This window comes from Calonectris borealis, chromosome 1 (assembly GCF_964195595.1).
Source record: "Calonectris borealis chromosome 1, bCalBor7.hap1.2, whole genome shotgun sequence".
Taxonomy (NCBI): Eukaryota; Metazoa; Chordata; class Aves; order Procellariiformes; family Procellariidae; genus Calonectris; species Calonectris borealis.
This window is the reverse complement of record NC_134312.1, coordinates 54,706,081-54,776,375: the sequence shown is the minus strand read 5'-3', so window position 1 is coordinate 54,776,375 and position 70,295 is coordinate 54,706,081. Positions and strand designations below refer to the sequence as shown.

Genomic DNA, 70,295 nt, shown 5'->3' with positions numbered 1-70,295 from the left:
GGTGAATAGGGAAAATTGCCGGTCTCTGCAATCCTACACTTCCCATCAGCGCCTCCCCCCACCACACCCCATCATGCAACCCACGGTGCTCTTAGCAATTCCACCCGCTCCCTCACTTCGCCTCTCAGTGCTCCCCACTCCAGGATCTGTGCTGCTAAGGAAGGCGTAGCATGCATTTCTACCCATCGCGTGGCTTTGCTTGAGAAACTGGGGCTTGGCTTCAGCCTCAGGAGCCGCGACCCCAACAGCGAAAGAGAGCTCCTCCCCATTGTACCCCAAAGCCTGCACCTTTGGGGCCTCTCAGACTTCACTTGGAATGATCATTGTTGTTTTAAATTAAAGCTTGGCAAACTACCGACGGAGGGGAGAGAGGCAAGCAGAAAAATGCGAGCAAGAGCCAGAATCACTGAACCAGCAGCCCTGATTTCAAGCAGGCGTTTTCCCACGTTTGTAAACAATGCCACTCCAAAAATGCGCGGCAGCTCCTATGCCGGGGCTGGCCCAGGTTGGGTGCCCCGTGCCTGTGCCCTGGCTGCACATGCCCTGGAGGCGAGAATAGCATTGCTGCTGCCAGCGCTTTACAGTTGCAACCGGGGCGCCTTGCAGTGTGGCTTTGCCCCGTAATGCAGCTGGATTTCAAAGCAAAAGCTGAAAGTTTAAGGCGCGTCCTGTAGCCAGCTCGTGTGCCAAGTTGAAGAGAAGTGGCAGAGCAGAGGAGAAAAGCAGGCTGGAGCTGCTGGGCGAAGGGAGCAGCCGCCAGTGAGGGAGAAAAGTTGCTGAGGATTTTCGAGAGCAGCTCTTACCGTGTGGGCTGGGGCCGGTCCTGGCACCTGTGGGAGCAGGAGCGTGCTGGGCTGCAGTGCTGGTGTCCTGGAGTGCGGAGCTGTAGTGAAGGGGAGTGACCTGGTGGTGGTTTAAGTTTCCTCCGGTGGTGCAGGAGGGTGGTGTCTTTCCACAATGTTTTAAAGGAGTTACTATGAATCAGTCTGCCTTTAAAGAGAGGGAGAAGGGGGGGAAAAAAAAAAAAATTAATGAGCTACGCCCTGCTTTGTTGGCAGGGTGTCAAGAGTCGCTGGGAGGAAACCAGCGATTCAAAGAAATCTGTGCAGGGCTGCGTCTGACTCAGTGCGCAGCACAGAGACCGCAGCCTGGAAAAACGACTGACGCTGATCCAGCTGAGTAATAGAGGCCCACAACAGCATCTGTTTATAAAACTGAACTTCTGGTTGTCATAAAAAAAAATGTATAGTTACAAATGTGGCAACGGGACTTCAACAATACAATCACTCAAACAAACAAACAGCCGGCTGGCAGGGGGCATCGTGAGGCTGGGTGAGTCACCGCATCCCCTCCCTGTGCCGCACGGAGAGAAGTCGCCGAGTTTGACGGAGCGGGGGAATGCAAATCGGACCTGTGGGGTTGGCATGGACAAGACTTTTGGGAATATACCAAGGAACAGAAATGCTCAAAATGCAGCTCTGGCCTGGTGGTGACTCTGGAACAAGTTGGCCAGATGGTGGTGGTTTGCTTCCAGAGAGAGAGAGCAGGCAAGGAAGATGCACTAAGGCGTTGTTGATTCACAGTTTTCTGAGGTCAGCATTTCTTGTCATCTTAAAGCCCTCTAAAAATAGATCTTTTACATTTGCAGAGAATTGACTTGTGTAGTTGTCTCGTGGATGCTATAGGCAAGATTGAGTGGGGATATGTTTGAGATGTGGGTGAAGGGGGAAGAAGTTTGTCAGAAAGCATCTGGGTTAAAATGTGATTCATATTGTGATACAGTTGGTGATCTGCTATTGCAAAGAATCAAGCCTGCCTTTGCAGAGGCCCAGAAAGAGATAAGCAGATACTGATAAAATACCTGGCAAAGACCTTTCCCACGTTAATGAGGAGGACACTGCATTGCCTTTATTTGAAAGACAAAGCTGGTGCTCTTTGAAGTCTACACAGATTAAAAGACCTTGCTATTTTTCAGATTATTGCTTCTCTCTGGTGTTATTGATAAGTGTCTGGTCTAATTTTAGACTATAGCAACCTGCTTAAAAACAGAACTATGGGTAAAACAGCAGCAAAGATGACACATATGGTGGGCAAAGGCATGGTGCCCAGACAATCCTATGAGAATAAGCCTAACTGTGTTTAATACCTATGGGTTAGAACGTGCTTCTTGGTGATATACATGAATATGATATCCAGGGAAAGGAAAATCTATTTGCTTGCCCTGCAGAAGGAGTTGGCATTTGCATTGAGCTGCACTGTCCGTTTGCCCTTCCCTGTTCCCCCAGCAGAGTTTATTGGAGTGAGGGATGCTCAGCTCCACACAAAATACTGGAGTGCACGGTCCCAAAGCAGACTTTGTGGACCAGAGTTCAGCTGTGGTGAAGCATCCTCTGCCCCAGACCTGTTCACAAGTGACTACCCACCTGCCAGAGGTCAGCTGCCTCACACTTGCAGAATGGCTTATCTGAGACCCAGCAGCCAAAACACCGCATCTAAAACACACTCACATGGGGCAACAACAGTGGAGCCCTCTAAGAAGTTGGGTATGAAGTGATCCGTGACTGGCAAAGCATTATTTGTCCAGAGAGAGCAAACTCGTTTTGTACAAATTGCTCTCTGGCCTGGGAGGCCGTGTCAGGCAATGGCCAACATCAGACGCTTCGCAGGGAAGCGGCAGGGTTCTGCAGCGTCAGCGGCAGCTTGCCCACAGGAGCGTTGCTTCCTAGCTCTCCATCTGGAAATGTTGCTGCCCAGCCAGCAGAGTTAAAGAAAAGTAACCAGACAGGCCACATAGGCTGTGACTGTGGCCCTGGAGGAGCACTGGTACCCTGCCAGCAACTGGCTTCATGCCTGTTGCTATACCCGTCAAGCTGGGTGTGAGACGGGGTAACAGCGAGTGTCAAGCGAACAAAGGTGCGGATCGCTGCTCCTGTTTGGGAGCAATGCTGCATGTGGGCAAGATGATGGTTTCAGCAAGTGAGGGTACCTCCCTAAAGTCAGGGTATGATGAGGGGAGAGCTCAGCTTCCACTGGGCAGATTGGCAGCTCTTTGGGATATTTGCACCTTGCATCTGAACATGGACACAGGGTAGAAGTGAGAGAACTTCCTACCAAAAGGTAGAGGTAAGAGAACATTTCAAGTTGATAATATTTGTTGTGTTTTCTGTGTAGCTGTTTGTCTGTGGATGAAGCATCAGCTCAATAAGCCTTTATGTGTGTGTGTGACAAAGAACCGGCCCTATCCACCCATCTAGAGAAGAGGCTGGTCTTTCCATGTGCTTCAGGCAACTTCTCCCTTCAGGGTGTGTGGTTTTCACAAGGCAGGTTGCAATAGAAAACCCATGACGTGAAAAGTCTCATCATGGGATCAAAAATCTAAAGCATGCTGCCAGTTTGACACGCTAAGGTTGAATTGCCTAAGATCCCCACATCATAATCCATGGTGTCCCTTGACCTAAGCATCACTCATTTCACAGGCTTTTCTGAATGCCTAGAGCCAACTAATAGGAGGCGGTCAGGTCAAAGCCATGAGAGTTTAAGCTGTGGGAATCTGGATTGGCACTTCCACAGGCAATGAGAGGGTGAAGCTTTCCCATGTGTGCCATGCCTTTGCTGAAGCCCTTCCCAAACAAGCAGCTTGCAGCTGCCATATGTATGCTTGTTTTGCCATGCCCCACACATTTGCGGACATCACTACTGTGTATGAACAGTAGTCCTTGGTGTAGCAAGATGACCATCCACAGTGACATTAGATAAGACAAACATTAAGCTTTCGCAAGCCCAGATCAAAGGAGGAATGGACGATGAGGGGTGGGAGATGAAGTGTAGAGTTAGGGGTGGGGGAGGCATAGTCAGGCTCAGCTGAAAGCATCCAGAACAAAGAGTTTCTAGAGATGGGGTTGCCAGGGGAAATAGGCCGTGGTCTCCCTACACTTTCTTCAGATGCCAGAATCTATGCCTGGGAGAGCTCTGTAGCTCAGTTCCCGTGCTCTCTGGGATGCTTTCAAGTACAAATTCAACAGGAATTCAACATATGCTATTTGGACAGGCTTTTCTGGATAACTATCTGCAAACACACATGGCATATTAAGCCCTCCCCCCCCAGCCTAAACAGCATGTCTTTCCGTCTAAAGATACTTAAACTCTTTATTCTCTCTTATATGTGCTATTTACTCTGTGCAACATCCTGCTGGATGGTTGCAGGACAAGTGGAAGTTATATGCTCCATGCTGTTTGCTACTTCTCCACTTGTCATGACATGGAGAAGGCGGGGTTGAGCCTGAGCTAATGTGTGGGTTTACAAAAATAGAAACCAACAAGTTTCATACTGCTCTGTAGTGGTGTAACTGATGTGTGTGTGTGTGTTTCCTGGGGTTATCCATGTGATACAGTAATTTGCAGAGACATTTGATACATCTCAGAGCCATATGATAAACTGCATTTGTCACGCATGACCCTGCAGGGCTTCAAATGGGAGCATTCATCCACTGGAGAGGGCGATGGTTCCCTTATTTATAGCTTCACTCAGTTGTGAGGAAGCAGATTTTGGAAGTCACACCTTTATGGTTTTGGTCATTTCTCTAATGTGTGTTGTCATGTTCCTGTCCCCCCAAGGACCACTAGACTTCCAATACTTAGGGAACCTGACTTCACAAGCTCAGTGATACAAGAAAGGAGTGGATTGCAGTCAACACTGAACAGATGTAACTTTTCCTCTGCACAGTATGGGGATTTGGGTTTTTTTTTTTTTTGGGTGGCAGGGATAATCTCTAGCCCAAGTACTTTGGTAAACTGTATGAAGAACAAAACCTACAGAAACATCTACATCTGATTTTTCCAAAATCAGTTAGTACTGCCAGACTGACTGACCTTTTGAAAGTGGGTGATAGGTACAGAGTTGAAAATGCCCTGGGTTTGTAGTATTTGTGTAGGAATGGTGTGTCACAAAGCTTTAACAGGCAAGAATTGCGATAGTTCCCTCCAGGAGTTGAGCATTATGTGCGGGGTCTATGCCAGAATGCATTCTCCGCATCACACCTACCACATCTGGGAAGCCCCAAAGTTTTCCTTGTTTCTTAACAGGAATAAAAAATGAATATGGGCATGAGATAAGGAGACCATTCCTACCATAATTTGCATAGTGATTAGAATTTAGTTTTGTCCTACCATGTGAAAAGGACCATACGCTTCATTCTTATGTTGGAAAGGGAGATGAGGATGGATTATGATTCCTCTGTGCAGTGGGTGAACTGGCATTTCACACTGTCTTAGACTACTGACATTCACATTGTGGTCTCTGCAGCACATTTGGAGATTCTGCCAGACTGGGTAAATGGCAATCCATTTGTAACTGGCTGAGGGGTTTGGACGAGTTCTCAGGGCATCAGTTAGCCCAGAAGTGCCTTGCCATCCTAGGCTCTGTTGGGTGGGCTGAATGTGATCCTCAGGCTGAGGTTCTGAACACCTGGAGGAGGCAACATTAGCTGGCTGATGCTAGGAATAGAGACCTGAATCTGGGAAAACATAATTTTCTTCCATGCTTTGGAGCAAAAGAAGGTGTGGTGAGATGAGAGCCATCTGAAAGGAGGAGATCTTCCACTGCTTTTATGAGACTGGGGGAACTGCACTCCTCATCTCATTTTCTCTTAGTTTAACCTCTTCCTTTTTTCTATTGGAAACAGCCCAGCTGAAGCCATTTGCTTGTAATGTGCAAATGGTACCTCTGCCCTGGCAGACCCATCTGAGCTGTTACTTTCCCCAAGAACCTCTCCCATTCCACATCAAAGAGGTAGTGGCTGGTGGTATTTTCCACCTGCACATGAAGGTCTCTCTCATCCATTCTAGCAGCCAACGAGGTTTTTTTATTGCTTTCTTCTGCTCCTGGCTCATTTCTACCTCTGCCTTCTGTGGCTGCTGTATTGCGCAGTACACGTTACTGATTGCTTCACCGACAGGTCTTACTGTATTAGTGGAGAAAAAAAAATCCTCCAAGCACCAAGAAATGGCATGAGTTGACAGTGCCTTATTGTTCCCCTTTCATTCAGTGCTGACAAAAGGAATTACCTGCATGACCATCCTGGACTGCAACTGTGTCACTGGCTGTAGAAACGGACATTGGCTAGGAGGCCAAGGCAAGGGCAAATGCCATTTGTGCTGCAGTTGAGGTTTGATAATGGGTCATCTTTCTATTTGTCTGCTGCTCCCATGGGCTGTTTGCAGGTGTTATCTCTAAAGGTTTGCTGGACTTTCTTCTTAGAGCAGATGTTGGTGTCCTGAGAAAGTTGGAGGATCTGCCTCTGCAGCCAGAGATAAGATCTTGGAGGGTGCATGAAAGCTACCTGTACTTGCCTCTCACTCTCTACAATATCTTGCTTTTTTTAATCTCAGGATGCATTTATTTAAGTAACATTGCAGTGTCACAGGCTCTACATGTATGCCGGAGCGGAGAGTGCTAGCCTAGAAAGATACATGGGAGAGACTGCAAGGGATCTAGCATATGAACAAACCAAGCAGGCAGATCATTGCTTAACTCTACTAAGGAAAAGCCCAGGGAAGGCTTGCTAGGGAGGGCAGTGGTACCTGTACTGGTCTCCCAGTGAGGGGAAGGGTTGGTGGGAGAGGAAAAGCACCAAACTCAGTGCATAGTGAGGAAAGAGGAGAAGAAAAACACGGAAGTGTAGCTGGGATGGAAAGATGGGCTGGGCATTGACAGGCTCAGGGCAGGGCGGAGAGGGCTGAACACCATGGGTGATGCAACCGGTAAGGAAAGCGCCTCCGAGCTCCAAATCCTTGAGCAAAGTGCAGAGGGCTGGCAGGAGATTGGGAAGTCCTCTCCCTCCTGTTGCTGTTGCATGGCAGAAGGGAGGGGAGGATCTCTAGGTTTGCCCATTCATTTCCTGACAAAAAGGGAAACAATTCCTGTGACTGCAGAGGCATAGTTCCCTTCTGAAAGAGGAAACATCTACACGTGTCACGCTCTGGACCAGCTTCTGAGTTTATTTGCAGCAGCGCAGAACTGGAACAACTCGCATCGACTTCATGGCAGTCTTTCTGATTTTGAATCAGGGATTGAAGCAGTGCCACCATGTCAAGAAACTGGTGGTAAAGAGCGATTTTGTGAGGGGGAAAGCCCCTCACCTCGGCACAAAGACTGAGCATTGAACTAAGCTCTCTCTCCTTCCTTGCTACCTGTTCCCCTGCTTCTTGCCAGCTGTCCATTGATCTTTTGAGAGGGAACATAAATTGTGCTTTGCTTCCCCTTGTACACACACGCTCCCTTTCTGTGCCTTATGCATTCACAAACACAAAAATTTTCATGACTCCATTTCTTCTCCTTTTGTAATGTACAGTCACCACTTTCGTGGCTCCCTTGTGTTTGAGGCAGGATATGGGCAGGAAATAATAACACAAGATTCAAACTGGAAAAATGCAAACCTATTATCTGGGGAAAAATAAACCCAAAGTTAGCTATTCAGAGGGCGGGAGCCTTTGGAACTTGCAAGAGAAATAAAGCTGGAAGCAACTTAACAGGGACAGCAGACAGAGAGCTGGAGAAGAGCTTGCAACGTGATACAGCACTTAGCGGGGGAGAAGGCAGCCAATGTCATTTACAGCTTTTCAGATGCTGATGTCCCTCTTGCATCCACAAATTTCAGAGCCATGTTTCACCCCTGGAGAGGCCCTATCAGTGGTAATGATAGCAAAAGCTGAAGATTCTCATTGCAGAGAGGATTTGCCTCAAATCCTATGGTAGGGGATCGCTCTAGTGTAGTCCCAGCAATACTGTGGGACTGAGGAATTGCCCGGCTGGTCTGTGGTATCTTCATACTAGTCAAAGTCAGAGGCATCATGTCCCTGTGCAGCTCCATGCTGGGAGCATGGGGGAAGACATGAACTAGACAAGGGGGAGGAGAAAGGGAGCATTCATCACCTTGCCTGGCTCTGAGGGTGATTAGATAGCACAGAGAAGTAAAAGTCTGGGCTTTTTGACTTCAGGTGTGCTTAGGGAGGGTGATGCTGTGTGGGTGTGGAACGAAAATCAGAAAAACATCTCAATGACACAAAATGATTGCTTGAATTTGATAGGTATGTCTGGGCACCGCCATCCCTGTGAGATACACGATCAACGAGATAAAAAATTAGAATGAATGAATTGAAGCAAAGGACATGGCAGACTGGTAAAGAGTGCTCCCTGATGAAGAATAAGGACTCTTGGAGTTGGACTGAACAAATGCTGAGGAGGATGTGGTTATTTGAGGGGATTTTTGAACTTTGAATTGAAGCTTAAGGGTAACCCCAAAGCTATAGGCACTACGTTGCTGAGAACAAATGTTACATCTCCTGTGATATGCAAGAGCGTGCATCTACTTTATAATACCGGTCAAAATTGGACTAGAGGGTGAAGCTGAGCAAAACAAGGCACAGGCTGAATAACCTGAAACAATAGCTTTGCAGTGGCCAGGTGTGGTATGAATGATGAGTGTACTGGGTCAGGGTGAAACACAGAGGAGCGAGGGCCACCATCATCTTCATCACTTCCAGAAGAACAGGACAAAATCTTTCCGAGTGCAGGGTATGATCCTCTTCACAGTGCTGCTGTGTGTCTGTTGTGGTGAGCAATATGTGCAGGCAGGGTGATAGGCCACTTCAACATCCCATTTCTATTATTGTGGCTAAAGAGGCAGTAAGCCATGTGTTAGGAACCCCCATGCGGTACTTGAGATGTAACTCAAGTACCTTATAGGTGGTTATACTTCTTAAACTGGTGATATTTTCCACAGGTGATGGGGAAGGAGGCCATCCTGCCTCACAAACCACTTGCAGAGCAGCTATTCCCAGCAGGCATCACCAGCAGCTCCATCTGCCTGGCTGCGGAGTCCTTTTCTCTGTAAGAAAAGTGGTTAAGGTGGAGGGGAAGGGAGGTACCGATCTCCTTTGACCCCTCCAAGTTTCATGGCGAGGACGGGCTCCATGTGACTTAGAAGCAGTGGTGAGGCCGGGCAGACCAGCTCTGATCAGGCCATGAATGCTTGTGGGCTGCACTGCTGCTTAAGGAGGTTCCTCGTGCTGCCTCCCATCCGCTTGTTCAAGTACAGTGCTGTCACCGTCACAGCTCAACATAGGGGTGATATCCATGCCATGGGCCAAAGAGTGGCCATGATGGAGCTCTGAAAGTTAACAGAGACCTCTGCATGGCACAACTACCAAAATAAGTGATTGCAGAGTGAAAGCAGGGCGGAAACAGCAATGAAAAAGGAAGCTGCAAAGTCTTTGGTAGCTGACCTGCTCCTCCATCTCTCAGAGGGGTTTTACTGCTGTCTCTGCTGTTCTCTTATGGGGGAGCAGGATATGTGGGTGCATTTGAGACATGAATTCCCAGCCTTTCTCTTTGCCGGAAACCGATCCCACCCAATACTCACACAAGCGGCAGCTGCTGGTTGTCCCACTCCCCACGCCGGCTGCCAGCTGAGTCTGTCCCAGCAGCAGCTGATGCTGCTCACCCACACAGGTCACTGAGTAGCACCGTGTCCCTCCCAAAACTCCTGGAGAGAGTCACCGAGTTGAGAGGCACTGAGTCACAGGAGATCTGTGGGGGTTTCTTCTCCCATGAGAGCTGTCTCTGAATTCAGGCTGCTGCTCAGCCGGTGCCTTGCTGGGTACCATGTGCTATTTGCAAAGCTGAGTTCTCCATACAAGAAAGGCCAGATTGTCACTGTAATTTAAAAATCCTTTTGCCATCTTAGGAAATGTCAGCAGGCAGAAAGGAGTAATGGGAGGGTTTGACCCAGACACAAAGAAGCTGTTGTTTTCTGCCTGTCCCGGCTGTCAGTGGTGTTGGGTTGCTCAATGCTGCTCAGGAAAGCAGCTCTGGAATTTCTCTGCCTTCCATGAAGGCTGAAGACATGTGACGTGAAATGCCTCTGCCTGAATAAACACCTGCCAGACTGTCATGGGAAGAGTTGGGATGCTGAAATGCAACAGGGTGAGGACTGGCACCAGGCCCAAACTGGGAGTTGGGGAGAATCCTCTGGCAAAGCCAACATCTTGTTTTTGATCGTTTGGTTTCCACCTGCAGGTGTAATCGATACCCAGGTGGTGGAGTGACTAAACTTGCCCGCTGTTGCTGCTGCTGGGCTTCAGCTGCGCTGAGCAGTGGGGAGGAATAGAGGGGAGGGGATGGGTGTGAGAGAAATTCCTCTCTCAAGAACCACAGAAGCATTTTCATGCCTCGGATACTTTCCTGTTTGCTTTCCCCCAAGGTGGCCCCTCTCACCTTGGAGACAGTGTGGCACCTGAAACTATGGGCCACATGACCATGAGATTATTTACAGCTGCAAAGAGGAGCAAATGACACATTTTGCAGGTCAGAATCCCATCTGGGGGAGTCTGAGGGATGGATGTGGAGGAGCTGGCGTGTTTCAGAAGAGGATATCAGGATGAGAAACCTCTAAGTGATCCTGGCTCAGAAAGCCTGTGGTTTGGCAGAGGAGAGTGGAGGGTGTGCTGTGCCCGCACTTGGCCCACTGATCTGTTTTCTGATCCATCCCACTCTTGATGGATGGCTCAAGGAGGATCCTTCTGTGTGCAGGCTTGTTCACAGCTGGTGGAAACTTGCCCAAGACATCCTTGCCTGCCTTCATCAGCATAGTGAAAGTGAAGGGACACATCAGGAACGATCCAAGTCAAGGGTGGGGAGGAGTTGCAGGGAGGGATGGTGCAGATCTGCATCCTCCACTGATGTGAAGAGCCCCGACCTTTTCCATGCATTATGCCTGTTTTTCCTATGCAGCCCTCACATCCCCTGGAACTCAGCAACATAGAAACCAGCAAGCATCTGTGTCCAGTTTGTTCCATCCCTGTATTTGCTAGATTTAAGGTCCAGGCCATTAAAGCAATCAGGTCTAGTTATCACAGAGAGTGTCCTCGCATACCTGCTGTCTGAGCACACTGCGTCTGTAAAAGGCTGGTGCCAGGCAGTCCTGTGCGCTGGACTACTCTCAAAGGTGAGCCCTGGCTGTGGAGAGCTCTGGAGATCACAGGTAAGAAAACAAGTGTCAACCTGAGCAATTCAAATGGTCAATCTCGACAAAGAGCTCATCAGAAGGACCGCACAGGGCTCTGTGCTAACACTAGTGCTATTCAACACACTTATGATCTGGAGAGGAACGTCAACAGCAAGTTAACAGTTTACTTGTGGCCCACAATTATTTTAGAGAGGCGATCTAAAGCTGAGTGCAAAGAGTTGCAGAAAATCTCCTGTCACTGAGTGGCTGGGCACTCCCTGGCAGATGAAAATCAGTGGCAGCAAACGCAAGGGAATTCCACGAGGAAGAAAACAACCTGGCTGTACAGATACACTGAACAGCTCTAAGTCAGCTGCTGCCAGCAGAGAAAGAGATCTTGGATTCATTGCAGGCAGTCTGCTGAAAACACTCTTTCAAGGCTCTGTAGAGGTCAAAAAGCCAAACAGAAATGTTAGGAATGAGTACAGAAGAAACAAAGAACATGATTATGCCTCTGTATACTTCATGGTCTGCTGAAAGTTTGAAAGTTGTGAGTGCTTCTGGTTACTCCTTTGAAGCATAGAGAAACACTAGTAAGAATAGAGAGGACATCAACAGTGATCAAAAGTAGGAGATAGTTTCTGGGCAAGCGTAGATTGCTAATCTTGGAAAAGAGATGCCTGAAAGGGAATCACAAATGGGACAGAGAATGTCAACGAAGAACGAACATTCACACAGTCCCATATCACAAAAACTACTGGCACCTGATAAAATGATTGGACAAGTTTAAAACAAACAAGCTATGAACTTTTGCACGTAGGCATCAAGGAATAATGGAACTCATTGCCACAGACTGTTGTGGAAGACAATGCACGAATGGGTTGGGCACATCTATGCAGCGTATTTCCTTTGGTGACTGCTGAATGCATCAGCACAGATGCTACCTTTGCATCAGAAGTGTCCTAAACAGCAGGCTGATGGAAGGTGATGGGATGTAGTTTAGCTTCCTCTCTTTCTTATGCTTCTTTCCTTAATACCTGGAGACTGCTAGAGAAGAGATACTGGTTCTTCAGTCTCAGTTAGTACAGGTCATCTTGCATTTTTAGTAAAACTCTTTTTTTTTTTTTTGCTACAGTCATTTCCCAAGTTATTATCTGACAGCTGGTGAGATAGTACAGGAGAAGTGGAAAGTGAAGCAATGAGCTGGTGAAAACTGCAAACTTCCAGACGGAGAGCTGACATCTCTTATGGACATTCCTAATGTTCTGTGCTAGGCCACGTCATAAACCAGAAATAGGGACTTTTGAGTGCAAGTAAGTAAAGATTGTGGTCATGTTTTTAAAATGAGAAAAGCATTGTTTTCCCTATTAGCTTTGCCAGGGCAGTAGATGTCCTTAGACATTTAGGAGATAGAAAAGAGACATAGTTTTCCCTTGCTGGACAAGCAGTAAATATGCTCTGGCTGTCTGATCCAAACAGTTACACCTGTCCAAGCAGGAAGTGCAAGTTCCATATCAGCAATGAAATTTGGATTCTGCGTATTTGCAACTGTGAGTAGAACATTTGCAGAAATAACTGAGAGTAAAGTTTGTCCCCAGGGACGCTGGTCTTTCCAGCTTGCACAGGTTCATCGCTTGGGGCCGAATTTCAATTGAGGAGAATAATTTTGCATGAATAATCTGGAAGGAGGTATAAACTGTCCACAGACAATCTTTGCAGAGGAAAAGATAACTAGCTACAAGTCCAGTTGGGGTGCTGGCAACAGAAACATGTCGGTTGTGGCTTAGCACAGTTTCAACCAGCAAGCGGTCCTGGCCACAGCCTCTCCGGGGGTGTTTCACAATGTAAGATCCTGTCACGGCTCTGGGAGGGAGAGAATATACTTTCTGCAAACAAAACTACCTTTTGGTTTATTTGGCCTTTCTAATTCAAATGCCTTGATTGCTGATGTCTGCCATGTCTTAATGACCAACCTCTACTCAGAGACTACAGCTTTTAAGATGATATGTCTCCCGAACCGTTTCAGCTGTGGTTCTGCTTTTTTTCCCTGTTTTGTTCTGCCCAGTTTCTGACTCCACCTTCTCTGCCTGCCCACCCTCCTCAGTAGACAATGTTTTTCCATTTAATTTTATGAGACAAACGTAAGGCATTCTCACCCCCTCCCCCAGGCCTGGAGAAGAAAAGCCCACATCTGGAGGCCATTCACAGCTGGAAGATCTCTTCTGGCATTCCTTGCTTTGAAATCCAACCCATGTAACCTTCTGTCTAGATACTCTGTGCCGGCATGGCAGAAAGGGGCTTTGTAAGGGGAGTCTGTGAAGAAGCCTGTGACCCCTACATCCTTTTGCAAGTGCCAGGCTTCAAGAATACAGACTTTCTTCCCCACAAGGCAATTGTTATTTGGGTTTAGGGCTTCCTAGTTTTGAGGGCTCCAAAAACCCACTTTAAGAGCCATTAAAAAAGGGGACTTTATTCTTCTGTGGTGTGAAACATACACAGCAACAGTTAAATGAAGCTGTCTGAAGCATTGTGTAGGTTCCACAACAGATTTTGTCTGAACAGTCCAGCTGGTGGCCTGTGGGCTGCATTTTGTATGTAGAGCAGTTCACCCAGGCTCCTAGTGACTTTTCTACCACCAAAGAATAAAACTTTAAGTCTCTTGCACCCTCCCCCTACTTAGAGTAAATTGCTGTAATCTGACCCCTGCTTGCCAGGAGGGTGGATAATTTGTAATTCCATTTTAAATACCTTGGAGCAGAGACTTACTTGTTATCTCTGCATTTGCTTAGCCTGTATATGCTTTCATCTGTGACTGCATTACTGAGTGCTTTACAATGCTAGCAACCACACTCATCATTGGTGTAAATGCCCCTGCCATGACTAATAGGACAAAGATCATTGAGCTCCTGGTCTGGTATTTAAGGCCTGGCACAGAAGAAGCAGGTGTGTCTTTTCCTTTAAAAAAAAAAAAGCAATAGGGGGTGTCCTGTTTTTTTCCCAATGGGATTCTGTCTGCTTTTATGTTCTGATAATGGCCAGCAGCTCCCTGCACCCTGTAACACGTCCCTTTGTCCCTTTCCTGGGGGAGCTCACTGTTCTGGCTGTGCAATAGCCTCGGGTGTTTCACACTGTATTGGGACCCTAGAACCCCAATGGGTCCAGCTACCTTAACTTCTGGCGTCACACCAAGGTATTGTTGAGCTCATATTGTATGCCTGCTTGCCTGGAAACATCCGCCTGGATGTTCCTTCTTGTATTGCAAATCTGAGCAGACTAGAAAGGCTATGTTCTTCTACGTTAGTATAATTTGGGAACCGTTCGTGGTTGGTTGTTGAATTTTTACTCTTTAAGTAAGTAAGTGAGTCTTATTCTGAGAAGAATAGATGTATGTGTATGTACATGCACTCAAGATGTGGAGGAACGTATTATAAAAGAGCTGCATCAATTTTCCAGTTCTCAGCCACTGAGAGATTAAAGGCATCCATTCACCTTTTTAAAAGTTAACTATTGCAGGATATGATTTATGCTGTCCTGTTTCACTTCGTACAGGAACTGTTCAGCTCGTGCACCTTAGCTGAGAGGATAGTAATAAATCGCTGAACAAGAGTGACTTAAACCATGACACATTTTATAGGGACTTGTCTGACTCAATTTAGCTTTCTAGGCTGTCCTATATAATGTAATGTAATATAATGATCTGCACGTATCTGGGCCATATTCAGCCTACATGCTACCTCAGTTTGACTCACATGTTGTGACTGTTTCCCTGAGAAGACTGCTGAAGGAACAAGGGGTTGATAGCTCTGGGGAATAAGTGACTTGTTTTTTCTTTTATTAAGCTAGAATTTTTCTTTGTGTGATACAATCACCAGAACATCTGGAATAGACATGTATTTTGGGGAATATGGCTGCTTGTGCCCAGAGCTAAAGTGTCCCTAAGGCTTTATATACCCAAAGGAATACCTTTGTAGCGCTAGGATTAAATTTGCACTGGTATGAAAGACAAGCACAACGCTCAATACTCTTACTGACACCTTATTCTAACAGTTTGAGAAAACAAACCAAACCATATTATTACTAATGATTATTGCTGTTATTTGCTCTATGGCAATGCTGAGAAGATAGGGCCTCAACGTGCTAGGTGCTGGTCAGAATTATAATGAGCCACCACGCTCCTTAGAGGTAAATGTGATGCTGAAATGCAGTAGTGATCACCAGTGTGGCCATCACAGAGATCTGGGTCCCTGTTTCAGAGTGCAAGGGTTGGCCTGGAAGGAAGCCATTTTCTTTTTGTGTACTCTTCAGTTTAGATATTTTGGAGAATATTTCTAGACGTGTGATGCTGACCTTCCCACCTTGGTTATTCTGTTGCTGGTGACCACATGGCTGTCTTCAGGAGCAGTGAGACCTGCCTCTGGAGGCAACCAGTCCTGTCACACCGGGATTGTAGGCTCTTTGCCTGATGTGGACAGCTGGAGATGGTCACAGCTGCTGCTCCCACAGACTGCTCTGGAATTGTGGTTTCTTATCACTTCTGAAAATCTGACTCTTGCTCCCAGCATTGCAAGCAGTGTGCTTCCTTTTGACAGAAGGGGGAACCAGGGCAGGGCAGGACTGGGACAAGCAGATCTCCTGAAAAGCTGGGCTTGCACATACAGTGATGAAACTTTGTCTTGGAAGAATGGAGGCAAGTGGAATACGCTGCTTAAGGGAGAAGATCCAAAAGAAAATAGCTGGAGTAATGGAAAGAGTTTAAGTGAAAGGAAATTTTTGGTTGAATATCAGGAAATCTTTGCTAGCAACTGACTTTTGTTGGTGTGTGGAATAGCTTCCCAAGGGAAACCCAGTAATGGTAGCCTAGCCTATCAGTTCTGGTCTCCAAAACTGGACTGGACACAGGAGAACACACTACAGGCCAGAAAATGAACTTGCTTTGGCTGGGACAAAGACTATGGGTGTAACCCTGCACCATAAAAAACCAATGCAAGTGTTGCCAATGACCTCAGGGAACACAGGCTCCTTCTAAACGGTAACCCAGTGCTGATTTTCCATCTCTCTTCTACACTCGAAGGTGTTTCTTGTTAGTATGGTGGTGGTGGTAGAGTCACCAGAATATCCAGAACCATGCCTTTCCATTCAAGTCTGCTGCTCATTGCCTTCAGGCATCTGGGAAGGAACGGTTAAAGAGTCTCTGAGATGCACAGAGCATTGGGAGGAGGGAGCCAGATCTACTTCCCACCAGCAGGAATGGGAGAGAGCACATCCATCCTGTGCACCGTGCATGAGGCCTGTAAAGCTGTATTTATCTGATTAACTGAAACTCACCCCAGCCTCTGATCTGGCAGGGGCAGGGAAAGGGGAAGGAATAGATGCCTTTCTACCAGACTCGGTCTTACTTCACTTGTGTCCTCTGCTCCCCGGGACTCCTCTGCCCAGCAGCCCTTACAGCAGAGGCAGCTGACACTTTTTTTGCTCTCTCGTGCTGATGACTGGTCCCAGTGGAAGTCTCTGTCTCTTGCCAGATGTATCCCCAAGGAGCCATCCTCCTAGCGCTCTTTATGGTCCTTCCCGGTGTTCCCCAGTTATGCTAAGGTGTATTAGTGCTGCTGTGCACAGGGCAGCATGAGAAGGGTGGAGGCAAATAGCTGTGGTTTTAAAAGTAAATAATTTCAGCAACAATAACCTCTCCACCCAGGTAATCACGGTGAACAAACATTCTGCATGTCAAGGGTGTTTCTGGAGATAAGGGTTAGCACAGTAAGTCTCCTGCTTTCTTAGGTTTGTCCAGTGCTCAGCACTTAATGCCACCTAGCTCTCTGCTGAAGGCAAAGCCTTGTCCCTCTAACCAACAGTGCCCCAGTAGAAGTTACCAGTCATTTTTCAAGGGGAAATCTTTGCACTGACTACAAGCTCCCAGTGTGACAGGTATGGTGTTTTCCAAGAGGGCTGGATTTAACCCCTAAAATTTTGCCTTTGACTCAGAGAGTGCACTATTTGTCTGGGGGAAGAGAGAAAAGGGGCAGATACAGAGTAAAACTCATTCTGATGGCTGGAAAATTCAGCTTCATAGTTGCAAACTGCACTTGTGCTTGCAAAGCAGGCTGAGGCTTTTATTTTCCCTTTTTTCTTTTTTAATTACCCATGCCAATACTGCTTTCTGGAGAAAATCTTTGTTTCCTCAGCTACCCAGCCAAGGGGAGCTTTACAAAAGAAGTCCTGGAGATTGCTGCTGAAGATTTGGCCTTGTGACCTTCCTGCCATATATTGACAGGTCATTACCATGTTGTGATGATTGCCTAGCAAGGTGGTGACAATTGTGCTGAGGCACAGTGACATCTGTGTCACACCAGAGGGCTGATGAGGCTGAAACTCTTTAATATTTGTTTTGCAACAGTGCAGTGCTTGCATCAGTGTATCCCCAAGTCATGAGTGCGAGCGTAGCGACGGGGTGACACTGTCTACGTGCTCACCTAACTTCTGTCACTGAGTGCCCTGCAGTGGTTTGGTGCTGCCAACATCCCCGTGAACAGAAATGACTGAGCCTTGCTGTTCTCATAAAGATGAGAGGTAGAGTGGTGGAGTGGCGTTTCTGTAGACGTGTACAGCTGAGCTTGGAACTGTGTTCAAGAGCAATGCCTTACATGCAAAACCATCCTTTCATTTGTAGTACAGTTATTTTTGCATTATGATGTAATGATCAAGACCATGGCATGTAAGGGTCCTTGGGCTGTGATGCAAAAGCCTTCTTGTGGATGGGCGGGTTAGAAGCAAAGATAATCAACACAGCCTCTATTGTATGGCTTGAAAGCTTATCAACGGTTAGACTTCATAAAGTACCTGCCAGGGGCGGGTCCAGTTATCAGCAAGTGCTTCTAGTGGGGTTCCTGTGGAGGTAAAGTTTTAGCCTGATGGTACTGAACTCATTTATCAGAAAAATTTAATTGCTGGCATATTTGCATGTCACACGAATAATAGCGGCGGGGCGGGGGCAACAACAACAAGGTCAGCTCAAATTGCACAGGCAGAGATGGATCTTTTGAGTGCATTTCAACAAAAAAATGCCATGGCTACCTTCTTGTAGAAAAGCGTGTATGTGGGATGTGCCAGGAAGATTGGAGACAGTATCCCAGAACACAGTGCCACTATAGAGGATATGGGCATCATGGTAAATAATCTTTAGGCTAAAACCCCCAACAATTTAGAAAAGACATCACTCCTAAATATGTAAGGGGAATAGCAAGTGGGACACTTTCATTTTTTCAGTCCCACTAACCTCTGTGTCTAAGCTGAGCAGCAGAAGTGTAACTTGGCATCCTTTAAACTCTTGGTCCCCTGAGAGCTCATGTCAGGGACCAGATTAGTGTATTTTCCAGTTGGCCCACACCTGTAGGATTCCTGACCCTGGAAATGAGGTACACAGGTGAGGACAGGAGGACTTCTGCCTTGTGCTATGCTCATAAGGTGAAGGGAAGCTGGGAAGCACCTGGAGTACAGGCATGGCTGGTGAGATCATACTGGAATACTATCTTCTGTTTTCCTCTTTTTATTTCTCAAAGGATGCTGAAAACTGGAAAGGACTCAAAATGTAGTTTATATAAGAGAAAGTTAAGAATTTACTTAATCACAGTCTACAAATACTTCAGTTGGGAGAGAGATTTCTAATAGTAAACAATGCTGGCAGAAAAGGTCTTATAGAAATCTAGGTTACACCTACACTAGTAAATAAAGTGATCTAGGGCCAGTTCTCTGAACCTGAGGGCAAGTGGCACAGCATCCCTCTGAATAAAATTTCTTCTCCCCCAAAGAAGGTATCTTTGCCCAAATCACCTGTTGGGAATGATGCCCTGACCTGTGGTGTCAGACTCAGCCCTGCACTTGTTAGGAGAGTACTAGTTGCCACAAGCCAAAACTTGCCACGAAGCAACTACTAACAGTTTAACAATGCAGAAAATTGCATGTCAGGGCTTGAGTGCATGGCCTGAGCTGCTTAGCTTACTAACACAGAAGTCACCTCAGTGGCTGGCAGTTGAAAGCCATCTAGAAATAGGGTGTGCACTCCGAACTGCGAGGCTGGTTAGCCAGTGGGGCAGTTTAGGGACAGTAAGTTCCTTGTCATTTGAGGTCTTTCAGTCTAGCTTGGATGTCACCCTAAAAAGACAGAGATGTAAGAGAAACCATGGCCTTAGTGTGGGCAGGAGAGAGCCTGAAGGTGAATGCTGTGCATGGGGTCAGAGCAGGTACCTGCAGAGTCCAGCAGATGCACCTGTATCCCTGAAGGGTGTCATCACTACAGGGAAAGCCTCTGTGAGAACCTCCTAATGATAGGAAAGAAACTCATTATTCTCCATCATCACTGCTAGGAGCCCTAAGCTCTGTGGAAAGCACTTGATTAAATCTCTTCACCTCCAGGGTAGGTGATGGAAGCGGCACTCCCTGCACTCCCTGCTGCTCTCTTCTGTGGGAAGCCTAAGTGCCTACACATAACCTAGTAGCCGAGAGGGGCTGTGGGGGCTCAGAAAAAGAGAGAGAAGCTTTTTGGGGGTGGACATTGGCATTCCAAGCCATGGCCGTTTTCCAAGCAGTGATGGAATAAGCTAGCTGAGATCCTGCAGGCGTCAAGTCACTTTCCCTGGATGTACATTTTGATTACGTGCTAGTGAGCCGGGTGTCTGAGTCAGGGCCCCAGTGAAAGCCTGGGAGTGAGGGGGTGGAGAAGGAATAGTACAGGAATCTTCCCATTAGAAAATACAGTAAAGAAGGCCAGATTGGAGGTAGGCTCCTCTGACATCCCTGCCTCCACTTGCCAGGATACATCCCCAAGACAGCAATTGGTGCTGTCTGGGACACCTTGTGCCTTTCCAGATTTGATCTGCGACGCACAGCTTTTTTCTTTAGCAACAACAAAAAGACTTCAGTAGCTTTTCTGTCCTAGAGGATCTCAAAGCCTCTTGAGGACCCCATTTGAGCTTTTAAAAGAACAGTCTCCAGATCTTCAGTACAGAGGTTAAGCCAGCTGTAAAAGTGGCTATGAAAGATTGCGGGGAAGTTCAATTGCTCCAGAGTTTAATTTTCATTTAATAATTATTAAATGCATTTTAATCTCTGAAGAGGAGAACAGCAGATCTGCTTCAGTAAAGCTGTGGAGCGCGCATTTAAGGTCTGTAACAGACTGTGGGTGGAAAGAAACACCAGTAAATTCCAGAACGGTTTTGTTGAGAATTTTAGCAGTATTGCTCTTCAAACATCACCGTCATCCCAAACCCGGAGCATGACGATTGCAGAGGAAGGTGTTATCCTGGACTGCTGTGTTAGCCCAAACCAGGAGGTGTTCCAAGTCAGAAATAGTAAAACGTGGTACAGTAGGACGGATGGACTTTCCTAGGGCTGATTGAGGATTGCTCAGTAGAGGTTGGACTTCAGGTACCCATTAGCAGAGCCCTGGGGCATCCTTAGGATTGCAACATGGGCAGACTTACCAGGAGCGGTAAAGGGCTGTAGCACAGGCCAGTGACCTGCTTTGAGTCTCATGAAAGGGGAGCGGCTGACCTGTGACTGCATCCAGTCATGAACTGAAATGCTAGGGATTTTGAAAGTCAGGATTGTGGTGCATTGGTAAAGCTGCGTGTGAGGCTTCAGGACTGATGGGAGTAATTAAGGATGTTTGTTGTGTCCAGCACTGGATTAATGAAGGAGTGAAAGACCAGCTCTGCAATCTCTGTTTTAATCCACCCCTCTGAAAGCTGATTTCAAACCGAAGCAAAACAGAAAACTCTTGCTTTAAAAGGAAGGAGGGTGGGAGAGAAGCCCCTAATCAAATGTTCTGCTTACTCAAAAATCCTTTGGTGAAAACTAGCAGGGGAGAGTCATGCAGAGAGCTAGAGCTGAGCCTTCCCACTTCTTGCCCAGTGCTGAAGACTGACCACAAGTGACTGCAGCACGCTTAAGTAGGGTCACGGCTCTCTCAAAACCACCCCCTTTACCATTGACCTAACCCCTAATCCTCACCCACGGTGTCCTCAGCGTAGCTCACCTCCACATGCATTAGCCTGGTGGGAGCAGCCCCTCCAAGCTGTGTTCCCTCCTGTTCTCTCCAGCCAGTCTTTCTAGTTTCACAGCTTCTGTGAGGCTGCAGGCTTCTTTTTTTTTGTGTCATCCAGGAAACACACCCACCTCTCTCTCTCCAGCCCCATCTTCTGCCTCACTCAGAGATTCTGTAACTTGTGTGAAGGAATTTCAAGCAATGCAAACTACAGCCAATTAAAAAAAAAAAAATTATAGAAATTAGAGACGGGAAAATCTTGCTAGCTCATCCAGTCCATCTTCTCACATTCTAGCCCAGCCCAGTTCCTGCAAGATTCTTGCCTACAGTACATTTTCCAGTGCATTATCCAGTCTGGTTGTGTATGATTTAAGCAATGGGCATCCTTTACTTCCCATGAGAGACTGTTCTACAGACGACTACTTTTCACTGTTTGGAAGAGGTTTCTCAAGTTTTCTTTCCATTCTGCCTGACCTAATTTCTCTAAGCTCTGCCTGTGGTAACACGCTAGCCAAATGTTCTCCTTCCTTCATGCTTACCCTGTTCAGGTGATGGCAAATAATTCTTGTTCAGTCAAGCTGTTTAGCCACAATGCTTAATACTTAGTTGTAAAGCTCAGCAATTATAATCCTTGGCTACCTGGGAAAGACTAATGTCGAGATTAGTATTTTAATGGGTGCGCAGAACATCATAGAAGACATTGCTAGTAGTGTTGCCTCTTTATTATAATAGTCACTTGACACATCCCATCACAAGGTTTGGCTTTGGTTGCTTTTGCCTTTGCCAAACTTGGAGCCAACATCTTCTAGCTCATGTCTGCTTCAGCTGTTTTACTGGGTTCTTTTTGGTTTTGTTTTTAATTTCAGTCAAAACCACTTAGCTGTTTCTGAGAACAAGGCTGGCAGGGGAATATTCTGTTTTACCCACATTTAAAAAAATCTTGATGACTTTTTATTTTAAAAAAAACACCCTCTGAGCAGTGTCTTGCTTTAAAATAAATCACGATTTTTCTGTCAGGAACATGCCTTTCACCATCTATGACAAAATCCCCCCCGAATTTGGCTAAATAATGAGCCTTTGAGTAATTGCAGCTTGAGCCTGCTCAGAAAAAAATAATGGGGGCCAGGAAGTACAGTTGTTTATTATTTTTTTTTTTAACTGTGGGCCTGATGGAAATAATAGCACATGATTTAAGGCCCAGGTTACAATGTACTTGCACAAAGGGCCCTGGCTGTGTCTGCAGGGTCACCTTGCTCTGGCCTCCCCTGGCCGAGGACGGTGTCACCGCTCCTGGACTCCTCCTGCCCGTGGCAGGGGCCACCCTGGGGAAGCGATGTCCCCGCTCTGCGTGTGGGACCGGGGTTGCCCAGGCAAACGGAAACCTGGCTGTGAGGAAACAGGGAGGTACACAGGGAGGAGGAGGAGGGAAAAAAGAAAAAAAAAAAAACAATGAAAAAACCCAACAAAAAAAACAGCAGAAGAGAGGGAGACGCCCAAGTTCTCTGCCGGCAGTCTCCAAAATATTTCTCGTTTCCGTTTCCACCGACTGGGGCCCTCCCTTCCCCCAGGACCTGTAGGGAAGCCCGGGCGCCCCGCAGCTCCCTGGCCACGGCACACACGTGCTGCATCCGCCCCGCGCCCGCGGCGGCGACACCGCCTGCTCCCGGCACCGCCTGCTCCCTCCGGGCCTCCAAGGCACGCGGCCGGGGGCCCAAACTTGTGTCACCGCTGCCCTGTCCCAACCTGTCCTCTCCCCAGTGCACAGGTAGCCCTGCTGTGCTGCCCGCTGCAGCGTGCAAGGGACGGGAGGCATGAGCACCGGGGATGGCACTCGCCAGCAGCACCATCCATGAAGCCACAGCTCCAAAATGCCATGAAGGAATCGAAAGGGATCTGAAATCCTCGTTAAATCTGGGAAAAAAGGAGATGCCCTCAATCCTGGATAATTACCAGGACATCCAGAAAGATAAAAGGTGCAATTATAGTATCTAGCACCGTTGTTTTCAAGGCACCCACTGTAACATAACCCCTCTGCTCAGCACTCTAAAGCTGGGTTTATTATTCCCTTTAGACCTTGGCTCCTCTGACCTGCACTCACTACCGTCTCTGCTCTGTCAGGGAAGCCACCCTGAGAAACTCCCTTGTGCCTTCTGGCCACCCTGGTTGCTGTACCTCTTGCCATGCTGCCTCTTTATTCATGAATCCTTCCTCTCCCAGTTTTCTCTCCCCCTTTTTTTTTCTTGCCAAAGCAAAGAGTTTTTAATAGCTAAAGAACGAAAACACCTCCCACGCCTCACCTCAAAAAAGCTAACTCTCTGTCTTACTCACTCTTTTTGATTTCCAAACCTCTCCTGCTAGCTTAGAGTCTTCCTTTGAAGCACTGGTTCCTCAAATACTAGCGCGTGAGTATAACTTTAGTAAGTCGTGTAGTTCCAATGGCCTCAAGGGGACAATCCACGTGAGTAATAATTCAGATGTGGGATGGAGACCATGGCATTTAGCCGAAATGGAAAAGTTTTCTGTTGGATATCGTGATTTGCTTGGAATCAAGATACTACAAGGGAATATACTGACTTCAATCCAGGATGGAGTAGTATCTGCCTTGCAGAAAATTTTAACAGTAGGCTTGAAGGTCTTCAGGGTGCCTCGGTCATATTGTTGCAGGTGGATTGACTAGTTAATCTTTGGAAGCTTCCTCTAGCTCTGCTTATTCTGATTCACCATAGTGAAATGGAGGAAAAGATAAATTGAAGCAAAGAACAATTGCTTTGACTTACTCATTTCCACACATGAAACCAAAGTGCAGTGTAGTTCAACTGTACTGTTTGAATTTTTTTTCTTTAAAACTGATAGTAAACGTTTCTTTGACTCCAAGATCATCTGCATAGGTGATGTACTCTTTGCACAGATTAATTTTAGATCCTTGAGTTTTGTCATTATCAAAACAGAGTGTCTCTTTCCCACCGGCTTTGTGCTGATTCCAACATCAAAAGGATCAGCTGTGTTGTAGATTTGCATCTGTGGGAATGACTATAAACACCCAACTTTATAGTGTAGGGAAACAAGAGCTATTTTTCAACTATCAGTCCAGCCGTGGCAATGTGGAGTTCAGCACAGCTTACTTTACTCCGTTTCTGGACTGAGGTTTGTACCCTGCATTGTGCTCCATATTGCTGGAGCAAAATTGCTAGCAACACCCAATTAAAACAAGCACTGAATGTTTACTCCCCATCACTGCCACTGCTTTGACTGCAGTGTAAACGCACCACTAATGACTTGGCCGATGGGAGGGGAAAATTATGTGTCAGAGCCAAGTACAAAACCAGGAATTTGGGCCGTCAGCCAGCTTGTTAGATCACACTGTGTGCCTCTAATGAAATGCATTGATTTGTGACTCTTACAATAACATTTTTAGGAAATCATTTCACTGGCTATTTATTTGTGTGTTGGAGCAGCCTGATGAGGTTGGAAAACTAAAGCAGACACTGTGCTTACAAATCAAGAGCAAAATTTTAAGAATGAGGTTAATTAACCATTGGGATAACTTTTCTAAGGATGTGATGGGTTTTCCATCATATCTTGTTGCACAGTCAATACTAGTTAGTTGTATAAAATATGTGCTATAGCTCCAGCAGGAGCTCTGTGTATCGCTAGAAATAATTGTCTGAAGTTCTTTGGGTTCTGTTACACTGGAGATGAGACTATGTTGTTGTAATGGTCCCTTTTGATGATAAAAAAACCCATGAGCCTGTGACAGCCATTGAGTCTGGGTGTTTGTGATTCTGTGGAGTAACAGACTGAGATCCCATAAATGGTAGATTTAAAACTGGCAACAATTTTCATAAAGGGGACTACCAAATTACAAAGACACATTCTGCAGAAGTGGACGCCCTGCCAATCCTGCGGCTGATATAATGTACTGTGATGAATTAGTGAGCTCAGAAAGAATTAACCCATCAATAAAATGACAGACTTCGTACATTTCAAAGCATCTGGTCAGATCTCATGGAATTTCTCGGCTGCTACATGTTCAGTCAGAGAGAAAGAAATATTGGGGAAAGTCCATGATCACCTTGTAGTATTTCACTGGATGCCTCAGAAGATCAGATGGGCATAGTGAGCAGTGGATAAGGTAAGCCTTTATCTACTTGGGGGTTTGTAGGGACCCTTTCCTGGGCTGAGTCCTCTTTAATATCCTTGTAGAACTATATAAAAAGTTTTCTTTTTCTTGTCTGCTTACAGTTTATGGTTGGCTAAATTTCATAAATAACATTTTTTTCTGTGTGCTTAGGTGAACACATCCTAGAGTTGCCAGAGTTTAAGAACTCTGTGGAAAGCAACCCCCTTTAAATAGTCTTATGCTGCCTATCTAGAAATTGAGGCATCTAGACTCTCTAGTGAGTCCTCAAAGTCTGTGTTGCTGCATTTGATTTTTTTTCTTTTCATATCTACTTTCTATGTGTTTTTTGAATGGTTCACAACCATAAAGATTAGGAAAAAATCCAGCCAAGTAAGACTTGTTTTGAGAAAAAAAAAGAAGAAAAAAAAAAAGTAGGGGGAAAAAAAAAGTAGTTAGGTCCAAACTGATGGCAAGCTTGTTTGTTCATCTTTAAGATGCATTTACTTATTACAGTTCAATCTTTATTTCTGTTCTGCCACAGACTTGATGTCTAGCAATGTAAGCTGTTCATGTTTAAAAACAGAATTCACCTTTAAATGTGCTTAGACTAGAAAAAATACGCCTGGTGAGGTCATTTGCAGAGCAAGAGTTAATGCATCATGCAAACAGCTAAATAAAGGTTACAATCTGAGTGGAATTATTCAGAGCTCAGGGAGAAATCTGGCATTTGCAGTCTGTCACTGGGTTTGAGAAGTCTGGCTCTCTCAGTGTCACTGCCACCCGGAGACATCCTGCTTTCTGTGTGGCAGTAAGGGAGGGGACTGCAGCGCTGGACGGTCTTCCTGTAAAAACAGCAAAAACAGGAGCGGTGGGAAGTGTCATGTGCAAGGAGTGTGTGGAATGAGGGGTGAGTATGAGCCCGTCTTTGTCCAGGTTTCACAGAGCGATGTTATGGGTGTAAATAGCCGCTCTTCCTCCTCTCTTTTCCTCTTCAGGACAGCTGAAGAGCCCATGTCAGGACAGCGTATGATCCCTGATATCCCTGGGGAGGAGAGTTGCATGGAGGGCTATGAAGAGCCGTGCGCCTCTCGAGACCTGCCAGTTAAGTATTGCAATTGTTGGACCCTCTCTGGTAAGGGCTTCTTGCCCTTCTTTTCCACCAACATCCTTGGGAGTTGAGGGTGTCACTTTGGGGCAGGATACACCCTAAGTATGTATGTGATACAGCCGGGACAAAAACGCATCACTTATAAACGCCCAGGCTTTTGTAGAGTTGGTGATCTCCGTGGAGGTGTTGTGCTAGGATTGTGTTTTGCATTTCGTTTCCTTGTTTTGTTTCTGTAAGCCAAGCGCTTGGCTGATTGCGCAGGAAATCAACTGCTGTGGGCATTCACTTCAATGGGCGAACTTTAAACAAGTCACCAGGGACTGGCTGCTGCCGAGTTCAAAGAGAAAGAGACACCCAAAATGTCTCGCGAAGCCAAGTTATGGTGGGAAATATCAGATACAAAGAGGAGAAAACTGGAAGGCATAGTAGGGTGAAAGACAGATACAGCTTGGTTTTCCTTTCCATAATTGGTCAGATTAAGGCGAGGCTGGAATGGAGATTCTAAAAAAAAAAGGCGATAAAATTTTGCTAAGGGAAGTTTGTTGAACATCAGGAAACGTGCTCTGGTGTTTATGTTCTATGAGCTGTGTGCAATAATCTGGGGATGGAAACACGTTGAGAAAGTTGATATGGTACTTCACAAAATATTGGAAAATGTATTAGAAAGAATAGGTCCATGCAGGGCAGAAGATGGAGCAATGCCCTGCTGAGCTCCTCCATTCATTGCTCTTTTTTTCTTTCCCCAATGATTTCAGAAGGCTCAGATAACTCAAAGATAACTCAAAACCCCCTCATCCCCAGGTGAGGTAAAGGGGTTGTGTTCATAGAAATGGAAAAAAGAGGAAGGTAGAGGGGGAAAAAAACATAAAGGGAAGGAACAGAAGTCTAAACTTGGGTATTGCTTCCCCCCATGACACACGTGAGCAGCAGAGACTCCCAAAAAGAAGACTAGAGAAAGATTGCCATCTTCTGGAAGGATAAATATTTGCCATTATTCAGGATACTAAATCTGATATATGTATATTTTTGAAACCATAGCATATTTCTGATAAATTTATTTTAAAATCTGAATTCTTATCCATATAAATCTAATTCAGTCTCATTTCATCAATATATGTGCCATGATCCCAGCTTTAGAAACTGACATAACATCCTGGATTTTAGTGAGACTCTCATCAAACTTAAAATTAGGAACATGTTAACATTAAGGATTATCAGTAGAGAGATGGACTCTATCTATTGTTGAGCCTGAAAACCAGGCTTTTTTTTACTAAGCATTTAGAAGCCAAACTTAAGGTGTCCAGATGCGGAGAGACTGAACAATGGAAAAAAAAAAAAATTACCGCTCTCCTTTTAAACAGCATCAGCTGTTATTCTACCTATTTCAGTAAATTAAGTACATCTGCGTCAAAACAGAACCTTTTTATTAATCAAAAAACCTGCAGGCAGTCCATGGAGCATGGAAACATTTAGCATTGCTTTCAGTTAGCCCATCTTAGAAATTATTATCTGCATTAGAGAAGCTTATGCAGTGACTAGGATTAAAGTAGCCGCAGAGCTACCGACCCTTCTGCTCAGGGCAGGGAGGGTCAGGAGCCCGTGACAGCACAGACCACGTACGGGACCGTGAACCTGTCGGCTCCGTCTCCTGCCTGCGCTGTGCAGGGGCTGTCACAGGCTGTGCCGTCACCCGGAGCTGTTTGTACACCTGCCTCCCGGCCTCTCGTCTTGGAAGCGGGGATGAGAGCAGACGGACCACTGGTTTCCCCTCTCCCGGCAGAGCAGCAGGGCAGGCAGGCAGGGAATCTGCCTTGCTCCCTCCCAGTGGTGGTGGGAGTCTCACCCACGTGGCACTGGGCAAAGCCTTTGTGGGGAAGATGGGGTGCGTACTTTTGGGATGCTCCTCTTCCTTGCAGTTTGATTCAATGCGGCACTGCTCCATGCACTCTAGTTCATCATTCTAGTTCTAGTCCATCACCTCGTTCTTGTGAGAGGTGATGCCATTCTTACTTTTCATTATTCTGATACCAAACGAGGTGTATCAACACCCTCAGGTATTGTGGGAGTCTTTAAACTTTCAGGACAAGAGCTCAGAGGGGACTTTGGGTGAGTGTGAATCTTTCTGTCTCTCCTTATTAGCTTCCCAAATTCACCTGATGTGAAGCTGCTCGAAGCTGGGATTCCTGGTGAACTTCGCGCCTCGGTAAAAGCTGCCACTACGAGGGACACTGACAGCCTTCCCCATGCTCCCACCTTTTGGGACTTCTTTGACTCATCACTGTCTCACACACCTCTGTCACGGTGGCGATGCTGTGGTGCCAGTCTGCACTCAGCAGCGCTTCTGCTAAGGGGCTCCTTTTGTCATTAAAATCTCCAGTGCCCATGGGGAGAGCTGGGTTGGCATCTCTTCAGGGTCTGAAATCCTCAGTCCTCAGAACAGATGCAGTCACATAAACTTTTCTCTCCCCATTTTTTATTTCTCCCCTTTCTGCAACTGGCAGGTTTGGTCAGGAAGATATCCCAGGGCTGGGGGGCTTGTGGCCTTTGCCATTCTGCTGAGACAGTGCACAGGGCAAGGGGTGACCTGACACCAAGGCAGTTTCTGAGCTAAGGTCAATCGTCCTCTGAAGCATTGGCCGAAGAGCCACCAGCTCGGTCCATACAAGCTCTCAAACAGCCACTGCATGGAGATGGGTTGGATCTTTCTGTGTTTCCTGGAAACTTTCTACTCAGTCAATACAGTTCACTCTTCTGCACTTAATCCCAGCCCGCAGCACCAATCGCTTCCCGTATAATCTCCCAGAACAACTGTGCTGTGATTGCATTGTGGATTACAAAATGACTGTTTTCCACAAAACAGCTGCTGGCTGGAGGGATAGCATTTAATAATCACTTGGGGGGGTGAGGGAGGAGGGGAGGAGACAGAGGAGAAAGGGGTTTTGAAGCAATTGGGTTTCTTGGAGGATCTAGAGATGAGAAAACAGCAGACAAAGCATGAGTCCCATTTCTGTATTGCTCCTCCAAATTAACAGGACTTTGAGGACTTGCTGCCAAGGTAAATTCAACTCTTTCTTTTTGGGGCTATATCTAGATACTACGGTCAGTTATTGTCAGTAAGTGCTTGGCTTTTATGGAGGGAAGCTTTTCTGACAATGTTCTCATGAAGGAGTAGTTCAGATTTGCTTCTCATTCCCTATGTCCTCTTCATCCTTGATCCAGTTCCTTCTTCTGACTCATTTGTTTCTTACATTTTTTTTCCTTTTTCCGTATCACTTCTTCTGAAATTATATGCTCTTTCAACTACTACCACAAATCAACTGGAGAGAATATTTTTCCAACTATTGAAGATTTAAATTACAAAAATTATTTTTGTCAATATTATGAGTGGAAAGATTTTTTTTAAAACAAAAGCAGGAGCAAACCGAAACCTGATGACAGAAAATCTTATAATCAAGCATTGATGAAAAACTGAAAAACTTTGTGTGCTGAAGGTTTCAGATGAAAATAATGTTTTTGAGAAGAGCAATTTTATCTATAATTTCCTTTTCAGTCATAAGCCAAATTTTCCACTGAAAAAACTTGCAGTGAGGAATTTGCCACCAACCTTAGCCAGAAACCCTCACATAATTAACTGTTCTTGGTAGGTATCTGCTCTGTGAAAATGGTGATATCCAACATGCCTTCAGATCATGGAAGTCATTAGTTATGGTATCACTAAGATGTTACCATCTCCAGGGTGCAGCATCTCCATTGCTGAAAGAAAAAAATGCTCTGATGAAGAGAAAAAAGAAGCCAGAGCATAAAACAATACAGGGATTTTTCAGGAGCTGGGTATTTTCTTGCCTTTGATGAGGGCATTCTGGATCAGGCACTGTTTTGTCAGTGTGCTGAGATGCTAATGAAGTCCTGCTTTCCAAGATGAGCTTCAGCACCATCTCTATTGACCACATTTCTGAGCTTGCTGGTTAGCAGAACAAATGCTTCTAACAAACAATGCAAAGTTCAGTCTCATACCATTTATTTATAGTAATGTCCACAGTATGCTGGGCCTTTCTCACACGTTCAGTGTTGGGTGAATCAACCGAAGTTATGTGAAGAGGACCGGCAGCAGGCAATGTCTGTACAAACTGAATCTATTCATGGGCAAATAGATTTTGAGAGTCATAAATAGGAAAGGGTGGGAGTATCTGGATGAAGTTGTGCCAAACATAGGGAGTGCCATGTGGGAAGAGGCATGCGTTGATTACATGAAAGTTGATGTGTGGGTAGATGACATCTAATCAATCCATGGAGTGATAAGTTGGGGTTCTCAGAAGTCACTGCAGGGTTTTGCAGGAACCGTAAAATCTTAAGCTTCCCGCTGAGTGAGAAAGACCCTGGTACCAGGACCCTGGTACACAAACTGCTTTCTGAATTACTTTTTCTGATGAGGTGAAACCGGGAAGAGTGTTTGTGGCAATGTTCGCTCCAAAAAAAAATCCTTTGGCACTTTGTGTGAGAGCAGAGACACTGTCATCCCACCACTCTACCAAATTTCTGATGTGCAGAGCAGTGCTTGCTCAGGTGGGAGGTGCTGCTCTGAGGCTTGAACTCTGAAGCTGAAGCTGCCAGGTCTGGGTGGCTGGGTGTCCCTCCTGAGCAGGTCACTGCTTTGGTGTGTGACCTTCAGTGATCCGGAAACATTTTCCTGCCTTTCCCCACTGTGAAATCAAGAGACAACCTACCTCACTAGGTACAGTAATGAACTGCTTGAAAAAGTGTTTTGGGACACTTGGCAGCAAGAAATTTCATTTAGTTGGACAAAGCATTCATCATGCCCCATCTAAAGGCAACACATAGTATTTTGGGGAAGTTGGTTAACAGTTTTTCCCTACCATCTCTGTGATGGAGTGAATATGATGTCCCTTTCATTTTCCTCATGTGCTCACACACCCTGAAGCACTCAGCCCTGCTATGTATACTGGGTCACCTTCTCTTCCCCAGTACAGATATTCAGTGTACTTTGAAATGGTTGAAGCTGACCTATTGCTCCACCACCCTGGCTTTCAGGAAATGGTTCTTCCATGCTGGGTGAGCTGTTGGGATGTTGTGAGGAGGGCAGAGCGCTCATATCCCCTCCCCACAGGTGTGTGCTGGGAAGAGTTGGGTTTTGTAAGGCTACGTGGGACAAGTGGCTGGTGTGACAGTCCCTCCCATTTGTGTGTTGTAGATGGAGCTGCTGAAGGGATTGCCATGGCGCCGTGCTTTCCTGGCTGTCATCCTGAACCTGCTGGCTCTCAGCCTCTCCACCACTGCCTTGCTCGGCAGCTACTGGTGCACCGGGACCCAGAAAGTGCCCAAGCCTTTGTGTGGGAAGAGCAAAGCCACCAAGTGCATCGGTGTCCCCGTGCCGCCTGATGCAGGTGCTAGCAATGTTTCATCCCAGGATGTGGTGCACTACAGCTGGGAGACCGGGGATGACCGCTTTGACTTCAGATACTTCCACACAGGGATGTGGCTTTCCTGTGAAGAAAGCATGGAAGGGCCAGGTAGTGTCTTGCCCAGGCAGCCAAAACTTCTTTCCTTGTATTTACTCCACAGGAGTAAAGGAAAGGCGGGAGGCTGACAACACTCGGGAGAAAAGTCGTCTTCATTTTCCTAGCATTGGCCCTGCGCACTGCTGTGGTCATTATATTTCTGTCCTTCATTGGGATGTTTACAGCGGGGGCAAGGGAGCATGGTTGTCTCTGGTGGGCCCTTCGGTCTGGAATAGGGGCTGTGAAGTGCAAGAGGTGGTGGTAAGCGGCAGTGACTTTGTGATGGCATCGTTCATCCTGATGTGAACTGGAGTGAGCCTCCTTTCCCTTTCCCCATATCTCCATTCCTACACACAGCTTGCTTCATGCTCTCCAGGGCACATTTGTGCATGTCCCCTCAGAAATCTAAGCGGGGTGATTTTATGCAGCTTTATCTATTTATGGTTATCACTGTGAAGACTGCAATAGTTGGTGTTCTCCTTAAATCACCAAACTGAAAGGTTTTGTGAATTGAACAGGGACTGGGCTTTTCTTAAAAAAAATAGTAAAGAGAGAAAGAGAAGTACTGCCTTATAGATACAGAGAAAACCTGGAGGATCTGAACCCAGAGGAACTAAAGCTAGGAGACAAGTTGACCTGAGGATTAGAGCAGCAGTATTGTAATTTTTTTAGTTGTTTTTGTGATATTGTGACAGGTTTCATTTGTGATTTTTGACCATGTGGGACTGGCATTGTAAACCCTGGAGTGCCAGGGGCTGGTTGTGCAACCCGTACTAGACCCTGTTGCTGCCTCCCTTCACCCTTGACTTGCTCCTGCCCAGCCCTGCTGAAGTCCTTCTGCTGAGACCTGTGCCACACCAGCACAGGTGGATGCTCTGCAGTGCACAGATGCTCTTTAAGGCCTGGCACACACATCAAGGATCAGAATTGACCCGGAAGGTGGCCAACAGGGAGATGTGTATATCTAAAGATACAGTGATGAAAGTCGCTTTCATGAGGCCCGTTCCCCTGAGCCCACTGCCTTCCCTTCAGCTCTCCCCAACCACAAACATCTCACCTTCTTTAACTAAGCCACCGTTCTCGTATAACATTTCTCATTTTCTTATCTGTTGCTGTCAGAGTTTGAAAATAAAGAACTGGTGAATAAAAGCAGACAGAAGGGGGGTGGGAGCAGGAGGGAATGTGCTTGAAACTCTCACGTCCTAATGAGAAGGCTGCTTCGTTATGAGCATTTTCAGACATGCTGCGGAAGGAGATGTGTTTATTTGGGACCGGTTTGGGTTGGGCTGTGTTTCCATGGTGCTTGTGGGAATGGGACTACATCCCTTGACAGCTTTCTCTGAAAGACTTGTCTGGCCACCGGGCAGTCCTGGAACAACCCCAATGCCTGAAGGAACGCAGAGAGTGCGTTACATCTGGATCACAGCAGAGCACGGGGTAGAGCACATAGTCAGTCCCAGTCCTCTGCTTCCTGTAAAGTGAGTACAACCCACCCACTGCTGTGGGTCTTTGAAGCAAGTGCAGAGACAACAACAACAAAAAAAAGGGGCTACTATGAGCAAAAGCAGTTTGAGTTGAGCTGGAGAAAGGATTTCATTATTCAGGCTAATCTCAGGATCGGTTTAGATGAGACTGAATAACCTCATTAAAGTCCTAGGTGAAGTAGCAAACCACAAGTTAATGAGGACTGCAGATGGCACTAAACTGGGTAGCGTCCTGAGAGCTGTGGATGACGGAATTAATACAGGAGATTGGAAGAGATTAGGACTGGGGATAGAAATTAAGAAAATGAGATGCTTGCACGAAAAGCAGCAGGCTGATGCTTCTGGGAGAAAATACTGTGCCAAGTAGAGGAGAGGACCCTCAAATGCAGCAATGCAGTATGCAGTAAGAGAGACTTACAGAAAATACTGATGGACCCTCAGCTGAGACGATAGTTTGCATCTGGCCAACATAAAAAGCCAAAGCAAATATGAACACCAGTTGTCCAAATAGCATGCCTAAAATGGGAGGACAGAAGATCATATTTTTGTGTGATTCTCTGCCACAGAAGAGGGACTTACATCCCTCTCATGCAGCATTTCACTTGGGAAGATTTTTTTTTTTGCTTTCCTCTTTGGGAAGCAGTGCTAGAACTGCTCTGCTGAGACTGGGGTGAGTGGGAATTCAAGTCCTCAGCAGAAGTGGTGGGCCTGCAGTCTGTTGTAAGCTACACCCTTAATAGGCCTGACTAACAGCAATGTTGTGAATGAGCAGCAACAGATTTTTATATTCACCAGAGGCTTGTAAGATTTACAAATTGCCAAGGTTTTTTTCTTGAAAGGCCACCTCTAGTTTTCCAGGCAGACATTGCCTTCCCGTATCTTGCCCCAGAGAAGGTCTGGAAAGACAGTCAGAAAGAGAGCAGAAGTGAGAAGATCTGATGGGTTGACTCAGGGATGACTGGAGCTATGCAGTGAAGAGAGAGTCAGAGGGAAAGATTTTCTTTTCCCTTATGTACCCTGTATTGTTTTGCAAACTAATACCTTTGGTTTTGTGTTTCAGAAGAGAAATGTCGTAGCTTTATTGAGCTGTCACCACCAGCAGAGAGAGGTAAGAGCAAATCCCCATACCTCACTGTAGCTACCCAGTGCACCTCCTTGGGATGGGGGACCTGCAACATCTCGCCTGTGTGAGGACAGCAGGGTGGGTCCCCAAAGAGCCAGGCATGAAATCCTGGCCTCATGGTTGCTAAAAGAGCCAAGATTTCTTCCCCGACGTTTGCCTAAACCACTGCCATCTGTGAGGTCAGTGCTGGAAACCTCAGACCCCCTCTGATATGAAGTGGGATTTGTCTCATCTAATAAGTTACCCAGTCTGAGCTTGTCATCGTGCTGTAGTTAGCGGGAAGGGAATGGATGCCACCTGAGGGCATTCCCTCCCACATATGCTACATGTTGACTCAGTGCTTCAGTTTTGGGGTCTAATGTGATGACTGGAAGCTGCATCACCTCTTACTTTGTGGTAAGTGATCAGGACATCCGAAAGTTACACTTTCAGGGTGAAGTCCTTGCCTCATCAAATACAAAACTTCATTTGGGTTGGAGAGCTCATCCGTCCTGTCATTGTCACATGTTTCAAATTATCCTGGGAATAACTTCAGTATACCTGGATGTATGCGTACATATGCAATGGAGATTTTACTTACCGAAAGCTTTTCAATTGATGTGGGCTTGCTAACTATTCCCTGGGATGGAGGCTGGAGGCAAGTCATTTCAGAGGATGTTCATATGTGAAGGGAAAGGCCTGGGGTGCAGAGCCTGTGTCAGAGTTCAAGCCATGAGAGCAAGGGCTGGACAAATGCTGGGGAATTGCAACAGCCAGCAGGGAGATGAGTATTTGCGAGGAACTCATCTTCTTTTTCTGCCTTGTTTCTCCTATTTTAAAAACACTGGCATAGACTGCTGTCCTGCTTTTATAAAGCAATGTGCATTCCCAGGTGAGGGGTCTGGTGCAAGTGGCGTGCAGTGGCATCGTTGTGCAGATTAACCTGGGTCACTCTCGGCACAACATCAGGGTAGAAAAACCTCCCGTTTATTCTTTTGGGAAACTGTATTCACACAATTCAAATAATGTTGGTGTTACAAGATCATTTTGAAGTCATGCAGATCTCCACTTTGTCATAAAATGAATGACCTAACTGCATTTACTGAATGACTCTTGCATTTACCGCAAAATGCTCACTTTACAGGGAGTAGCAATGCATTTTTTCTACTTTCTCACCTTCTTATACTTCATTCCCTGCCCAGGCCTCTGGCTCTGTTGCTTCCAATGTCTTTCCTTAGGAAAACAAACTGTTTTCCTAAGAAAGGAGGTTTATGCAACCAGATGACGTGTCTTTGTAAATCTTTCTGTCTTTCCCCCCTCACACTCCTCCTACTGCTCCTTGTCTAATTGCAGCCCAACATGAAAGGCCATGTTCATGTCTTACAGAAGATCACTGTGAACTTAAGCACAACACTTATGTGACACTGTGGTCTTAACAGCTCTATCACCTGCTTTTGCCCTTTCCTGCACATAGCATCATCTTAAGATGCCCTTGCTCTCCAGCACAGCTGCCATTATATAGGTGGGCCAGCACTGGAGAAGGTGGTGTGACTGCCGATTGCAGGCTGGGCTGGCTGAGCTGGGTGTGTGCAGAGCAGCTCCACATTACATAGGCAGCATTGCAAGACCAGATTACACGGCATGCGTGGTGAGCCTGGACTCACAGGGGAAGTGATGCAGAGACCTCTGTGCCCTGCAACCTCCAGGGCACTTTCAGCAGTCTGACCTGTAATGAAATAGTCTCCCTGATGGTGCTGCAGCAAGCAAGCCAGCTCCTTTAAGCAGGGAATGCAGCTCATCAATTCCTGCTAAAGAGCTGGGTCATTCCATGGCACTAATGATGTTGAGGAGTCAAGTCAGTGCCACATTAATGAGGGTTTTCTTCACACTCCTTTTCCCCAGTTGAATGTCTCCTCTATGGCCATTAAGAGTTGCTAACAGTAGTGTTCACAGTGCTGCTTCGTTTGTCAGATTAACATTTCTTCCTCAGTGAATTCTGTGCTATTCCACAGCCTAGCATTACAAAGTGCCTTTTCTCATTCTCCTCCAAGTCCTACTGCACAGTAACCTCAACTGAGGACTGTGATATCACAGTCCCACCGATAATCCCCGTATGAAAGTACTTGTACTCTGTTCAAGCAGTAGGGTGAGTGGTGAACGTTATTGCCCTAACTGGGTATCCACCCCAAGGAATGTAGTTTCATTTTCATTGAGGTTTCAGTGAGAAATACAGGCCTGCAAAAGGGACCTCCTGAATTCCAGAGGCCAGGTCCTAGCAGTCGCTGCAGATGCACCATACAGTTCTTTTCTTAACCACTTGGGTCCCAGGTTAAAAGTAATTTGCTTCCACTGCTGTGTTTAGAAACCTACTGTGAAGGTCACTACACTAATGGGAAAGAACATTCTAACATCCAGCTCAGATGTGTTCATGGCCAACCTATGAAGACCAGGTCTTCTGCTCAACAGCTTTCCCCCTGCCTTTTTCCCCTTGGCTTCTTCCTTGCTGTTTACAACTAATGCTGGCTTGTTTACAAGCAGCTCTTTTAGTTCCTCTCAGCTTTTGCAGTGCCAGACCAGCCAAGCCATCTTCTGTGACAGACTCTCTGTCCCCTTCAGCATCCTTTGAGCCCTTGCTCGCAGGCTGGGGGGATTGCTTTGGGTGTTCGTTGTTTTCCTTCTTTCCCTTCTTTCCAAAGGATATCTTTCAGGATTGGGTTGGGAAGGGGGAGTACTCTCCCTTGAACAAGCCATCCTGTATTGATGTGAGGAGTCTCTGGTTCCTGGCAGGAATCCTGTGGCTGTCACTGGGATCAGAGATGCTGTACATCAGCTTGCTGCTCATCAGCTTCATCCTCTTGATGGTGGAAATGCTCCATACTGGCAATCCTGTCTGTGGGTTGAAGCTCAATGCTTTCGCTGCTGTCTCCTCGGTGCTGTCAGGTAAGTGTGTCACTGCAGGCTTGGAATCACAGCAGCAGGAGATCCTCCTCTTCCACACAAGGCTGAAGTATACAGCTCTGGCTCCCGCAATAAATTCCTTGCTTTCTTGTCTTCTTGTGTCAGGTCTCCTTGGGATGGTGGCACACATGATGTACAGTCAAGTCTTCCAGGCAACGGTTAATCTGGGACCAGAGGACTGGAGACCGCACTCATGGGACTACGGCTGGGCGTTCTAGTACGTGAGCTCTGAAGCCATCTTCACCTCCCCAGCCTTTTGGGTTTCAGCCCTGCCAAAACCCACCTCCTCCCTTCTTGACCTTCTGTGTTTCCAAAGACAGGTGTACCATGGTTCTCCTGCTAATCTCCTGTCTTCGCCTCATCCCCTGCTTTAACAAATAGTTGCTGAGTTACTTAAATGAGTAGCTACCAAGGACTGGCAAAACTATGGGGTCACACCTAAACAAGTGCCTTCAACCCTGCTGACTAATCAGGTTTGCCCCTATGCTGGTTTGCCCTGTTTGGCCTCAGATCTTCCCTGTGTACAGAGGCCAGTGTCACACCTGTGATGATGCTCTCAAACATGCCTTGTTTTTCTGCAATTTAAATAAGTTGCATGCTGGTTTGGCATCTTCACTAACCAAAGTCCAAAGGGCCTATTCCTGCAGCACAAAGCCTAGACACGTGCTTAAAGATGTGGACACTGTAGCCAGGAAGAGCAGCTGCAAAAAGCAGGTGTCAGGGTTCCTTTCTCTAAAGGCTAAAGAAACCACAGCTGATATACCATAACTGACTTGAAACACAGTTCGATGAGCCTTATAAGTGGAGCCATGGAAAGTGCAGACTCAATTTGCAATGCTGTACTGACAATGACCACATTGATTCTTAAGACTTAAACACTCCAGTGCCATGTGCCCGCTGTGGACATCAAATGTCAGCATGGCCATCTGGTTATGCTCAGGTAGGCAGGCCTCATGTTCAGGAAGACACTGAGCAGCCCTGCAATACAGAACTTGCTTCCAAGCTGTGCTGTCCTGCTCTGACCAGTTACAGACTTTCCTGCTGCCCTTTTTATTTTCCCTGTATCTCTCCCTTCCCTATGACACGGGTGACCAGTATTTACCCCACCGATCTAAGAAGGATCCTGTGGTGGGATAACCCCTAAGAACTGTAATGTTATGAGCCTTAGTCTTTCTAGTTCATGTCCATGCTCAGCAGCTTCTGCCTGGCAAATCGGGGCACATCATGGTGCATGCAGTTAAATTCGTTTCTTACCCTGCTTGGCTTCTCACAGCGTGTGCTATTCTTGTGTCTCTCCTGTAGCATGGCCTGGGCCTCCTTCACCTGCTGCATGGCGTCTGCTGTCACCACTCTCAACACCTACACCAAGACGGTGCTGGAGTTCAAAAGGAACCACATCAAGGGCTATGATGGGAGCTTCAAGGATCGGCCTCAGCACCACCGGTGCTTCATACAGCAGCAAATAAGCAGCTACTATGAGCCCCAAGACAAGCCCCTCCATTCAGTCTCTGAGGGAGTCGACTTCTACTCTGAGCTGCAGCAGAAAATGCTACAGCAGGAACCAGAGCTGGAACTGGATGAGGTCTTGGGACACATGATCGGAGAGGATCGCTGTTAGGGACAAGTGTGCAGGGACAGAGCAGTGGGGTTTGGGAGGCACAAAAGCTCTGAACCAAAGACTACCACCACTGTTAGCAAGTTCTTGGGGAGCTCTTCCTTCCTCTACCGTTCAGGGAGTGAGAAGGTGGGCACTGGGCCAGGGCAACAGCAGAGCGAACAGTAGCAGGGTGGGTTCCTGGAAGGATATGCTGTTGGTGCCAGCTGTCTCCAAGCCCTTTCAGACAGATTTGAGGCAGATGTCCTAATCCCAGCAGTATTGCACCCGGGAATAGATAGTCAGCACCATCCAGCTGGCAAATTGCAGTGCTGGGCCTCTTTGAGTGGTGTCACATGGACCCTCCAGCAACCCCCCTGGTTCAGTGCTATGGTGAAGGGCATTGCTGCTCATATTGATTGGCTGTAATCCTCTCTGAACACCCTATTTACTCCTCATTTCCAGGCCCAGCTTCCTCTTCTCCCTGCCCCCAGATTAAAAGTGCTGCTGCAGTAGGAACGGGGGGTTGCTTTCAGACATCTCTCTCCTTCTCTTTCCCATCTGTAATGACTCCCACATGCTTCCTTCTTGCTTTTTCCCCCCAAATCTTCCATTCTGAGGTATTTTCCTGTCTGTCTCTTTCTACTGTGCTTTTCCACAACCTTTAAGAATCCTTGGCTGGGCTTTTGCTTTCTCCTTTGTTTCTCTTCATCTGTCCCCTTTTCCCCATTGTAAAAATATCACAAACAATCCCCAAATCAAGCAAACTCATAATCTCTCAAAGTTGAAACACTGGTTCACGTGACCCACTGATGCTGTACACAGTATTTATTTACTCCATTGCAGTTCACAGTTCAAATACATTTTCCCAACAATATACAGACAGACTCTTTATTCACAGTGGGATGTGTGTGTGGGCGGGCAGGGTGAATTCACATTATGGAGGAGCTAACATCACTGCGCTTGACTATCAGTTCTCTCAGGAAGAACCTCAGGAGAATAACTACTTCAGGTAACAGCCGCTTCACCTTTCCCAGCAAGGTGGTGGCTAAACAGGAGAGAAGGGGCACTCCTGTTTAATCCTCGTATGTTACTGGTCCTCACACTTTCAGTCCCTATTATGCAGCTGTATTAACTGACTATATATTATAAACACTAACCCCTGTCTGGAGGAAAACGCCAGGCCTAGAGCCGTTGCTACAGTTGTGCTAATATATACAAAGCTATTTACACAAAAATACCATTAAACATATACAAACTGTTCACAGGCTCTGACATTAAGAGAGGAGGGCCCAAGGACCAGCCTTGGGGCTTGCAGCTAATCCTGAAGGGCTATCCTGGAAGCTTGATATGGAGATGCAGGGAAGAAGAGGAGAGGTGATACAGCAAGGAGAGGTATCAAGAGCTGAGGTGAGCAAACCCACGGTAGATGTGCCCATCTGGAGGGAGGGTCAAAGTCCTGCCATCACCTCCCCACTCACAGGGAAGTGCGGGGAGGCTGGAAGAGCACGTGCCAGCAGGAGGACAGAAGCGTCCTTTGCAATCCTCATCTTAGCTTGGCTTTACCTAATGTCAAAAGTCAGACTTAGAAAGGCATACTGGGAAAACAGTTCCTATGTTCTTGCCCTGCACTGTGGGGAGCTGCTGGGGCACCAAAGTGGTTGGTTTATATACGGTCATTTCTATTACAAGAAAATTCCTGTAGATGCTCTGCAACTACAACACAGGAGACTGATGGCACACTCAGAGGCATAGTTCAAAGCACTAAACATACTGAGAGCAAATGTGCCCTGGGGATAGTCCGTTCCTCCTGGAACTGCACACAGGGTTGGGCTGGCAAGGGGATGGTAAAGTTGAGCTCAGAATAGGGGTAAAATGCACAGAAAAGCTTTCTAGTTCTGCCTCTGTCTGAGCCTCTAAACTCTGAAGCAGTGGTGTGAGAATCAGCTTTGCTGCGACTGGATCTAGTGTAATCTTTACAGCGCCAGTGGGGATCTGCTGCGAATCTATCCCAAAAAGGCTGTGGTGCATTGCAAAGGGGGACTCAGCCCATGGGACTGCAGCGTGATGTTACACTGACACTTTGGGTTCATAAAAAGCTTAGGGATGGATGAAGAGGAGATAGAAACAAGATGTGAACCTTTCACTTCTACATCACCCACATGAAAGTGTTTTGAACTTGGGATTGGGAAAAGAAATACAAAGTGCAAGAATTGGCAAATGCTGTGGGGACCATCTTTCTCTAGATCAGGTAATTCAGCCAGACAGCTAGTTTGTTTGTGAGTTTGGTGACAGAATGGAGAAGAGGGCTGAAAGTACAAGAAAGGTTGTGGACAAGACTAGCCCTGCAGGAGCCAAACAGAGGCTTCTCTGCAAAAATATAAAGATTAAAGCAGGTAGTGTCCTTTAGCCACCCCATTTGCCTTGAGTCATCATGGACTGCTCTAGGCCTAGAGCTTGTTTGACTGCTTGGGAATACTGTTTGGACGTAAAAAGGTGTGTCCTAAATCTCGTTCATAAATTAAACATACAAAATATATACATATATTGTATAAATTGATACATACATATATATATATAAAAAAAACTTGGCTATATATATATATATATGTATATAAATTCTAAATTCACATTTCCGTGTTACCTGGAGGGAAGCATGCAAGAACGGCATATGGAGGGGGAGACACTGAACAAGGTTCCTCTGGTACAGGACAGGTCTGCCTAGGACAAACCTGCCTCCAGCAGCATTCCCCAGAGAGCTGAAGAAAGGGGAAGTGCTTTTAGCCCCCATCCTCTCTACACAGTAGTCTTCCTGAAGATCCACAAAGCAGCTTCCTGTATTCCCCATATAGGCCACAGGTCCAACCAAAATCTGAAGAACCACCAGGCTAGAGCTAGAGAAAGAAAGGCAAACAAAAACTAAAGCCAAAACCTATTATCGTCTAGACTGGTAGAGAAAAGTGGTAATTCACAGGTCAGCAACCGAACCTGGGCACCACTATATGGAGAACCCTTGTTTGCCCATGTCAAAACAAGTGATCTCTGTCCCACCTCTCTGTTCCCTCTGTGAGTCTGTCAGTCCCTTATGATCATCATCCCTGGTTCTTTCTAAGATCCCCCTCCTTGTCCAACTGCCAAAGTACCACTGGGCCTCACAATCTGTCCAGCTTATGCCCAAAGGGGCAGCCATCTTGCAAACAGTCTCTTTGCATCCCACCAGTCTCTTTGCATCCCAAAGAGCACCTAACTGTGTCTGTAGGGAAGAGATTAGATGTTTTCAAAGGCCTGGATTTCATTAGGGATTCCTGTGCAATCTCACCTTCTGAGGAAAATCAACAAATTTCAGCCGGGCAAGAAATCGCCTCACTTCTCCACGGCTGATTTTGGGAGTGGTGGTATCCTTTAGCCACACCATTCGACCTTGACTCATCATGGCCCACTTCAGGCCCAGCTTGCTGACCGAGAGAAATCCTGGCTGTTTTTCAGAGGTTGCAGTTGTTGTCACAGTGATGTGAAATGCATCCTTCTGGAGATCATTAATTCCAACTGGTCCATCAGAAAAGGGAGAGAAAATATTGGTGAGGAGTAAATGATTATGTTTCTTCCAAAAGAAATCTTACAGTCTTCACTCAGTCAAAACATCCACTGGACTGAGGGTATATTCAGTCTGACTTTACAATTGCATGTACCTTAGTTAATCAGGGAAAATGATTTTAAGTTAAAATTTTTTCATGGAAATAAATTGAAATTTAGATCAGAAATGGAAGGGATTGGTTCCACGTGATGTTTTTGAGCTTGACATAGGAGATGCACATATTTCAGTAACGCAGTTCACTTTCAGAGAGCTTTCCTTCCCACACCTGTTAGCAGATACTGGTTTAGCTCTGTAGAAGGGGAAACTGATAAAGCACGGGCAAGTCAGTTCACTCCAGGCATTCAAGAATGATCTGTACAGACCTCAGAAATTCCCTCTAAAAATGATATTCTATTTGTTCTTGACTGTGTTTTTGATACAAATCCAATTAGATGTTGTTGTAGTTTAACCCGGCAGGCAGCCAAACACCACACAGCCACTCACTCACTCCGCCCCCCCTGCAGGGGAATGGGGGCGAGAATCGGGAAAAAAAGTAAAATTCGTGGATTGAGATAAAGACTTGATTGATTTCTGTTAATGGAACAGAAAAGGAAGGGAAAATAATGATAATAATAATAATGATAGAATATACAAAATGAGTGATGCACAATGCAATTGCTCACCACCCGCCGACCGATGCCCAACCACTCTTCGAGCAACGATCACTGCCCCCCAAATCAATTCCCCCTGGCTTTATACTGAGCATGATGACATATGGTATGGAATACCCCATTGCCCACTTGGGTCAGCCGTCCTAGCTATGCTTCCTCCCAGCTTCTTGTGCACCTGGCAGAGCACGGGAAGCTGAGAAGTCCTTGACTAGGGTAAACACTACTTAGCAACAACTAAAACATCAGTGTGTTATCAACATTATTCTCATACTAAATCCAAAACACAGCACTATACCAGCTACTAGGAAGAAAATAAACTCTATCCCAGCTGAAACCAGGACAGATGTATTGCTATGTAGCAGCTTTTCTGGCTGCTGGCTTCAGTGGTGGATGAACTGATCTTTTATCCCACATCATGCCATGCTCAACAGGCTGACTGTTGGTTGAACTGCTTTAGAAAGAGCAAGGAAATCCAACAAGGACTGTACCATCTTGTATAGATGTTAAATCCAGATCTACTTTTTCCTGAAAACACACGTTTAAATATTTTGGATTCCCCCTTTCAAAAAGAGGAAGAAGCAGCACAGAGCAGGAGATGGCCAACAAATGCAGAAGCGTATCTGAGGTGACAGAGAAAAGTTTCATAGTGATTCTTCATGCACCACCTTAAATCATAAATAGCTCCATGGAAAGCCAGGGAACTTCTCTGGTGTAAAACACACATGAAGTCAAACTCGGACCTTTCCTTGCTTAAACATGTGCAAGAAACTTGGTGGGTCTTTTATTTGCAAAGAAGGGGCTGGACAGGACCTTCCTTCAGGAGGAAGATTAATCTTATTTCCCATTGCTGGCCTATGTGTGGTGGACCTCAGGTGCTACCTTTAAAGGCACAACTACATCCCATTGTTTCTCACAGCTACCCTTCTTTTAGCCTAGGTAGTTTCTCCTCCATTTGTACTCACCTGCTGAAGCAATGACTTTGTCTGTTGCATTAGTGAGGTCCAAAAGGACTGCAGGAAAAACAGGATGGAGGAGATAAAGGTGGTGCAGCCCTGGGCGTTCAGGTCTGGGACCAGCTTGCTGTTGGAACGAAGGACAGACAAAAATGTTACAGTTGGCTAGCAAAGAGGAGTCTAGCTTTGGCAAAGAAATAAAGTTTTCTGACACTGCATTGTCTTTACATGGATCAGAGAATCAAAAACTTTATGGTTTTACAGAGATGAAATCCTGCAGTTTTTTTTCTAAAACAGAATTTGCTCCACAACTTCTGTTTGATAAGGTTGAGATCTGGCTCTGTAAAAGCCAGTTTGATGGGTGAAGCTACAGTCTGGAAGTTTGAGTCTCCATGCTGACTTGTGTGACTGCGTGCAGAGAAGCAGCACTCTAGGGCTGGGAACGAATCTGCAATAAAAATATCTCAGTGTTGCAGAAAAAAATGAAATTCACGAAGAAAGTTTTGGTTTTGTGGACACGAACTTTCTGTCAATAAAGCTTTCTGGTGAAGAATTTGCACACAAAAACTCCTGTGTTCAGGCTCAGAGAAGTTAGAGTCAGAGCAAGAGGAAAAGATGTCCCTGACAGTCTTCTTATATGGCAGGTTTAAAGTTCAGTTACATTAGGAATAAAAGACAGAGACTGCATGTGCCTCACACAGAAACCTCAAAGTGAAGAAAGGATGCTTGCTCACCAAACTTTGTAAACCAGGCTGTGCTTCATCAGCCCAGAAGAGAAAAACAGACTTCTTGTCCAAAGTCATGACTGACAGTGCATCGAGTTGTTGCTTCTGCCACGGGAGTTCCTGGTTCCAAACAGGGAGGCCGGATTTGCCATCTATCACCACCACCTCAAAGCAGGGGAGAGATCTAGCATTAATGGGTGTCCAGGTGTGGGCGCAGAGAGAGCCCCCTTGCAGTGGCATGGCCCGTGCAGTTCCTTTTCATGCCTGTGGCCACACAGTGATGAGCATCAGCCACAGAAATGGGAAGAGCGAGGAGCAGGGAATGATTGTCCCTTCCTACCCAACCTCCCTCACTCCTATGCTGCCACTGCCCTCCTTGTCTTCACTTGTTTTACCTTTTTGTTCCCATCTCCAGTCTGTGCTTGCAGCATGAAGTCCAGAGTTTGGTCAGCACTGAAGTAACCTGGTACAGGCTGGCTGCAAATTTGGAAAAAGAAACACTCAGGCCCATGGCAGAAAAACAGGTATTTCAGATGGAGGCAGCACAAGTTGCTTTCATCCTCCATTCTGCCTCTTAAAAAGGCAAGATTTGCCATGCTAAATAAGATCTTTCACCCACTCAGAACTGTTTTGACTGTCAGGAAACATTTGTTGGTGGATCACAGAAGTGAAAAATGATCAAGCAGCCCATGGTGCTTGTTAGCCATTCTTCAGAATCGTCTGTGTGGCGGGCATGCCTTGCTGGGCTGTACAGACATCTGTTTATCACCCTGTGACATGACTCTGCATTATTCTTTCCTTAGCATAAGAACCTGTACAGTTTTGCTACAGTCATAAAAAATTACCCAGCCCTTTCAAAATGCATCGGCAGATTTGACCTCCTGCTGAAAGGGTATTTCCCAGGCTGCCTTAGCTGTGTGAAATGGCTCTTAATATACCCACCATTAATGTCAGCCCATGATTCTTTGTTTTCTTACTGCTGGCAGTTTTACAGGCCTTTTTATAACCTTCAGCAGTTTAAATGAAGTCCCCTCTCATCCTCTCCCTTCTGGGTGACATAACACTATTACTTGAATATCTGTCATTATAACTGTTTTCTAACCATCTTGCTTGCCTTTGGCTTTCTGAGTTTTATCGCTGTCTTCCTGAAATTCACCACAGCTAGACACAAGGTTCTAAACAAGCACAAATGATTCCTCAAAATTCACAGAATCAGAGATTTTATGGCAAGGCAGGATCATCAGAATATGTCCTCCCTCCTCCTGTTTATGACAGATTGCTGTATTTCACCCAATTAACCAAGTATCAGTAGGCTGACTTTGACTAGATCTACCAGCCATGAGGCTTGCTACGGAAATACAAAGATGAGATGAATTCATCAGTTTCCATGACAGTCAGTTCTAATGATTAATCTCACCCAAAGAAACATGCCTGCATTTTCATTTTCTTGAACGTGAATAGGTTTCGCTCCAAGGCACTTGTTCTTGCTACAGCAAGATTAAAATGCTTGTTAGCTCCTATTACTTACACACACTTATGAACTCACCTCTCAGGCTTCTCTTTGATCATATAAACCCACTGATTTAAATATTCCATGCTAAAGCATTTTTTCCAGCCCTTTTCTCCATTTTTTTCCAGCTTCCCCTTTAAAATGTGCATACCAGAATGGCTCCTGAACAGCAATGCCACAGTACAGCAGTGGCTTGACTATTTATACTTACTACATCAAACAATGTCATTCGCTTTACAGATATCTTTGGCAACTAGAACCAATGCTTTCAAGGCAGTATCAAGGGAGACTCCTATAGCTTGAAAGCTCTCCAGCAGCAAAAGGAAGTATTAGGTAGTTCTATCCTATGGGCACAAACTTAAAACCTCTCCTAAGGTGCCTCTTCTCATGTCCCTTATGGGTTACAGTCAGCGGCCAATCCCACAAACTAAATGCAGACAGACGTATATATTTTAGATGCTACCAATCAACTGAAAAATCCCCTGGGTACTTTCTCAAATGAACCAGAAGGCTAGTAATTATTCCTGCCCAACAATAATCCCCACAGCAACCTGCTATTAATCCTCTCTCATCTGAAACATCCATTTACAACACAATTTTCAACTGCTTACTCAATTTCATGGTCTCTGAACTTCGCCCTTGTTTTATGACTACTGATTCTCCTTTATGGTTTTCCAGGGATCTTGTCAAAAGCTATCTGGAAATGCAGCACATCTGCAGCAGCAAGGTTGTTCTTTCTCAGAGACTGTTCCCAAAGGGCTGAACTCAGTCTGCCTGGCTGGAGTGATGTGCTTGGGGCAGGTTTACCCAGGAAAAGAGGAGCGCTCAGCTGGCTCTTTAAGCTTTGTCTGATGAGGAACTGCGTTTTGGTCTGTTTGACTCTGTGGTGAGACCCCAGAGCTGAATTTGTCCCCCAGCCTGTGTTGCTTAAGTAGAACTTCTCTAAGTCCTAAAAAAAAATACCCTCTTAAATAAATGCTTGTCCACAATACATTCAGTCTACCAGATTTTATCTTTCTTAACTCTGAGAAGACAAGTAGTCCAGGACTTCAGCACAGTGGCCTTGAACAAGAATTGCTTTCATTATTTTTCAATGCCTATCTGGCAGCTCCTGTACACATGTTGTACTCTGTCCCTTGGGAGGTCACAGAACCAGAAAAAACAGGGCTGGAGTGCAGCAACCTGGAATACTAGTTGCCCAGAGAGGTTGTGGAGTCTCCATCCTTGGAGATATTTAAAACCTGACAGCACACAGCCCTGAGCAACTTGCTCTAGCTGAGCCTGCTTGAGCAGGTAGGTTAGACAAGGCAATCTCCAGAGGTGCCTTCCAACCTCAACAATACTGTGATTCTGTGAATGGAACAGGTAAAGCAGTTTTCAACCCTTCTTGATCTGAACCCATGGAAATTTTCCAATTCACTAGTGGGTCCACTTAGAAATTTCTTGTGTATAACTGATTTTACAGCATCTATGAATTGGCTTTGCTTAGTCAGTACTTACCCTTTAAACTAGACCCACATCCAGAAGTCTGCAGACTCTGGGCCCAAAACACTTTCAGTCCACCTCCTTTCCCCATAGCACGATCAACTAGCCATAAGCCATCCTAAAGCCATTGTTTATGTCACCCATCAGCCCTCAAGAATGTGGACATTATCTGAATATCAAACATAATTGAACACCGATTTTTTTTTACTTAATGAAATTCCAATGCCTTCTTCCTATAGATGCTCTTGACAGTCAGGTAACACTAAGTTGAGAGCTGCTTTCTTTTCTCTAGATAGCAGAGCAAGCAATTTGTTTCCCACATAATTTCCCTCAACTGTGCCCAACTGCCCTTTGCAAATACTTAACCTGGGCAAGCTGAAATTGCTGGTTATTATCAACCCACAAGATCTGGCAAATTACTTAATTTCCATGTGTGAAATTAGAGGATGAGCAGTATTATTTTAAGGTTTACATTTAGTATTGATGGTGTGCTGACTGCCATCAGAGTGCTCATTTTCAACTTTCAAGGAACATTAAGATCTGTGGGCCATACTCAGACACCTTCTCTAAATACTTAATATCACTAATGCAACTGCTCCTCGCCACTGAGCTGGCAAGTGGCAGCCCTGGACACCAGTCATCTGAATTCCAATGCCACGGCATTCCCATGACATCAGTGTTGGGTACCTAAATCAAGCCCCTTATTTGTGATCACTCACAAGCACACAGCTCAGGTTTCCAGCCTTCTGTTCCTTGCTCCCCCTGCCCCCCTCACTTGCTCAGCGATGCATCTGCACACCTCCAGTTCTTAAGATTTCTCTGCAGACTTGGAGAATTCTTCTCAATTGCTTTCTAAGGAGCACACGTACTTAGAAGTGAAAGGCAAGAAATGGTACAGGAAGAAAGAGGACAGAAAAACATTCCCAGTATGTAACCTGCTGATGTTCTGCAGTTCCAGGGTCCAGCGGGGCTCCAGGTCCTGTCCCCGCAGTAGGATCAAGCTCTCTTTGGTTGTGATGAGCAGGTTGCTGCAGTTTGTGTCAGGTGTCTTCATCGTCTGCAGGAAGTCAACACCCCCACTGGGACAAATGGAAAGCAGAGAGGAGATTCCGAGGCTTGTATCTGCACATCTTAGCACTAGCTGCCTGTCCACAGGCAATTCAGCCTACCTAAGATTTGAACTATTCTTGGAGAAGCCCATCTTTTCGCCAGTGATGGAGCTTAGCTTAGCTTAGTCCACTTCAGTTAAGTGGACTAAATTCAGGTGTGGGGTCTTCTGAACGTCTTGAGTTGCTATAAAAAGCATGGAGTTTGCGGGTTCACATTTGTTCCCTCCCTTTATTCCTATCCAGGCTGACCTTGATCACAATTTGGCAGTAAAGAAGAAGGAGCTGAGAAATCCAGGCCCACAATGCTGTACACAGATTGAGCTTCCCAAAGGGACTCCATTAGCTGGGAATACCTTTTTTTTTTTCCCTCCAGGTATGCATAGGGGGTGGAAGAAAGGAACAAGGAACAGGAGAAGCAAAGGACTCCCTTTTATCATACTCTGCACTTCTTTTGCTAGGACAACCACAGGAAAGGGAGGAAACAATGGGTTCCCCAGAGTACTGTTATCAACTGGACAATGAAAAGAAGGACAGTATTGAAGTAGGAGGGACCATCTCTAGGAGCACTAAGAGGTGCCTACCCTCCCCTTCCTCTCCCAAGCAGAAGCAAGAGGACAAGTCCATCTCCTACCTGTAAATGTCAATGAGCTCTGACAGGTTGACAGATCTGCGCTTTTCCCACTCCGGCTCCTCCTGCTGCAGCATTGCAGGAAAGCTGTCCCGGTTTCTGGCTTGGGTAAAGATATCCCTCAGGGCAACTGCTTGAACATTACCTGCCAAGAAGAGTAAAGATGAAGAGTCCTGCCCGCAAAAGTTAACTCCCTAGTAACATGGAGGGTCCTTGGAACCACTGCAGTTGTGGTAGAAGGCAAAGAAATGCCCAGAGCTGGAACTTCCCTGGCATGATGTGCCTTTGGGAAACTCCTAGCAGGTATTGGTGCTCCTGCACTTTTCCACACCATGGCAGTGAGACTTGTTCCCATGCCCTCTACTTCTACCTTTTACAGCAGAAGGCACGGTAGAAATATCCCAGGGATGCTCTGGGCCATTTTAGGTAAAATGAATATTTTCTCAGTAAGGTGAAGTGCTGGAGAGGCAAGGTGCATCTTACCAAAACCAAACAGGATGTAGATGGCTCCCCGGCTTGTGATGTGGACTTGGGGGCCAATCACTTTCCCTTCTCCATTGGTGCTGTACTTCACAGGCCCACCCAAAGCAGTCCCAGTCTTTCCTGACACCAAGATGAAAAACACATCAAGCTGCAAAGAGAGAGATGTAGAGATTTTTAGCAGTGCTTTCAGGCACTTGTGCTCTCAGAATCTTCCCCGGTCCCCACAGCATGAAGCTCCATTGCTCTTTCCCCCCACAGCAAGGTCTAGCTAGTGGTCTCTTTCTCTTTGCTCAGTCTGGCTTCCGGGGCATCTTACATTCACGCTTTTCTCTTGACTGCAAGTGCATCAAAGATGGAAGGGACTTCAAAAACCTGAACTCCTCTAACAACATTAATGCTAGAATTGTGGGGAGGGAAGAGCATAGAGGGAATCTGCATCTGAATTAATCCCACAAGTATTTGTTTCTTTTGGATAAGCTGAATGCTCCTTTCTCCAGAGATCTATCTCAACATGGCTCCCTACACTGCTGCTAAACACTTACTTCAAACCAAGCCTTCACTGAACTGAAACAGGTAATTCTCAAGTCTCAGCCAGGGGTAAATAATGACCCTTCTGTTCATTCCCAGCTGACAAGAAATGCAGGTAGTGTCATTATTGCTTGATCTCACTGCTCTGACCTATTGAAAAAAAAAGGGTGCTTTCCAGGGAAATCTAAGGGAACGAAAATTAGGGGCTCTTGCAGCTGCTGTTACAGCCTTTCCACATCAGGCTCCCTGTTCTTCCTCTAGATAGTCAAGGTCCTTTCAAACCTTGAGCAGGGATATGCTGTACCTGTGTCTCTTTGAGAGCCAGAACAACAATATCCCTAATCCCATCTCCATCTACATCCGGAAGAGTTGCAGCCGGTGCAGCCAGGATCCCATTTGAAAGGTGGGTGGAGTTCAGCGTCCAGATGGTCTTGCCTGCGGGATGAAAGAGACCTGCAGCACTTGGGGAAACAGCGGGCAGCCCCAGAGAGTTCCACAAAACCTTCTTGAAGGAGGGAGCAAGAGAGGTTGTTTCCCCCATTCTCTGAGAAGAAGAAAGACAAGCCTACAAACTGGGACAAGCTGCAGTGGGAAACAAAGTTCTTCCCCTATCATTTCTTCAGATTGTCTTTGAGTCGTGCCTCAAGTCCTGCTGTGCTTCCTTCTTAGCATCTCTGTAGAAAGACCTGAGCCCAAAACAATTCCTGAAATAGCAGAGAATATTTGAGGTTCATTCTTGGAAGAAGAACCTAAATGAGAGTGCTGCTCTGCAGGATAGCAGTTGTTTTCCTCAGCCAGCAGAAAAGCCTGTAGGTAGATGCCAGGAAAGGGAACAGATGGGCAGTTCTGATATTCAAAGTGCAAATCTGTGTCTCAGTTAAATTCCCAGCAGCAAACAGCCACTCCAGCATGGCATGCTCACTCCACCTCAGGGTGAAAGCATGTTAGCAGACATGATGTCAAATGGTTCAGCAGTCCAGCATGGACCCAGCTGGAAACTCAGTAAAACCCGATTTACAAATTGGCAAATAAACACCCAAAAAAAGGCAAAATGAAATTCAATGCTTTTACTTTTCCATGATTCTTTTGCCAACACTTCTGCTTTTTCAATCAGAGTTTAAAAATGCTTTTCAGCTGCTGCTGCTGTGTAGGATAGGGTTTGTCCCTGCATGACAAAGGAAACCAAAGGCCAGACCTGCAAACGCTTGTGCACATTAATAACACTACTTTTGATGGTAAAGGAGACAGCCTATGGTCCTGTCCATGCAAACACTGTACGAGTAATTTGGTCCCTAAAAGCATTTGAAAGGTAAGTGCTGCTGCTCATTGACGGGATCTGGCACTTAAACCCAAGGTTTCTTGTATGTGTCCATTTTCTGTTCTGATTCCAAAACCATCCCTATTCCTACCTATGAATATTTCTGCCAGTGAATTCATGTGGTAGAACAAACAGCAATCAGAGAATGGAGGTGCACATGACCAAGTGATTAAAAATGCAATATTCATTCACATCTAATCAATTCTTCTATGGGCCTAATTTCTCTGGAAGGTTTCCTGGCTGTAGCACATGTCCTTATATAACTTCTCCAAGAACGGTGTTCAGCTTTTCAGTGCTGTTAGGTAGGTGCTGAGTTGTACTAACAGCTAAATATTGATGAGAACAGACCTTACATATCCTTTATGCCATGGCAATGCTACAGCATAAGATTAACACTTTGAAATGTTCTGAGATGGTAGGATGAAGATGCTGCCACAGAGCAGCAATGGTTTGGATTCTCTTATCCTGTGTAACTAGAAAATCATTAGTGTTTTGACTCCTTCCTGTGTGTCACTAGATAACAGCCACCATGAAGTGCCAGCTCTGAATCATTCGTGCTTATTAGTTTTTAAAGAAAACAAAAAAGCAGTAGCATATTTCTAATATGCTAGTAGTTGACTCTACCTGTGGAGGCACTGAGAAGGCTGAGGAATTTTGATGTTCCTGTAACAAGGCAGACGGGCTCTGCAGGTGCCCCCAGTGACAGCCCTTTGCACTGCAAACTCCGAGTCTCCTCTGGAAGCTGGATGGACCACAAGGTGCTGCCATTCATACCAGAAAGGGCCACCACAGTTACAGAGGGCCTAGAGACACCTGGAAGAGGCAGGAAAGAGAGAGTGAAATCCCTTGGCATCAGAGGCTATGTCCATGCTGCTTTTGGTCTTTGCGCTTGAGTTCCAGCTCTAGCTCCTTGAACTGAGTGGCTCAAGCCAGCCACATCCACACTGCCTGAAAGCAAAGGTCAAATCCCACCCCATGGCTGAGCCTCTCTGCCTGCAGAACCCAGCAGTGATCTCCAGACAAGTTGGGCTGTCAGCCAACAGTGTAGACAATCATGGAGGTTGGACCTGAGCTCACAGCAAGAAATGTGGTCAGCTGGGCACAGAGGAACCAAGATCCTGGGGACAACCTGCTCAGCTGTGCTGATTTCCTAGTGTAAAATGTACTGCTGTCAAACCAAACTGATCCTTCTGATCCCCTCTCCCCCAAAACAATGGCTAGCACCAAGGGGAAACCTTAAGTGACTCCCAAGGCAGATGCCACCTCATGTAAAAGTCCTGGGTTGTTTTGTAATTCTGGAGCAGCAGAAGGTGACTGGCAATCTGAGAGCTTTTTCCTTTGTCTTCCAAATTAGTTTTATTATTGTGAAAAAGACTGAATGCAACCAATTCGTGTAACTCAGGGGTCTTTTCCCAATTCACCAGTTAGCACAAAATAATTGTAAAAAAAAGCGCTCTACGCTGTTTCAATTGGCTGTTGGCTCTGATTCCAAATGTGAGCAACTTTTAGCTCAGTCTACCCTCAGAGATAATTGTGGTTACTGTAATCTCCACCTGGTATGTTCGTATCACAATTTAAGATGAACTCCCATACATTTCAAAATAACAACAGTCCCAGCTGACTCCTGTCTTACTAGCAAAACAACACGTGACCTGACTACGCAAAGGGCATATCTGGGCCATTGGCTAAAAGCAAGTCTGAGTCCAGTCTCTAATTCAAACTCACTGTCTTCTCAAACTGAAAGTCATTGTGCTTATGCTAATGGGTTGCCCCAGCCCAAGTTCTCTTCATTGGGTTGGCAGGGACCAAGAACAACTAACTCCTGAATGCAGCTCACAGCTGTTGTGTGTACAACCTGGAGAAACAGCTAACAATGTCATAGCTTACTCCATCAGGTACCTGTCCCAAGCTTATTTCTACTTGACACTACGTCAATGCTTTGAGCACAAGCTACAGGAGGGCTGATTTCCAGCTATGTAGGTTTAGGATTGTGATGTACTTACACCTGCTTTAGTGTCTGCTTTTTGTCTTCCAGCACAGTTATAGCCCAGGATGCAGCTAGGTATGACTAGTTTCATTCAGAGCATGCTGAGAACGGTACCTATGTCTGCGATGAAAGCTAAATACAATGCAACGGCAAAATATAGAACACAAGGAAAACCTCTACAAACTGAATGCAGCCTTTACATCAACATCATCTTCCTCTTTCACTTTCTTTTTTAACTTACTCTACAGTTTTCTCTCTGCTTACAGGTTTCTTTCTATAGGACTTGCTGTGAAATACCGAGGGCCTTCCTTGGGCCATGGAAAAGCAGCATTTTCCCTACCCTCTAACTATATTTTTACTACCCTACTCTTTGAAGAGCCGAGGCATTTTGCTCTCACAAGAGTTCTCTTCAGGCTGTGCAATGTATGCTTGCTCCCTGAATATGTCTCTGAGACTGAACAGACTCACATAATTTCAGGTGATGCCAGGCTGGGCAGACGCAGTACAGCAGGCAGCTGGGAACCTCCAGGACTGCAGAAGTCCAGTGCAAAAGGGACTTGGCAGCCCCTGTGTAACAGTGGCCAGTATCAGCAGGCTGCTGCTATGTTACCCGAGGGGTGTGAGGGTTAACAGAGAAAGCAAAAGCAGCCAGGAGAAGGAAACAGGGCGATACCTGCTAAACAGCCAGGCACAGTAGCTTCCCCACCATCAGCCAGTCTATTATCTGCAAATTAACAACGATTTGGAGCCTGGCAAGTATATGGAGTGATTTGGAGAAAAAGGCAGCAAGGTGAGGGTGTTTCCTGCAACACCGACCTACAGCTGTTCTAAAAAAACCCATAATGTTCCCTACTGGCAAGCAACTGCTAGTTCAAAAGAACCAGAGCACTCCAACAGTCTCTTCTGCCATGACCGTTCCTGTTGCCAACTACCCTTGGTAATGACCAGGACACTGGACCACAGATCAGGAAAGAGTTAAGACTCTACCACCGAACCTCATCTGCGACCTTTGTCAAGCCACTTCCCTTCTCTGTGCTTCCACCTCCGTGCCTGTAAAATGGAAGTAGTTAGACTGAGCTCTTTTGTGAAGGGCTCTGAGAGATAACAAGGAGGGGGAAAAAACCCACCTTATTTCTAATTGCTATTTGTAGAGCAGTGCTTTCTGATTCTTTTATCTCTGCCCCCAAACCAAGTGCACAAATACAGGACAAAGAGATGGACTTGTCCCAAGATAAGATAAGGGGAAATAGATGACGTTGACCCAACAGGTATAGGAGCACTGGCTTGCAATGAAAATTACGAGCAGCATGACAAAGCACAGGCACAGTCCACCAGCCATTTTAAGGATCTTTGAAAACAGCAATGCAGTGGATTTGCAATGACAGGAACTCTTCCTGTGCATAAGACAAGCATTCAAAGGTCCAAACTGACACGTACAGAAAGAGGAATGGAAAGGAACTGTGGTGCTCACCCATGACACTAGCATTCATCAAGGCAGTGAAGACAATGAGGATGTCAGGGAGGCCATCGCCGTTCACATCACACAGCTCCAGTGGGGATAACACACCACCTGCAACAGTCACAGAGAATCCCCGCACTGTTGTCAAAAAGGCCACCCAGCCCATTTTCCACACTGGGAGAGGAGGGCTGGCCCAGAAAAGACTCATGGACAGCCAAGCCTCAGAGAGTCTGCTAGGGAACCGCCAATGCCAGGCAGCTCACACCACGGCAAGATCTTTCATTGCATGGAAAGGCAGAAAAGTAGCATCTGGGTCAGAGAAAGGAAAGAGAAAATTGGAGGAGCTAACAGAAAAAGATTTCTGCTTCCCACTTCACTTTCTGAGGTGATGTGGGAGCCACATATCTTATGAAAGGCTTAGACTTGGAAGCCAGGGGCAGAAAGCAAGGAGGGAGAGACATATCTAGACGTGGCAGAAATTATTTCACCAACCACTGTTACAAACCAGTGTTACTTTACTGCAAAAGCTAGAACGGGAAATACTTTAGAATGTTACCAGTGGCCCGTATAGGATGATAAAAGATCACGAATGTTGATTTGCGGATTCAAGCAGGACATGAAGACAAAAGAAATAAGGTTAGTTAAGCCATTAGAAGACACAAAGACTTCTATCCCTCTCCTTCCGAACACACCCACACACTTCAGCGTGGAGGTGCTGGTGAAACCCAGGATGTAGAGAGGGAGGCGCTATGTTTTAAAGTGGGCTGGGCCATTTCCATCTGGACAGAGCGCACCATCCGGACAAAAAGGCAGGATGGGAGAAGAGTAAAAATGTTTTTTGGTGTTGACAGAAACAAGATTTTGTAGCACTGTTATCTACTGATGCCAGATTTCACAGGCCTCAGCTTGAAGAGTGAGCAGGACACAGCCGCCTGTCTATTACCTCGGAGCATCTGCAGTGGTGAGGAAGGGCCTCTGCTCCGAGCTGGCTCTCCCAGATAGGTCTCTCCCGCCGATGCCCAGCCTGGGAGCTGCCACCTCCCCCACGCCAGATGCTGTTCCTGGGGCTTTCTCACCTGCTCCCTGACCTAGGTTGCGGTTCCAGGTGTTATGCAAGTCTCTAGGGGGACAGGGAATTAGAAATGCGCACACCAACACAAGAATCATCGAGATCACCACAGTGAGCAAAAAGATCGCTGTGCGCAGGTATGGCATGAGGGAGGGAGCAGCCTTCTGCTCCAAACTCCCAGCCGTCTCTGCAGGATAACCCTCGGGCGCGCTCTCTGACGTGTGCTGCTTTGTCATCCCAACCTCCACATCAGAGTCAGGGTCCTGCACCTCCCCAGGGGGGCTCTTCCCGTTCTTGACCCCCCCATTCTTCTGGATGTTGAGTACCAGGTCATCTTCACTTTCATCACTGTCAGCCTGCGTGAGGGGATCGTATTCCCCGAGGTCCGGGCTCTTCTTTCCTGAGGAAAGAGATGGAGAGAGACAATAAAGCATGAGTTCCTCACTTTTGCAGGATCTCAGTGGAGAAAAGGCTGCAGTGGAGAGTGATACAGAAGGGACAACAGCGCAGTCTGCATTTTGCATGGATCCAAGTGAGGGGTGTGAGAGAAAAGACAGTTTACTCCAAGTTTCAGAGTAGCAGCTGCAGAAGAAAAGATGCCGACGGTTTATTTCCCCAAGATAAAAGTGTATCTATATAGTATCTATATACATATACATACACACACATGTATGTATGTGTATATATATGGAATTCATGGCTGATTTAATTCTAATACTTTCCTGTTTGGTAATGAAACACACTGACGTGAAGTCATGCTTAATCTCTGAGTACCTAAACACTCAACACTCAGAGAGCAGCACTCTCTTGAATTCAGACTCTGAACTCCTTTAGCATTTGCCAGCCTCTAATCCCGACACAGCCCTTCTTCACTTGTAGGCTGTGTTCTCTGAGGGGGCCTCCCTCTGCAACTCATTTTTCCCCTTCTCCTCCTGCCTGGTCCAAGCAGCACTGCTGCCTTCTAGTGTGCCACATCTGCTGTCCTGCTTCATGAGGGATAGAAGGGATAGAGCACTGCACATGGTTTCCCTGCAGTGCTGGTAAAAATGGGTATCAGCCCCCTGAAGATGAGGGCAAAGGGATTTTGCCCTTTTGGGCCAGTTACATGCTGGTGTCTGAAGGGATCAGGGCTGCCCCTCTCAGATACCACCTTCTCTGCACGGCTCAGCACTGCGAGAGGGAGTGCTCCAGCCCCTGCAGTAGGAAATCACTGTGCTCCTGCTCTGTTCCTGCTCCCACCTGGGCCGACAGCTTGTGCTTGACCTTGCCAAGACAGATAACTTAGTACCGATGCCTTCAGGTGCTGCTACAAGAAAGTAGCTTAGCTTTAAGTGTCTCCCCCACAGATGCCTGGCACATGGACGACTTCTCCCCCAAGCCCTAGACAGTCGCAGGGAGTGTGATGAGGGCAGGTGCAGGGCCCGGCCGTACATACTGGCCTAAGGCCAGGGCCATCTGTTTATGGGGGCAGGCAAGATCATGCAGACTCACTGCCCTGAGCTACGAGTGGAGGATCACGTCTCAGGGAGCTGCCCTGCGCCACCAGGCTGGGCATGGAGCCATGGCCACTGCTCCGATGATTGCAGGGTCTCAGTCTATTTCTCTCTCTCTCCTATTCCAAGGTGGGACTTTGCTATCGCAGATATCTGCCTCATTTCCCTTTGCCTAAAGCTGACGCGACACAGGAGCTAACTTGTGCCTGAAGATGCTTGAAGTGATACATGCAAGGCATAAATAATAAGCAAAAATACGCAAGCTGTAATCACTCTCAGACACTAAGATGATGGGAAGGCTTTACAGAGCGGAAATTTAAGGACTTTCATGATTATTCTTCCTGCATAAGATAATATGCCTTACTTCTGGTTTTCCTGTTAAAGGCAGACTCACAGATACAGACGTACCGTAGTATCTAGTTAGTGCAACACACCTATTTTGCATCATCTAGAATCTATTTTGCAGCACGTGCATCTCATTTCTTTCTCATTTCTTGCCCCATGAAAGGACCTTCACTTCCCCTTCCTGTTCCACTTATAAATGGTATTCAGTGTCAATGTTAGGATCTAAGAAAAACTGTCAATCCCATTAAAGGCCAAATGTCCCACACTAAGTGGAGCAGCCAGGACAACCAACCCACACTGAAGAGAGGGAAATAAAGATATCCAACAAGATCACATATCTAAATCAGACCCTTCCTTTTTGAACTAGGGGCTTCTACAAAAGACTCATGTCAAAACAATCTGCTGCACGTAGACACTCCAAAAAGCTGTTCCTTGTGGAGGTAGAGCACCCAGCTAAAAGATACTACATTTCCATGGGACGGTCCGATGTATCCGTGTGAGACACTGTATTGTTTCACATAGATCTGCCCTAAACATGTGTTCAAAGTGTGGGCTTCCTGAAAGGAAGACTTAGTAACCTTGGCTGCATCCTGTGAGCAGCACAGAAGGCCACCGACCTCGGAGGCACACAGCTCTTTGCTCAGAGATTGCAGTGACAGCGCAGTGTGAATTTCCCAGATGTCTATACAGTAGGTTGTGCTGACAAGTTGCTGAAAGAGTACTCAGCAAAAACAAGAAATTCCAGAGAGGACTCGCTGGCAGGGTGTTTGCAGCTTCTCGCTACAGATCCAGATGTGCCAGTTCAAGTCAGGTCAGAGTGGTATGAAAAGCAAATGATGCTGGCCCAAAAGTAAATAGTATTTAGGCTGGGAAGTCAAAGTCGGACAGTTATGTTAACCAGACTGCTCCTGGTTTTGGAAACTGGCGTGCTTTGAGTAAAACAATTCAACAGCATACTTACACTTCAGATATACTGTGATTTATTTAATTATTTTAATTTCAGGCAATCAACCCAGAAGACTGAAACCTGCTGTTCATCCTTGGGGCAACTAAAAGCATTGATACGAATGAGCTTTATCTGGAACAGTTTTGTTCTGGATCTCTAGGAGACAGAAAGGACCTCAAAACTATGGCTCACCCCCTCCTTGAACTGGCAGAGATTGAGATGTTGGGAACATCATCAGTGGCGTCAAAGAAAAATCTGTAACAGGAACACCTTTCCTGCTGAGAACCCCTGATCAGAGGCTAGAAAACAGCTACTACACAGTAATGACTTATAGCTTTTGGTGATCTACAAAGGAAAGAATCTACTGAGAGCTACAAAGCAGAGAGCTTATTTCATGTCTAAGCCTGACCAGGAACCAGAAACTGGCATTCCTTCTCTCTACCTTTCCTCAAAAGGTTAGTTGGCACTCTCACAAGGCACAGCCACTCAGTAAGGTCAGGCATAAAATGCCCTGCTGATTTTTTTTTTAAGCCAAAAGGAGGGAAGACGCTGCCCTTTAACAACGGCTGTTGGAGCACCCACCTAGCACACGGGAAATCCAATTGCATATCTAATCTCAGAGGATTCAAATGCTCATCTCCCACTGTTTGGAGAGAGCCCTAACAATCGATCTGTAGGTGTTTTGGGAATGTATCTGGAGGGCTGGCGAAGACGTGCTCAGCCCTGCCTCCCGAGGCTGTTCTGTGGTGCAGAGAATACATAACTCATGATTCACCTGGCTGGAGAGAGAGAAGTAGTAACATGACTCTTCATCTGAGTTTTAGGTCACTTGCTGTGGGAAGGAGGGATACCCCACCTGGCTTCCACTAATTACTCCCAAATGATTTTTCAACAGAAGAGCATAAATACACATAAACAGCATAAAGAATGTGTGAAAACAAGGCCAGTCTCACTCACCATTTAGAGAATTATGATTTATTGAGAAGTGCTCCAGAAGTCAAATTCTTTCCTTTCTGGTCAACAAGGCTCAGGAAGACAGTTTGTCCATCAAGAGAAAGCTAAAACTGCCTCTGTTGCAAGTGATCAGCGGTCAGAAAATCCAATACTCCAATGCAGTTTTCAGCTTTCCATCGTGGAAGTAGAAATGCTAAGACCTGAGTTGGCCTCCTGGTCAAACTCTCATCCTATCTCCTGAAACGATAATCACTGCATAACCTTCATGATAAATAAGTCCCTGCGCTAAAGAAAACAGACTCAAGACCTACCTTGAGCAGTTCTGTGGCCTTGTGTATGTAACAGATCTGTATAACTCACATCTTGTTATTTGTCTTTTGCATAGCATCTCTACATGTATATAAACTTTGCTCCACTTTACAGGGACGGAGTTCGTATCAGCAAAGTCAGTTTCCCTGCTGCTCTCTCTCCTACAGGTATAGTAAATAAACTGCTTCTGTTCTGACCTGCTCTAAATTGTATTCTGTTTTTTCCATGGCATCAGTGATAAAACAGAGGTTCCCAGTCAGTGTTCTGTGGTTACAATCAATCGAGGAACTGTTGCTCGTAGTCTGTGGCTAAGTTACTGGTCACATCACCCTGGATTTTTTTTTGCAGCCACTGGAAGAAAAAGCAAATACTGAAGAGGGAGGTTTTCAAAGGCAGGAGAGAGAGAAAATGCCCCAAACTTATCAACTTTCAAGGGCAGTTGGACTCTAAACTGCACTTTATGACTTCAAAAATCCCCTGTGCATTTGCACAATAGTACTTTTTGCACAGGCAGCTCTTGCAACTATTGCAGTAGAAGAATGTGCCCTCTCAAAGAAGAAAAGATGAATCATGATTTGGAAAGGAGGTATCTGTGAGGTGATCTGTGTTGGAATCGAGTCCCACTCATAATGAAATACTCATTTCTAGTGCTGATGGCTTGAAAGACATTAATTGTAATCTTTTTCCTGTTTTTGACTTACTGGAAAGGCTTTTCCTTGCACTCACTTTGGAGTGAAAAGAGTAAATCTTGGACTTTAAATGAGTACAATTTTCAGTGCGTTATTCCAATGATGACATACTGGTTCCAGTATCCTTTATACTCACTTCATGATCTGTTTATTTTTCTTTTTTTTTCCCAGCTGGCAGTTGGCAGGCACCAGTCACTGGGTACTGCAGACATATCTCTAAGCCCGTGGGGAGATAAGTTGCCACATATTGATGTAATTAATTTAATGAGATGCAGCAGGAAAAAACAGCTATAGCAATAGGCTTTCTGCTTTCTCATTGCTGTTGAAAGCTGCATTTTTCAAGAGTTAACCACACAAACAAGGTGTGATATATGCAATTTAACCTAAGGACTGATGTAAGAACTGTTTTCTTAACTGCAGTTGCAAGGTCTGTGCTCTATTCCATATCAGTGTCTCCCAATAGCAGATATCAAATAGATCACACTGGTTCCAGAGGTCCCAGAAGAAATCTTGTTATTGTTATTTTACGGTCCCCCAGTGGTCACATGCCAACACACACACTTATACCCACTAGTTAGCACTTTTCCTAAATAAACTTCATGTTAAATGTATTCCTTCCCATTTAGACAAGCATATATATAACCAGGAAAAAATTGATTTGCAAACAAAACTTCTTTGAATGCGATCTAACAGGCACTACATGAACTAAAAAATAATGACTCCTGGTATGGGTTACTAAAAGCTGGTGGGAAGGGCCCTGATGACATTACTGGGATCTTCACGGACCGATGGAGGAGGAAAGTATGACCTGCCCACTGAGTGCCGCTTCACAGGCTGGGGTACTGCAAGACCACGATGCCAGGAAGGAGCCCTGACCCAGCAGCGCACAGCTGGGTCCTCTCTCTGTCCCATGGCTGTCCCGAAGGCAAGGCATGGTCAGGAGGGGCAACGAGGCACCCTCCCATTGGGTTAATGCAGCCAGGTGCATCGGCACCATCTCCAGTCCATCCAACAGCGACTAGCACACTCTCAGGATCTGTTTTTGCAATGTATTTTCATTCCCTTTTAATCTCCTCGCTGAAGAGAATGATTGTTGGACAGCTTGCTCACTGCCTTATCTTTGAAAGATCTGGTTCCCCGACACAATAGTCCCTTATGCTTGAATATCCTTTCATCTCGCTGAAGATCTCTGGCTAGAAGGTACGTGGAGGTGGCAGGCAGACTTTAAACATTTACCTGGGTAATTGCTGTGGCACTTACCGAACTCCTGGCCTGGCTTTTGGGGGTAAAACCCGGCAGGAGTAGATCAGAGACGGACTAACGCTCTCTCGCGGTGGTGGCGGCTGCCTTGAGGCCCGTGCCCACTTCGCGGCCTGCGGGACCCGGCGCCTCCTCCCGCGCAGTCCCGGCGCGGCTGCTCACAGGGCCGCGGCCAGGCCCAAGCCCCCCGCCGCCACACGCGACGCCCCCGGAGCTCCGAGGCGCTGCCCCGTCCCCTGCAGCCCTCCCTCCGCCACGGGACCTGGGCAAAGGCCGCCGGGCCCCCCGCACACCCTGCGCCCCCAGGGCGGCCGGGCCTGCCCCTTCGCCCCAGCGCCGGGCCTCACCCCACATCACCACATCGCCATGGCTACGCACCCCACCGCCCCCAGGCAGCGGCAACCGCGCCTCCCCGCCGCCGGGGGCAGATGCGGACGTGGGTGCCCCGGCCCGGCCCGGTCCGGTCCGGCGCGGCGCGGCCCGTCGCTCTCTCCCTCCCGCGGGTGCAGACCCCTTACCCGGCAGCTTCAGCGCCCGGGACAGCACCGTAGCCATGGTGGAGAGGCGCAGTGCGCATGCGCGCCACCCCTCCCTCACCGCCCCTTCCCGCGGCCTGCTGGGAATTGTAGTTCTGCTCCTCGCCCGCACGGCCTCACTCTGCCGGGGCGGAGGGGCAGGGGTGGCGGGAGGCAGCCCCGGGCGTCCCTCTCCCCGGGAGCTGCGGTTGAGGGCCGCGTGTGGGCAGCCGGGGGGTGCGAGGGGCGCAGGCCACCGGGCCCTGAGGGCCTCTCCCCATGGGGCTGTCCCTGCCAGGAGCCGGCAGGCCTCCGGGTGGGATGGCGCCGGGGCCCTCACCTGGGAAGCGCCGCTGTCCCGCAGAGGCGGCCGCCCACCTGGCCAAAACTTTGAGATTTCCACTGAAACCGAAGGTTTTTGCTGACTCCGTTGCCCTTCAGTTCCTCCCTGCTGTTTTACAAGGGCAGAGACCCGCAGGGCGGTGGGGGTCAGTTAAGCTTGCGAGTGGCAGCGAGTCGTGGCAGCGAGCCGTGACCAAGGACAGTTCAGATTTATACAGCCCCCACGGTGTGCTGGGCACAGACTTGCGCAAAAATAGTCGTTGTCTTAAGTGGTTTACACTGAAAGTGCCAGTCCTTTAAGTTGTTCTTGGTATAAATATATGCCTGCATTCTTGGGAAGTTTTTGGTTGGAAGAAATTGTATTTGTCGATTTTGTTTTATTTTGCAACATTTTTTCTTTGCTTGATTACAGAACAAAAGACTGCTAGAGTGTTTTCGAAAGCTTTCCTCAATCTTCACCACAGCCTTCCGAGGTAAGCGAACAAGTGAACTCTCCCTTTCCCACGATGGGGAAGTTGAGCAAGGAGGGTTTTGTGGCTTCCCCAAAGCCACAAGGCCCCAGCTTCCTGATTCCCAGGCCCATGCACGGGCCATCTAACACTACCACTTCTTCAAGTCATGATTTGTGTCAGAACTCTCAAGGCTGTCTCTTTTGTCACAGAAGAAGAGAAAGGAGTATTGGCTAAATACATCAAAAGAGAGTCCGATTGGCTAAAAACATATCATGTTTCCTCAGCATCTGCTGCTGCTGCTGCTTTCCCCTGTTTCAGGCGCTGATCCTGCGAATAATATACTTATCCTTTCCTGTCCAGGTCTGTCCTGAAACTCTTTAAATAATAACAATAAAGGAGGAGCAGAAGAGAGACACCAGTGGTCTAGCTGGTGCAGAGAATTTTTTTTCAGGTACAAACTGATCCAGGACCTTTTGGTACCAGAGGAATTTTTTCCATTGACTTCATCAGGCTTCAGATCAGGACTTTCCTGAGAACACAGCACTTGGGGGAGGGTAGTCCCAGGTGGCAAACTCTGGAGAAGCCATCAGAGTTGTTCTTTTTCCTTCCCTTCCAGGTCTTTCTGAATAGAGAGTCCTTCTGTTCCGTATGCCATTTCTGCTCCTCCACTTTTTGATTTAAGAGCAGTGACGGTCCTGTATCTATGTAAATATTTACAGGAGAGATCCTGGATGCTTTTCAAGTCTCAGTTAGCAAAGCCTGTGGTACACAGGGACTAGAGCTGTCCAGCAGAGCAGCTCTTTCTAAGAAAACGCTTCTGGCACCAATTAGAGCTGGGAGCAAAGGTATGGCAGAAACCAGCCAGAAGTGGGAACTGGAAAATCTGGTGTCCTCATTTGTGTTCTTCTAACATCTGGTACACACACATACACTGCAAGAACCCATAGTTTACAATGCTTGTACGTTTGCGGTACAGCATAGCCCACTCTTAATTTCATGCATCCCCACAAAAATAGCTCGTTCCCCAAGATCTCTCTGAGGCTAATGGATAGCAAGGACAAGTGATTTGTGGTGAAAACTGATGCTTTTGAGGAACATATGACTAAGCAAAATGTTCAGAGGGTGTAATGATTTGCAAAGCATGAGAAATGAAGTTTTCCTTCTTTACATTGTGAATACGAGCTGATTTGCATATAAATTGGACTTGTCAAGTGTACTAATATCAATCAAAAAGCTGTGAAAATAAAACTGAAGTTGCAAATAAATCATTCATTTATGTGAATGTTGCTGTTCGTTTTATTTATTTTTTCCAAAGCAGTTTGAAAAAGGCAGATGCTGAAAAATGAGGCACTTGGGGTTAAGCTTGGAAGTCTGAGAGCTTTGGGTTGGCAGTGTGGTCGTTTAGAAAAACGTTACAAACCAAAAAGCATGAAAATCTGCAGCCACCAGCCCCTCATCAGTGTTAAGCCTGTGCAAGCCCTCTCTGCCCACACTGGCACCTGCTGTCCTGTGTAGCAGGAAGACTCTGCCTGAGGTAAATTTGCTGTGCCCTGCTGGATGCCTGATTTCTGACCTGATCCATGTCCTTTGAAATGCCGGTGTGTTGGAGTCGCCGTATGGGTACGCAATATTCACCTGACCTACACAAATTGTTGTGATATCCACGGTCACCTAATAGGGCCAGCAGAAGACTTTGCTCTTGGCTCAAAAATGGTGGGACACACCATAAGGTGACTTCAGTGTCACCTCTTTCAGTAACTTCTCGCTGTCACTCCACACGCAAGGAGAGGGGTGATGTCCTTGAACAGCAGCAGGAACACAATATGTTGGGACAGCTGCCTTGTCCAGAAATCCCAGATAACGCACTCTAGCCTGCACCCAGGTTGCAGCTATCTTCTCTTTTTCCGCTCCTTTCTTTCTTTCTGGGACAGGCCATGCATACTGCCCCCCCCTTGATACTCGCAATCAGTTTGTTTAGTTCTCTTCAGCTTTAGCCACTGGACCAGCCTACGCCAAATGTCCCACCAGTGAAAAGCACTGCCCTTTTTGTACGGTGATTCCCCTTGTACAGCTGCCAATCACTTAGTAAACGATGGGGCTAATGCAAACGAATGGTGAAAGAGGTTTGGGTTGGGCTGCAGCGGGACAGGGTTACTGGTGAGGCCCCACATTCCACTGCCTTGCTTCTTGCTACCTTTCTGCCAGAAATTACAGCCTTCTCCAGCCTGCCCGCACCTGAACCTCTGGTTCAGGAGGGACCCACATTAAACATTGCTATTGAAGGTCCTCAAGCTAGAGCAGGTGACTGGCAGAGTTGCGCGATGGAGTGATTGCACATGCAGTTCTGCCGTAAGATCAGAGGGGCAATAGCCTCCTGATGAGCTGCTGGGACAGGAGCTATTCTCAGCTGTCCCTTCCTCTAGGTGTTCAGAGGGAAGAAATAACCTGCATCTTTGCACTCCTATTAGTGCTATGCTAATGCTTTTACCTGTTCTTGTCCTGCCCTTCCCATTTGCATGGCTACATGGACAGGGCCAGGAGCGCCATCCTCTTTCCTCCCATGCCTGGCTGAGTCCCACCGTGACAGAGGACTCACACGGCAGCAGATACTGCAATAAATAGGAAATGCTTGTTCAAACAATAAAATAAAATGCAATCAAGCAGTGAAAACTAGCAGGAAGAAACAATAAAAGCAAGTGAAACCAGGAAAAGTGACGATAACGTTTCTAGCTGGTGCAAAACACTCCAAGTTCGCTGGTACCTACAGCACTTGAGGCAATTTTAAATAGTGCAGATGATCATAGAGTTTCTAACGAGCCCAGGCAGTAAAACTAATGCCAGCTCTGAGTTCACCCCAGCATGAGCAAAAGGCCAAGAGATGGTGGAAGCTCTGCAAAGGTTTCAGCTGTGCAGCCCCGAGGCTGTGTGGTGTGCCCACGTGCTGTTTGGGGCAGGCACGGTGCTTGGTAGTTGAAGGAGTTACTGTGGGGGGCTGCCCCAGCCAAAACCCTGATGGGTCGATCTCTAGAGACTCTTCCAGTCCCAGTGTTGTTCTGCCAATGCTGGGAGTCCTGTGGCTGTGAGCCGGGAGGGAAGTGTTCAGTGGTGTGTGAACTAGAGAAGCAATAAATGAAGAGAAGTGGGTAGATGCACAAGGGGAGGCAGCATCTGCTGCAAAATCCTGCAAAGTGCCCAGCACCAAGCATACATCTTGATGTGCCCTTGGGAGTTGCCCTCTTCCCTCTAACCAGTTGGGTCTGACAACACTGGGTCAATGCATGCTATGAAGTGCTGTGTAGACTCTCAGTGCCAGATCTCTGTCCCCCGTTTGTGGCTTCCTCTGACATCCTTTCCTCCCCGCGTGAGCTCGAGGCGATGCCATGGGAGGTCTGAGTCCTGCTGCAGGTGCCTGTGCCCGGAGCAGTGACATGCAGACATCCCAGCTGGGCAAGAGAAGAAGCGTCATGCAGCAGAGACATTTCACTCACTGATTTGCAGCAGTCCAAAGCAGGTATGAAATGGTACCAGGGGAAGAGAGCAACACTTCACAGGTGCTCAGCATTTGCCTTGATCTGATGTGAGAGAGGAGTGGCTGCAGCTATGTCGACGAGACCTGGAAGCAGTGGCGGTTCACGCAGGGGCAAGAAGGAGAATGGGCACAGCGGCGGTGGAGGTGACCAGCCCTGTAAGCCAGTCTGGGGAGAGAGGAGCTGTTTCAGGCAGGCTGCTTTCCAGCTTGTGTGCAGGGCTGCGGCAAGTCAGAGTCCAGCAGTGGCCGTCTGTCCCTGGGGCAGCTCCAAAGATGGATGCTCTTAGAAATTGCACAGGAGCGTCTGTGGCACTTCAGAGCTTTATTGAAAACCTTGGTCGCTCATGTGTGGACTTTTAAAAGGTCTCCAGCCCTACAGCTGTTAACATCTCAGAGCCAGCCTCCTCTTTCGTCCTTGGGGGATGTCAGGAATTCCTCTGTGACTCCATCTCACTCATGGCGTCCAGTTCTTGCACTCTGGGAGTATTTTGGCTCAGTGTGTGCATGGCAGCCAGGGCCAGACACAAGCAGCAGTGTTGGGGAGACCCTCACAGCTGCTGCTCTCCCACATGGCCCAGGGCACAAACACCCTGCAAGGCACAGGGGGTTACAGGGAGGGTTTGAGCCCCTTTTGCCCTTAGCTTGCTAAATCTGCACCTGCCAAAGGCTGCAGGCTGAACCAGGGTCTGGGGAAATGAGCACAAATGTTTCTGCGGACATTTTTCTTGCCGGGGGGATTTTGCTGTCTCAGAGCTCTTGCGTGTCCTGAGAGACCCACAGACAGACACGTGCAATAGCCTGTTTGCATATCACAAGTAAACTTCATGCTGAGGCTGCTCAAGTTTAGAAAACTGACTACAAGCAGCAGTCCTCACGCAGGAGAGCAGATTGAACACGCTGCAGTTGCCGACAACACAGTCACAGGAATGTGGCAATAAAAAAAAAAGGTAGTTTCTTGTTAGTTGATTGTATTAAAGTTCTCGGTCTCTGCTTAGTGTGGTACAGTGATGGCATGTGGGCGCTGGGTATCCCTAGCTGAATGCAGCCACGGTGGTGACGGTGGGCTGGGCAGTGCTCCTTTCACATCACTGGGAATGTGGATGGTAGCAGGCAGGAGAGAGGGAAGGGAAGTGCTACAGCTCCTTCTTGTCCTGCCTGCCCCACTAATCCCTGAGGAGGCACAGGGCATGGGGAATTTCTGTGATAGGCACTCCTGCCTGCTGAGAGCCGTGCTGAGGTAGCACGCTACCAGCATGAGCCCAGGACATTGGGCACACACTGCGACCCTTCACCAGCACAGGTTGGATTTGGACTGCGGTTTTGGGAGTGTGTTGCCACACCTGTGTGGGTTTCCCCATCAGGTTCACTCAGCTGGTGTCTCTGTGCTATGCCGTGGAGGGGTTCTCGCTCAGGGCGTTCCTCCATCCAGCGTCCCCATCCCACGCTGACCTCAGCAGTTCGTGTCCTCCTCACAGGGAGTTGCAACGGCAGCCTAACAGGACTGTGTTTGCCACGTGCTGAATGGGGAACAGCTGGAGACAGATGATTGTTTGGGTTATTTGCCTGTTGCCTGGACATTTTGTTTGCTTGTTTGAGCCCTGAAAAAATAGGTTTCCAGTTCCTCCAGAGGCTGGTCCGTGTTAAGCCTGTATATTGTGGGCTGCTTTTGAAAACTGGTGTTTTATAACTTTGCAAATGAGTGTCCTGCTGTTTCAGTGGCAAGGCTCCATAAACAAGGCAGTCTTCTCAGAAATTTCCTGCCACAGAGCCAGCGGGACTGGGGGAGCAGGAGAAGCCAAAACCACATGCTTCTGGTGTCAGAGAAGCAGATACCCCTGAGTGTGGTCCCGGCTGGACCTCTCTCGAGTGGATTTAAGTGGCTGACTAAATGATAGTGCTGGCTGATGTTTATGGACTATGCTTAGAAGAATGCCGCTCAGCTTTCCTCCTGATCAGCTCCTCACCTGGGGTAAACCAGCAACACTCTGTTGCAATCATAATACTGTGTTTGTAACTGCTCTGTCCGTAACACTTGCACATATCCTCTGGCTCCTTACTTCTGGATGTTTGCTTTTATTCTGAGTGGCTGGACAGTCCTCCGCCCTGTGAGAAAAGCATCTTTTTTCTCACTGTTGAGTGCAGACGTTTTGGCAGTGGAAAAATAGAGTTAAATAAGAATAGGCTGGTCAGGAAACAGAGAGGGTATTGTTGCCAGCTGATACTGGAGAAGTAATATCAGGAAGAATGCAGATTTGGCCAAGGCACTCACAAGCAGTGCCATGGGTCTAGTCATGAGCCTGGGTGTGCAGCAATTGTGCAGCTTCGGGCTGTGGTGGCTGCACATCCTCTCAAATCACAGCAAAATGTCAGTCTGACAGGGACACGGGACCAGAGTCGGGGGTCCACCTCCTGCTTCACAAAAATCATCCCTTTAACACCTTATGTTCCTTTGGAAATCTCTTTATTGAGTACTGACCAGACCTGAGCCTGTTTGATTTGGCAGGCACGGACCTGGGGGAGGGGGGCAGGGGAAAAAAAAATAACAACACTGCAGCCGATTCATCCCTCCTTGTTTATTCCACCAGAAATAGATTTGGCAGAGTGCATCAGGAATGAACTAATCAGCAGAGAATTAATTGGCGTGTTTGTTAAAAGGCAGGAGCGACGTGGTGAACAAATTCATGGCTGGATGGCCGGAGGGTTCAAGCAGCCAGAGAGAAGCGCTGCATAGTGGAAACTGTGACTAGTTAAGAGAAGTCATACAGCTGTGCCGGAGAGCCAGCGGTTGAGAGCTGCCCAGAAGAACCGGGGGCAAAGATATACGGGTGTCCTTGCAGTCGGAGCTGCTTTAAGAGGGGCTCCATCGCCCAGGCTTTCCTTCCCATAAGGCTCCCATGTGTGGGGGGAGATGGCTAGCTTGCAGGAGTGGGAGGGAGGGGTAGGAGAGGTACAGCTGGAGGAGGCTCCACGGAAAGACTGTGGAAACACAGAGAGCGGGGAAATGAAGAGGGACACGTCACTCATTGCAAGCTGAAATG

The 70,295-nt window shown here is 46.8% G+C and overlaps 3 protein-coding genes across 10 annotated transcripts in view; 1 reads left to right on the top strand and 2 right to left on the bottom strand.

Moving 5' to 3' along the window:
* Positions 1-969, bottom strand: part of EMP1 (epithelial membrane protein 1) — a 15,230-nt gene extending 14,261 nt beyond the window's left edge. Inside the window, exon 1 of the mRNA XM_075153095.1 lies at positions 804-969. The gene's annotated coding sequence lies outside the window, so the exon portion shown is untranslated. The remainder of the gene's footprint in view (positions 1-803) is intronic.
* A 30,308-nt stretch (positions 970-31,277) lies between these two features.
* GSG1 (germ cell associated 1) lies at positions 31,278-38,948 on the top strand. The gene is made up of 6 exons (XM_075158709.1): positions 31,278-31,340; positions 31,480-31,798; positions 34,331-34,378; positions 37,160-37,312; positions 37,436-37,547; positions 38,633-38,948. Exons 1-6 carry the CDS (start codon positions 31,278-31,280, stop codon positions 38,946-38,948), a joined length of 1,011 nt encoding a protein of 336 aa, XP_075014810.1.
* A 683-nt stretch (positions 38,949-39,631) lies between these two features.
* On the bottom strand, positions 39,632-62,999 carry FAM234B (family with sequence similarity 234 member B). Of its 8 annotated transcripts, none has more exons than XM_075153028.1 (13): positions 62,938-62,999; positions 56,431-56,823; positions 55,367-55,465; positions 52,533-52,721; positions 50,895-51,025; positions 50,063-50,210; positions 49,583-49,724; positions 48,778-48,921; positions 45,243-45,324; positions 44,857-45,012; positions 44,132-44,249; positions 42,244-42,470; positions 39,632-41,818 (listed from the first exon to the last, which is right to left on the bottom strand). In XM_075153028.1, the coding sequence occupies exons 1-13, from the start codon at positions 62,972-62,974 to the stop codon at positions 41,813-41,815; spliced, it is 1,872 nt and encodes a 623-aa protein (XP_075009129.1). In that variant the 5' UTR covers positions 62,975-62,999; the 3' UTR covers positions 39,632-41,812. The 8 variants fall into 8 exon arrangements, with proteins under 8 accessions (XP_075009129.1, XP_075009147.1, XP_075009174.1 ...); XM_075153046.1 differs by lacking the exon at positions 39,632-41,818 and adding an exon at positions 60,165-60,821 and having other exon boundaries at positions 41,825-42,470; positions 62,938-62,993; XM_075153073.1 differs by lacking the exon at positions 39,632-41,818 and adding an exon at positions 60,165-60,398 and having other exon boundaries at positions 41,825-42,470; positions 62,938-62,972.
* Between the last annotated feature and the right edge of the window lie 7,296 nt (positions 63,000-70,295).

What these genes read in the sequence shown, in the direction of transcription:
- GSG1 (XM_075158709.1), top strand. Translation starts at nt 31,278, where the DNA reads ATGGTTGAAGCTGACCTATTGCTCCACCACCCTGGCTTTCAGGAAATG. An exon ending in AGAAAGCATGGAAGGGCCAG is followed by an intron (nt 31,799 to 34,330) that starts GTAGTGTCTTGC and finishes TTTGTGTTTCAG; the next exon opens with AAGAGAAATGTCGTAGCTTT. An exon ending in GTCACCACCAGCAGAGAGAG is followed by an intron (nt 34,379 to 37,159) that starts GTAAGAGCAAAT and finishes GGTTCCTGGCAG; the next exon opens with GAATCCTGTGGCTGTCACTG.
- FAM234B (XM_075153019.1), bottom strand. Translation starts at nt 62,974, where the DNA reads ATGGCTACGGTGCTGTCCCGGGCGCTGAAGCTGCCGG. An exon ending in TGGCTCTCAAAGAGACACAG is followed by an intron (nt 50,211 to 50,894) that starts GTACAGCATATC and finishes CTCTCTTTGCAG; the next exon opens with CTTGATGTGTTTTTCATCTT. An exon ending in AGCCTGGTTTACAAAGTTTG is followed by an intron (nt 44,250 to 44,856) that starts GTGAGCAAGCAT and finishes TCGTTCCAACAG; the next exon opens with CAAGCTGGTCCCAGACCTGA.